Source organism: Lactuca virosa, chromosome 5 (genome assembly GCF_052849685.1).
Source record: "Lactuca virosa cultivar CGN04683 chromosome 5, Lactuca_virosa_CGN04683_v6, whole genome shotgun sequence".
NCBI classification, from domain to species: Eukaryota; Viridiplantae; Streptophyta; class Magnoliopsida; order Asterales; family Asteraceae; genus Lactuca; species Lactuca virosa.
Window position 1 is genome coordinate 68,038,507 of NC_136430.1, and position 72,089 is coordinate 68,110,595.

Consider the following 72,089-nt stretch of genomic DNA (forward strand, 5'->3'; position numbering starts at 1 on the left):
AATCCTTGGGCCCATAACTGACTTCTGAAGGCCCATCATAGCCCATTACTACTATGTCCAAGACTTGGCCCAACCCAAGGCCCAATAACACAAGTCCACTGACTGAGCGTACGTTGGGCGTACCTCTATGTACGCTGCACGTACAGCTGAAAAGGCTTGTACGCTGCGCGTACTGGCATGTAAGCCCAACGTACTCTTCTGATAAGCACTTTTTTCCAAAACGACTTAATCCCTTAATACACTATTTCTAAACAATAGATCTGAGTCCTATGCTTCGTCTTAACCCTTAAAGTTGATCACTTGGTGGCTTGCAACCCACCAAATGAGCCCAACAATAAAAATGACCATGAACTTCCATAGATATGGCTAGATCTATTGCATGGCTTCATAAAAGCCTCAAAGCTTGCAACTTTACAGCTAAAGGAACTCATTGAGCTTCAAGGGTGGCAAACCTAAGCTCAAAATCGAAGTTGCATGGTCAAGATCCAATCTTTTAACCTAAAAAGGTCCAAATCTTTAAAACCCTAGATCTAGACTTTGAGGAGGAAAGATAGGAGCTTTATACCTCCTCTTACAGCTAAATGATGAGCTTGATCCAGATCCTTGAGCTCACGATACTTAGGGGCTTCGCCTCCAACTTCTCTTTGCTTTTACCAAGCCTTTCTTCACAAAAATGAGCCCAAGAGTGTCAAATACACACACAAAAGAGTATGAATGAGTTAGGGTTCCTCTGAGGGTGATGGACAGGTGAGGAGGCTATAATGGGGTATTTATAGGTCCTTAACCCTAAAATTAAGGTTTAGCATCTGCTCGCATACGCGGAGCATATCTCTTGGTACGCTGGGCGTACGCACCCGCGTCCCTCGAATCCAATGGCCATTACGCCCTGCGTACGTCAGGTTATGCCCCGCATACGGCTTATGGGCGGCCCATATTCTTGGCCCAAATTTCTAAGGTCTACTCCGAAAGGTCCAAGTCCAAGGCTAATGTTAATTTACATAATAAAATAATACCTTGAGGAATGGATGTTACAATTCACCCCCACTTGAATCAGGATTCGTCCTCGAAGTCTGCTACTGCTGCATCCGGAAACAACTTCGGGTAGTGCTCCCTCATTTCCTCCTCGGACTCCCATGTCCACTCCGAACCCTTCCTGTGCTGCCACTGTACCTTTACTAGCTCGACCCTTTTGTTCCTCAACTCCTTTGTCTTGCGATCCAGAATCACGACTGATCTCTCTATGTAGTTCAAGCAGTCATCAACCTAAATATCCTCTATGGGTACCACGGCTGAATCATCCACCAAGCAATTCCGCAGCTGGGAAACGTGGAATGTGTTGTGGATCTGGCTAAGCTCTGCTGGAATATCTAGCTGGTGTGCCACCTTGCGCACCCGGGCTATGACCCTGAAAGGGCCGATGTACCTGGGGCCTAACTTGCCCCGCTTCCGAAACCGAATAACACCCTTCCAGGGTGACACTTTCAGGAGGACCATGTCACCCACCTGAAACTCCAACTCCGATCGTCATCTGTCGGCGTAACTCTTCTACTGAATTTGAACAGTCTGGAGCCTGTTCCGGACCTGCTGGATTCGCTCTGTGGTCTTGAGCACTACCTCCGTACTCCCCATGACCCTCTGACTGATCTATCCCCATCAGATCAGGGTCCTACACTTCCTCCCGTAGAGCATCTCGAAGGGAGGTCGGTCTATATTGGAATGGTAGTTGTTGTTATACGAAAATTCCGCTAACGGAAGATACACATTCCAACTGCCACTGAAATCTAACACGCATGCTCGAAGCATGTCCTCGAGAGTCCGAATCGTCCTCTCGCTCTGTGCGTCCGTCTGAGGGTGGAAAACGGTGCTAAAATGGTGACGAGTACCCATCTCGTCGTGGAACCGCTTCCAAAACCTGGAAGTAAAACGGACATCTCGGTCTGACACCACCGAGACGGGCACCCCGTGACGCGCTACCACCTCTCGCACATAAATCTTGGCCAGCTTCTCGGCCGCGATACTCTCCTTGATCAGTATGAAGTGAGCACTTTTGGTCAACCGATCCACGATGACCCATATCGAATCGACCCCACGTGAAGTCCTGGGAAGCTTAGTGATAAAATCCATAACGATGTCCTCCTACTTCCACATGGGGATGTCCAACGGCTGCATCTTGCCATGCGGCCTTTGGTGTTCCGCCTTGACCTTCCTGCATGTCAGGCATCTCTCTACGTACCAGTCAACGTCCCGTTTCATGCAGGGCCACCAGTAATCGGGTCGAAGATATCTATACATCTTCGTCGCCCCTGGATGGATAAAGAACCTAGACTTGTGGGCCTCATCCATCAATATCTGCCGTACCCCTCCCCAGTACGGTACTCAGACCCTCCTATGCAAGGTAAAAAATCCGCGACTGTCATAGTCAAAAGAGGCCACCTGGCCTATGATCCTTTCGCACTTCCGACGCTCCTCCTTCAGTCCCTCGATCTGAGCCTCTCGGATCTGCTCCAGCAGTGGAGTGATCACTGTCATCCTCAGACAAATATCTTGGATCGGGGCCACTGCCGCCTTGCGGCTCAGGGCGTCGTCCACTACGTTGGCCTTGCCCGGGTGGTAAAGGATCACACAATCGTAGTCCTTCACCACGGCTAACCACCGACGCTGAGTCGTGTTCAGATTCGTCTTATCCATGAGGTACCTCAAACTCTTGTGATCCATGTAAATGGGACACCAGATCCCGTAGAGGTAATGTCGCCAAATCTTGAGGGCGAACACTACAGCCCCCAACTCCAAATCATGCGTCGGATAGTTAGCCTCGTGAGGTTTCAGCTGCCTCGAAGCATAAGCTATCACATGACCTCGCTGCATCAACACTGCTCCCATACATGTGATTGAAGCATCACAGTAGACTACGAAGTCATCTACTCCCTATGGCAGGGTGAGAATCGGTGCCTCACGTAGTCGTTGCCTGAGTGTCTCAAAGGCTGTCTGCTGCTCAGGACCCCAGCAAAAACTACCGACTTCTTCGTCAGTCGGGTCAACGGAACTGCTATCTTGGAGAAATCCTGGATAAGTCTCCTGTAATACCCTGCCAGACCCAGGAAACTCCGAATCTCAGATGGAGACCTCTGAATCTCCCACTGCATCACGACCTGTATCTTGGCCGGATCTACTAAGATACCCTTCTGGTTGACGAGGTGTCCGAGAAACTGCACCTCGTGCAACCAAAACTCACACTTGGAGAACTTTGCAAAAAGTCTCACCCTCCTCAACGTCTCATGGTATCTGGCCTTCTTCATCTCCTCATCCGCCACATACTGCGGAACAAGTAGGACTCTCTCTCTAAACTTGGCGGTGATCTCCGCCACCGTCTTTGTCGTCTGTTGGAGGTCCTGAAACTCCCTAGCAAGCTGCTGCACCTCAATGATAGGCGCGAACTCGGCCCTGAACCTGGTCGTGAAATCACCCCAGGTCATCACATCCAAAACCGTGTCATCTCCAATGGCTCTCCCAACCTCCTCCTACAAGTCACGTGCCCTGTCCTTCAGAAGACAGGACGCAAGCCTAACCTTGTACCCCTAGGGACATCTACTGGTGCGGAATGCGTTGGCGACATCGACCAACCATATGGGACTAGCAATGGGGTCCCGATCCCCATGGTAATCGGTTAGTCCACATGCTCTGAACTCCCTGAAGGTGAGCGTGTGCGACCCCATCATGGTTGCCACCTCAGTGCGGAACGCACTCAATCTCTCATCCATAAGCTCCAGAATACCCTCCTTGATCGAACCGAATATCATAGGGGTCTGCTCAAGTATAAAGCGAGTGATCTCTGAGGAGAGAAACTCCCTGGTATGCTCATCTAGACGCTCGGCTCCAGAGCCTGGACCCGATCCCTCTCCGACACCTGAACTGCCAACTACTGGTCTAGGTCGTAAAACCACCATTCTGAAAACACATCATAACAAACGTCAGAATATTAATATAACTTGAGGGATCACATACACTACAAGTTCCCTGGTTTTATCTCAGCTTTCCTTGATTCGAGTATGGATCCTCTGCTTTCAGTAGTACGGTCCCGTACTACCTTCCACATCTATCCGTACTTGCCTCAAGGACTGCCTTGACTCCACCAAGTCCCTTCTACTGCTACTGCTCTCTGCTACTCTCATCCTAGGCTTGCCCTAGGGAAATCACCATCTCACTCTCTGCCATCAGCTGCATAAGAAATCCCTGCTATCTTCCCCTAACTATCTTGTGAATACTATTACATATCACTCAGACTAGATAATTTTTCGAATGAGAGGTTCTACCCTACAATGGTTAGACTCACACGAGAACTGTGAAATAAGGCTAAACCTAACCTTCTGAAAATATTTAGTCCTTGCAATATGTAACTTAACATATTCATTTACTAGTTAGAAAAAGATAGCTAGAACTCCTAAAAGCACAAAGCAAGCAGCATTCGGGCATTGAGTACACATAATCAAGCACATACTACTCAGCCTATCATATAATCTAATCTGTACTAGCATGCAATTTATAGAGCTGATACATATACAATACGCACATAAGGCATCCTTCCTAGATCCTTAGTCCTAATCTAGCATGTTGTTCTAATAAAGCTGATAATCATAACATAGCATAAACTTGTATGGGTAATTTGGGAATACTTACTTGAGCTCGGCTGATTGCATGCACCACACCCTTTTCTCTTTTCAAAACTCTTTCTTTTTCAAAATTTATTTGCTTTTCCAAAAACTCTTTTTGAAAATCTTTGTACCATTTCCTTAGTTTGAGTTCAGTCACACCCACAGGTATGTCCGAATCCCTCAAACCAAGGCTTTGATACCAACTTGAAACATCCAAAAAATACGACCCAAAAATTTCGTTTGAAACAAATTATAAAAACTATAATCATCCATAAACAATAAGAAACCAAGTGTCACATGACTCAAAATATCATATAAAACACTGTATAAAAACAAATGATAAAATATCAGAGTCTCAAACAATCCCAGGCTGAATACTGTGGTGGGTGCCATGCGATCAACCCGAGCTCTTCCCTTTGCTATCGGAAGTACCTAAAACCAAAACTGAAAACTGTAAGCATGAAGCTTAGTGAGCTCCCCCAAATTACCACATACCATACACATACATATAACAAATCACATAACTCTGGGACTACTCCCAACTGCATCGAGATGAAACCTGGCATCGGGCTCACCCCGACATCGGTATTACCCCGACACATACACAACATAACATAAACATATTACATAATCACATATACTGCATCGGGCTTGCCCGAGATCCGGACGAAGCCCGGAACATATAACATACAACATATGGACTAGCATACATCGGGCTTGTCCCGACATCTGACCGAATCCCGGAACACACAACACATAACAAGTAACATGCATGAATCACAAAGACATCAAGCATATATAACTATCTCTCAGGACCACCCTGGCATCGGACCAAAGTCCAAAAACATATAAATTGCATCAGGATGATGCTGGTATACTATAACTACTGAAACGGTCCGGCATGGTGCCTTAGAGCCATTCCTACTGAAGGAAAACTCATCTCTCAATCTGGCTGCTGAAACTCGTGCAAAAGTAACACTGTCTGCTGTTCCAACTACTCCCCGACTATAATGACCAAATAACCACTTAATAAAAAACTGAAGGTTCTTCTATGGGTAAAATGACTATTTTATCCCTCTGATCTATTTTGGGCCATGACCTAGGCCCAATCCTTTCTAGTCCTCACTAAGGCCCATTAAGTCCCCAAATGGCCCAATTTTGTAAATTGGGCCCAACTCTTCAAATGAGCTTTCCTTTCAAGCCCACAAATCCTTGGGCCCATAACTGACTTCTGAAGGTCCATCATAGCCCATTACTACTATGTCCAAGACTTGGCCCAAACTAAGGCCCAATAACACAAGTCCACTGACTGAGCGTATACTGGGCGTACTTCTATGTACGCTGCGCGTACAGCTGAAAAGGCTTGTACGCTGCGTGTATAGGCGTGTACGCCCAATGTACTCTTCTGATAAGAACTTTTCTCCAAAATGGCTTAATCCCTTAAGACACTACGTCCAAACAACAGATATGAGTCCCATGCTTCGTCTTAACCCTTAAAGTTGATCACTTGGTGGCTTGCAACCCACAAAATTAGCCCAACACTTAAAATGACCATGAACTTCCATAGAAATGGCTAGATCTCTTGCATGGCTTCATAAAAGCCTCAAAGCTTGCAACTTTACAATTAAAGGAACTCATTGAGCTTCAAGGGTGGCAACCCTAAGCTCAAAATCTAAGTTGCATTGTCAGGATCCATTCTTTGGACCTAAAAAGGTCCAAATCTTTAGAACCCTAGATCTAGAATTTGAGGAGGAAAGATAGCAGCTTTATACCTCCCCTTGCTGCTAAATGATGAGCTTGATCCGGATCCTTGAGCTCAAGATACTCAAGGGATTCTCCTCCAACTTCTCTTTGCTTCTACCAAGTCGTTCTTCACAAAAATGAGCCCAAGAGTGTCAAATACACACACAAAAGAGTATGAATGAGTTAGGGTTTCTCTAAGGACGATGGACAGGTGAGGAGGCCAAAAGGGGAGGCTATAATGGGGTATTTATAGGTCCTTAACCCTAAAATTAGGGTTTAGCATCTGCCCGCGTACGCTGGGCGTATGCACCCGTGTCCGTCGAATCCAATGGCCATTACGCCCCGCGTACACCAGGTTACGCCCAACGTACAACTTATGGGCGACCCATCTTCTTGGCCCAAATTTCTAAGGTCTACTCCAAAAAGGTCCAAGTCCAAGGCTAATGTTAATTTACATAATAAAATAATACCTTAAGGAACAGATGTTATATAGATAGCCTGTTACGACGTTCTTCAGGCGTCAGAATGTTAGACATTTGTCACCCTAGACCTGCCGGTCTAGCTGTAACAAGCAGCTTAGGTGCGGGATTGTCAGTCCCGTATAGATCTATACAGAAGTATCACGCTCTCTTACGGGAGATTTTGGTTATAATACAGGAATTTTGTAGGTACTCTGGTAGGTACGATGAAGACTTTGTCTCACAAAATTAACTCAATGCTTTTACGTTTTGTTGTAATGAAAACCTTTGTATGTGTAATTATCACTTTTGCATGATAATAAAATATTATAAAATAATTATATATATATATATATATATATATATATATATATATATATATATATATATATATATATATAGATCTTTATATAATTATCCACTTTGTTCAAAATGTTACAATAGTGTTAATGTCCCATAAATATACGTATTATAATTTATTACAATATTTCATTTGTACCTATATATGTGTACATATATAAAGGCTAACATGCTTAGATATTCATAAATAACCATTATTTTACATCAAGCACAAGTAAGTGAGTCTTTAGTATGAAAATATGCAGTTTTCTAGTTTTTGACTTTTTATGTTAGAAAACGGTAAATAGTGAAGCATAAACTTTGTAAAACTTATTTTTACCTTTGTGTGATATTTAAGCCAAGATAACTTTATATGTTTAAAACAACATATTTTTGGTAAAAACCCACAAAAATAGTACCATAACCTAGTTATGACCATTTTTTTTAGAAAACCCACTTTTACATAAAATGATAGATTTTTTAACTTTTCTTTTTGTAAAACTAAATCTTTGGTATTTTTGACTAGTTTCAAGACATATGTTCCAAATAACCTATTTTGGTTTATATCCCACCAAAATGGTGTAGTAACATGGTTAAAACCATTTTTGCTAGAAAAGTCATATTATGTTCATAAAAACCCTAGTTTTTATAGTTTTGTGTTTATAACTTTTTCTTAAGAACATATAGCATGTTTATACTTGTTTTTCATAGTTTTGTATTTTAAACAACCTTTTACATCTAAATGTTCATAATGTTGGGTAATAACATCATTTCATGTATTTATCACTTTTACACATTATATAAGTAAGCATGCATAACAACTTGTATTCGCCCTCTAAAACTTGTAAAAATAAAAAATAAAGGGGTATGAACTCACCTTATGTGTGTTTTCTTGGTGGATAAAGGTTGTAGATGGAAAGATTCAAGTTAAGAACACTTAAAGAACACTTGAAGTTTTGAAGATCCTATGAATGGTAACACATGATATGTGTGTAAATAGGTTGAAACTTGTTTATAAGTGTATAGAATCACTAGATTAAGGTGGAAGTACTTACCAAAAACTCAAGAACCACTTGGAAGAATTTAGCTATGGAAGATGGGAGCTCTTTCTTGGAGAAGAAGTTGGAAAATGAAGAAAATGATGATGATGAAGGCACTCTCGGCTGAAGTTAAAAGATAGAGGGGGAAGGAGGGTGGGGGTGGGTAGGGTGGGTTATAGGGGGTGGTATGGGGGGACATGGATTAGACTAATGATAAGCTAATCTAGGGTTAAAGTGGTTGCTCATTTAAGATGGAGGCACACGTTAGTAACTAGTGACTTTTTATAAAAAAAAAAGCAAACCTTTATAAACTTTTGGTATTTTTATAAAAATGATGGTGTTTTTATAAAATAAATATAGTATAAAGGATGTATAAATTATTTAATTTGAATTATAAAAATACAAATTATTACAACAAACATTATTATAAAAAACTAATACGTTATATGAAAGTTAGGTTGAATTGCTAAGTTAGTTTCGTTAAAAATTGGGTGTTTAGCTGGGTATAGACTTGTCGCATTTGGTGACGAATTCACCAAAAATTTGTGTTTGTAGTCTATTCCATGACTTCACCATGTAGTATTAGGTTTATGAACTCCACTACATTGTTTTACGATGTAACACTCATAAAATATGGTCCCAAAATTTTCATTTTTAATTAGTAAATGAACCATAGTTATAAAAAATTCCATCAAAACATAAGTCAAGTATCTAAAAACATTATTATCATAGTTTCCAAAAACGAAATATCAGAGTAACATCCCAGGCTAAAACATCATGGTGTGTGCAATGCAGTCATCCCGAGCTCTTCCCTTTTGCTACTAGAAGTACCTGAAACCAATACTGAAAACCGTAAGCACGAAGCTTAATGAGTTCCCCATACTACCACATACCATACACATAATCACATACGTTGGGCCCCTGCCCGACCTTCCTTGGGCCCCGCCTGACATCAGGCTATGCCTGGCATCGAGCCCCGCTCGGTATAAATATCTGTTTCTCCCATGCCCCCTATCACCGGGCCTCGCCCGCTACATACAAACAATATCATATAATCATGCTAGAACATAAAGAATCATACACAATACTATATGTTCCAGTCCTAAGGCCTCGCTTATCGTGGGCCCCACCCCTACTCTGCTAATGATGAGATATGGAATCCCGTTCACACTCAGCCAGTGATGAGATACGGGATCCCGCCCACATTCACCTCCCTACCAGGCACATACAAGTATCACATAGACAACAAGTATAACCAAACATATAAACATTCCTTTAGCACTGCCCGAAATCGGACCTTAGTCCGGAAAAGATATAAGCATTCATCGGGCACCACCCGACATCGGACCTTAGTCCAGAAAACATATAAACACAAACTCATGCAGGAATCACGAAGACATCAAGCATACAAACTTTCCTCAGGCATCTCCCGACATCGGACCGTAGTTCGGAAAACACATAAACATACATCATATATATATATACGGGCTGGCAGTGGTGCCTTCGACCCATTCAAACAAGGGGGCACTCACCTCGCAAAGCTGAATCTCAAGGATAATTCCCTGACTGCTAGCTGGCAGATCCCCGAACTGCTGATCTCTTGACTCCCTGAGCTACTAATCATCATATAAACTAGTTAAGTTTGCGATTCTCAAAACTTAACCATAAGTCCTCACTGGGGTAAAAGACCATTCTACGCCTCACATACTATTGACCCAAAATGGACTCTACTCAACCCTTGGCCCAAAAAGATAAAAACTCCTACAAGGCCCAATATATGGCCCAAATTCAACTTGGGCCCAATTTCCTTCACATAGGCCTCAACCCAAGGCCCAATAATACTTCTCTAGTCCAAAGGTTCAATTCCAGATGGCCCACTAAGGTCCAAGACCAGCCCATGGAAATGGCCCAAACCGAGGCCCATACAACGCAAAGCCTAAATCCAATGAGTACACAAGACGTACTCCTTTATACGCTAAGCGTACATGCTGTATGGCTTGTACGCTGTGCGTACATGCTTGTACGCCCAACGTACTGGTCTGTTAAGCCACTTATTCCATTAAGCACTTAATACTTTATTCCAGAGGCTAAAATCACAGATCCAAGTCCTCTTCAACGTCTTAATCCATAAAGTCACTGACTTGGTGACTTTACATGACCCAAATGAACCCAAACTCAAAGTATGGCAATCTACATCCATGAGAATCACCATAACTAAAGCATGGAAGGATTTTAATCCTAAATATGACAACTTTATGATTCAATGACCCAAATAACACTGAGAATGGCAATTCTAAGCTTCATAAACTATAAGGACTCGAGACACTTCATCAATGGGACCAAAAGGGTCCATAAACCCATACTTCAAGAGATCTAAGCAAGTAAACACCAAGTTCAAAGCTTTATACCTTATATGAATGCCAAATGTTGATAGGGATATGGATCTATAAGCCTTTGCTCCTTTGATGATGCTTCAACAATGGCCACCTTCCTTGAAAACACTAAGATGCGCTCCAAAATGGTCTTCTAAGCTCAAAACACACAAACAAGGGATTAGGGTTTCATGGGAGCAGCCTAAGGATGAGAGGGAGGCTGACCTTTAAAGCATAATGTTCCTTATATAGTACCATACCCTAAAATTTAGAGTTTTAGTCTGAAGGGAGTACGCCCCGTGTACCTCTTAGTACGCCTGACGTACGCACAAACCACCCGCAACTATTTAACTTTATACATTGGGCGTAACCCAGCTTATGCTGAGCGTTCCTAGCCAGACACATGCATGCATCCGTTGCATGCATGGGACTTTGTAACGCCCGCGTTTCCAGGCTAGGCATTATTGTTGATGTAATAGTCTAGGTTAACCTTTGTAACGCTTTTTGAAGTAATAAAGATGAATTATTTGAGTATTATGTGAATTATGTGTTTATTTTCTTAATTATTATAATTTAATGAATTAAGAATAAAATAAGCGTCAAAATGAAATGTTAGATAAGCTCGATATCTATGGATAAAGATGTACTGGTTGAAACAAGGATCCCGGAGGTATAAAGAATGCCAAAAGCCGAGTTATAACGAAGAAGTTATGACCTGTCGAAGTTTCGCGACAGAACCGGCAACGCTGAATGACGTAAAAAGTGAAATTTACATTAGATTGATATTTAGCCTTGGTGATCTAAACGAAAGTCGTAGAGTTCGTTAAACCGAGAGTGTGCATAAAAAGAACGCCAAAATCTGACTTCGTATGAAGAAGTTATGATTTTCCGAAGTTTCGACTTAACAGTATGCAGCCCGAATACTCGATTCGACATCGAGTGATTGTTGGTTGAAACAATCTAAACGAGAGTCGAAGATCTCGTTGATAGTAGTGCAATGGTGAAAAGACAGACGAAAACGGACGTCAGATGAAGAAGTTATGAATTTATAATAGAGTTTTCCTGTCCCGGCCTACTAAAAATAAATAATAAAAATAAAATCAAAATTAGCCGACGGAGTCTAAACGAAAGTTGTAGAGCGTAGTCTCACCTACGTGTGGATATAAAGAACGTCGAAAACGGAGTTCGTATGAAGAAGATATGAATTTTTGAAGTTTATTAAATAATTAAAATATAAATTTAATTATAAATTCCGATATTATCCGAAGGAGGGGGGGTGGGGGAGTCATCGATCCGATCCGAACTATGCCCAGCGTAGTTGAGTACGCCCAGTGTACCTTGATGCATGCACCGCCTCGGACTCGAGTGCTCCGATGACGCATGCAGTGACGATTCCGGAGCAGTACGCCCCACGTATTGAGCATTACGCCAAGCGTAATGCGAGGCCTCGGCCCCTATATAAAGGGTGCGAGGGCAGCCGATATTTTTGCTTTTTTTCCCTACTCTCTCTCCCGTTTTGTATTGTTTTTCGTGCCAGAATTATCCCGAAGCCCCGGTATCATTCTCGAGTTTCGAAGCAAGTCCCGAAGCCCCGAAGATCCCGAGAAGTGCAACTCCCGAGCCGAAGCTCTGCTCGCGAGAAGCCCGATTTTTGTGAAGATCTTCCAGATCTACTGAAGAATACTACTTCTACAAGCAGTAGTGCTGTCCGATCATCTTCTGATCAAGTGAGTGTGTAGTTACTTTCTTCTAATACATAAATACGAAGTATTTACTATGAAATACGTGTTATGTGTTTATATATTGGTGTTGATTTGAAGGGGGTACATAATCTCTTTCAAATGCACGATTTTATACAAGTATCAATTTAATGTACTAAGTATATGTGTTATGTGAGTGTATCGATGTTATCTTCTAATCTCATAGATATGATTTATTCTCTATGAAATACGTGTTATGTTTATGTGTCTCATCTTTTATCTGGAATGTGTTTTGAATGAACATACTATACATGTTTTAAACTATGTATAAAAATGTATATTTTATTTACTAAAATGTTGGGTAGAACATGGGTAGATAGTTGTCTTGTGATAAAAAGATGAGAGGCCTCGATGTTTTTGATTTATTTATCTAGCGGAGTTTAGATGACGACCATGGACTTTTCTAGACAGTTCTGTGGAACGCTAGCAGGTTCGCCACCTATAGGTGTTAATAAACTTGGGTGTTCATTCGCTGTACTCCATCCCCCTCATGGTTGCCTTATTTGACTTATATTGCTGAGGAACCCCCGAAGCATGTGTTGTCGCCCCGATGAAATATTCTTAGACTAGGTCCCTTATGTTAGTTGTCTTAGGGACGTAAAGTGAGAATAACGGGAATGGGTAATTGGGTTATTGTTGGTTGGTGGAATTAAATATAATTATTTATTGTGGGTTGAAAACCCTATATGCTCACCAGGCTCCCAAGCCTGACCCACTCAGTTCTCTTTGTATTACATGTAGTGGCGCCAGAGCATAAGTTGGATGACTTGTCAAGTTATTTTTGGATTAGAGACCTGTTGTTTTATATAACCGTTATAAGGTCTGTATTGTAATGTTTATGCTTTTGGTCTGTTTATCGGAACATGACATCCCGAGTATTGTAATATAATGAAAAATACATTTCTTTAAGAAATGCTTTGGTAAATCTTATTTTTATCATATTTTGTTTTGGGAACAAATTCCGCATCTCTTTTAAATCAAAAGGATTTACTCTGAAATTTTTTTAAAAGCATAAATGAAACCGGTCTTTTCTGGCGGTGATTTTGGGGATGTCACAATTGGTATCAGAGCATTAGTTTAAGCGAACTAGGAATTTGTTGGATTTCTAGACTTAAACTTAGAATGCCAAGTGAAGTTGTGAGATGTGTGTCTGTTATATTTTAGACACGAGCACTAGTTTATTTTAGGAAAAATTGCCTAAAATGCTTTTATGTGCTAAATGTTATATGTTTCCCATATATGATATTATTTGTTCGGATCTATGGTCTGTTGCCGACCGGATCTGGAAACCTTATGTGTGTAGGATTCTAAGCGTACGTCTACGATATTAGAACTAGCATGTAAACGTTTCGGAGTGATAAGGATGATTTGAATATCTATCGTGAATGAGGATCTAATTTCACCTTATTCGGTGTTTAGATAAAAAATGGTGAGAACGAGGAGTGGAGTTGGAAATGCTGATGAAAACAGGAATCAATTGCCAGTGATTGAGCAAATATATGTGGTAGCAGCAGCACCTGAGCCAATGACAATGGCTGGTGTACAAATGATGATTCAAACAATGTTGGATCGTCAGATGGAGGAGACTAGGCGGTTGCTTCAACAGAATCGTGAAGAACTGTCACTTCAAGTGGAAGATCCCGAAGTTAATGGAGGGCGGTCTGAGGGAGAGAACTTTAGTGGGATAATTGGTCAAGACAACCCACCGTTAGTTAGACAGAACCACCAGGATGGAAGGAATGATGGAATGGGAAGAAAGTATAATGATTTTCTGACTTGCAAACCATCGACCTTCACTGGAAAGGAGGATCCGATCGGAGTTATGGATTGGATCTCAGAAATGGAGCTAGCCTTCATGACGTGTGGTTGCAGAGGCAAGTTGCAAACTACGTTCGCTGTACGTCAGTTCAGGGGTGGAGCTGTTCGTTGGTGGAACACTTTAGGGAAGACCCTAAGCCCTAATGAGCCACTACAACCGACATGGGCAGAGTTCTTGGTGCAGTTCAAGCGCAAGTTCTGCTCGGCTCAAAATCAGTTGGAGTTGGAAAACAAGTTTCTGACATTGACGAAAGGCAGCATGTCAGTTGATGAATATACTAATAATTTCACAGACAAGATGGAGTTTGCTTTGCGCATCGTTCCAGATGAGCTGACAAAGGTTGACCGATACGCAAAAGGACTCCCATGGGAGTACGCGGTGCCAGTGCGTCAGGCACCTACTCTAGAGGCAGCTATTTGGGCTGCCAAGTCTGTTGAGGACATGATCAAGGGAAGAACCGTCGACAAGGTTGAAGTTGGCGAAAAGATAAAATTTGAAGGAACTTCAAGTTCCAATAATAAAAGTAAATTTTCGAAGTCTACATCGAAGAAGTTTGGAGGAAAAGGAGGCAAAGCGAAATGGTGTGATAAGTGTAAGAAAAAGCACTTTGGAAAATGTAGTGAGGATGTAACCTGCTACAAGTGTGGAAAGATTGGGCATTTTGCCAATGAGTGTCCGAACAACAAAAGGATGTGTTTTGGTTGTAATGAAGAGGGGCACATTTTGAAAGACTGCCCGAAGAAGAAGGAGGCAGCTAAGCCTAACATTCCACCAAAGCCGAAGGCGAGAGCCTTTCAGATGACACTGGAAGCTGCGAAGGATGAAGCTGATGTCGCTTCAGGTACCTTTCTCGTAAACTAATTACCTGATCAAATTTTATTTGATTCTGGAGCCAACTACTCCTTTATTTCGCATGAGTTTGGTAGAAAACTAGCTTTGCTTGTTGATAGACTAGATAATGCTTTATTAGTCAAAGTAGCTAGTGGCAAGTTTGTACCTGTTAGCCATCGTATGAAAAACATCTTAATCGACCTTAATGGGAATAAGTTTCACGAGGAATTATTGCCTATCGAACTTAATGGTTTCGACATCGTGTTGGGAATGGATTGGCTTAGCGCCAATGATGCCAAAATATTGTGCAAGAAGAAGATAGTAAAAGTAAACCCGCCAGGGAAAGAGTCATTTATGGTGTATGGGGATAAAAGCAGAGTGAATTCTGGAATCATTTCCCTAATGAAAGCCAGAAAGTGTTTGACCAAGGGATGTACATCATATTTAGCATTCGTGATCGATGCTAAGAAGGAAAAGAAAGTGATGCAGAATATTCCAATGGTGTGTGATTATTCGGAAGTATTTCCCGAAGATCTTCCTGGATTACCACCTGATAGACAAGTGGAGTTCAGAATAGACTTGTTACCATGAACCACACCAATAGCAAAAGCACCTTATCGATTAGCACCGACGGAGATGAAGGAGCTAATGACGCAACTTCAGGAGTTATTGGACAAAGGTTTCATTAGACCTAGTTCATCACCCTGGGGAGCTCCGGTGTTATTCGTGAAAAGAAAGATGGAAGTATGAGAATGTGCATCGATTACCGAGAGTTGAACAAGGCAACAATAAAGAATAGATATCCGTTGCCGAAGATTGATGACCTGTTCGATCAACTACAAGGTTCGAGCTATTTCTCGAAGATCGATCTTAGGTCAGGATATCATCAGCTGAAAGTAAGAGAGCAAGATATAGAGAAGACTGCATTCAGAACACGATATGGACACTACGAGTTTTTGGTTATGTCGTTTGGACTAACCAATTCTCCAACAGTATTCATGGATTTAATGAACAGGGTTTGTAATCCTTTCCTAGATAAATATGTGATAGTGTTCATAGATGACATTCTGATTTATTCAAAAAGCCAAGAAGAGCATGGCAGACACTTGCGAGAAGTGTTAGAAGTCTTGAAGAAGGAGAAGCTGTATGCTAAGTTCTCCAAGTGTGATTTTTGGATTCGAGAAGTCTAATTCTTGGGTCACGTGGTCAACCAAGAAGGGATAATGGTTGATCCAGCAAAGATCGAAGCTATGATGAAGTGGGAACAAACGAAAAGTCCCACAGAGATCCGAAGCTTTTTGGGATTAGCCGGATATTACCGAAGGTTTATCCAAGGCTTTTCTTCGATCGCTACTCCATTAACAACTTTGACCCACAAATGAGCTGCTTATGCTTGGAGTGATAAGCATAGAGAAGCATTCGAGTTGTTAAAGAAGAAGCTATGTGAGGCACCGATACTTTCTCTACCCGATGGAGTTGAAGACTTCGCTGTTTATAGTGATGCGTCAGGTGTTGGGTTGGGTTGTGTTTTGACCCAAAGGGAAAAGGTGAACGCATATGCGTCTCGACAGCTGAAAGAGCATGAAAAGAACTACCCTACTCACGATTTGGAGTTGACAGCGGTAGTTTTTGCTCTGAAAATATGGAGGCATTACCTCTATGGTACGAAGTGCAAACTTTTCACTGATCATAAGAGTCTCCAATATCTCTTTAATCAGAAAGAATTGAATATGAGGCAACGACGCTGGCTAGAATTACTCAAGGACTACGACTGTGAGATACTTTACCACCCTGGTAAAGCAAATGTTGTTGCTGATGCTCTCAGTCGGAAAGTCAATCTTGAGAGAAAAAGGCCAAGAGCGTTGAGAATTGAAGTTGTCTCGACAATTGTGGAGAGTATAAAGAAAGATCAAGAAGAAGCTTTAGAGAAGAATGACCGAAAGGAGGAACGTTTGGGTAAAACGTTAGTGTTCGGTATAAACAGTCACGGACTGAAGGTGTTCCAAGATCGGATTTGGATACCTAAGACAGGAGGAGTCAGAGATCTTCTGATGGAAGAAGCTCACAAAAACCATGTACTCGATTCATCTCGGTAGCACTAAAATGTATAGGGACATGAAACCCTACTACTGGTGGCCGACGATGAAGCTTGATGTTGCAAAGTATGTGGCCGAGTATGTGACTTGTGCAAGAGTCAAGGCACAACATCAGAAACCATATGAGAGTTTAGAACCTTTGCCTGTGCCTATGGGTAAATGAGAAGACGTTGCTATGGATTTTGTCACTAAACTACCTAGAACAAAGAATGGTCACGACATGATTTGGGTGGTCATTGATCGATTCACTAAGAGTGCGCATTTCATAGCAGCCAAGGAGAAATGGTCTATGGATAAGCTTGCAAATTCTTATGTGAAGGAAATTGTGAGGCTTCACGGTGTCCCGTTAACGATTGTGTCAGATCGTGACAGCCATTTCACCTCAAGGTTTTGGAAAAGTCTACAAGAGGAAATGGGTACCAAGTTGTGTTTAAGTACAGCTTACTATCCGCAGACTGATGGTCAGAGCGAACGAACAATACAAACACTTGAAGATATGCTGAGAGCATGTACCCTGGAATTCCAAGGTAACTGGGATGAACATTTACCTTTGGTAGAATTTTCCTACAATAATAGTTTCCACTCGAGCATAAAGATGGCACCTTATCAAGCTTTGTACGGACAGAAGTGTCGTACGCCGTCTTGTTGGCTTGAGGCTGGAGAAAAGCAGTTTATGGGACCCGAGATGGTCCATCAGATTGCTGAGAAATTGAAAATAATTAGGGAAAGAATGTTAGCAGCTTAGGATCGTCAAAAGAGCTATGCTGACAAGAAGCGAAGGCCGATGACCTTCGAAGTTGGAGATTCGGTTTTGCTTAAAGTCTCGCCATGGAAGGGACTTAGAAGATTTGGTAAAAGGGGAAAGTTAAGTCCAAGGTTTATTGGACCGTTTAAAGTTCTTCAGAGGGTTGGGAACCAAGCTTACAAGCTCGAATTACCCGAAGAACTGAATGGAATTCATAACACTTTTCATGTGTGTTATTTGAGGAAGTTCATGGGAGAAGTTCCCGATATAATTCCAATTTCTGAATTGAGAATTGATGAAAACAAGAGGTTAATTGAAGAACCAGAGGCAATTGTTGACCGAAAGACTAAGAAACTTCGACGCAAGATGGTCGAATTAGTGCTTGTCCGTTGGAAACATTCGAATGGGCCAAATCTCACCTGGGAGACGGAGAGTGACATGTTGAGTCGCTATCCGCATTTGTTTGTTGATGTGTGATTCCTGGGACGGAATCATCCTAAGGGGGAGAGAATTGTAACACCCGCGTTTCCAGGCTAGGCATTATTGTTGATGTAATAGTCTAGGTTAACCTATGTAACTCTTTTTGAAGTAATAAAGATGAATTATTTGAGTATTATGTGAATTATATGAATTATGTGTTTATTTTCTTAATTATTATAATTTAATGAATTAAGATTAAATAAGCGTCAAAATGAAATGTTAGATAAGCTCGATATCTATGGATAAAGATGTAGTGGTTGAAACAAGGATTCCGTAGGTATAAAGAATGCTAACATCCGAGTTATAACGAAGAAGTTATGACCTGTCGAAGTTTCGCGACAGAACCGGCAACATTGAATGACGTAAAAAGTGAAATTTACGTTAGAGCGATATTTAGCCTTGGTGATCTATACGAAAGTCGTAGAGTTCGTTAAACCGAGAGCATGCATAAAAAGAACGCCAACATCTGACTTCGTATGAGGAAGTTATGATTTTCCGAAGTTTCGACTTAGCAGTATGCAGCCCGAATACTCGATTCGAGATCGAGTGATTGTTGGTTGAAACAATCTAAACGAGAGTCGAAGATCTCGTTGATAGTAGTGCAATGGTGAAAAGACAGACGAAAACAGACGTCATATGAAGAAGTTATGAATTTATAACGGAGTTTTCCTGTCCCAGCCTACTAAAAATAAATAATAAATATAAAGTCAAAATTAGCCAATGGAGTCTAAACGAAAGTTGTAGAGCGTAGTCTCACCTACGCGTGGATATAAAGAACGTCGAAAACGGAGTTCGTATGAAGAAGATATGAATTTTTGAAGTTTATTAAATAATTAAAATATAAATTTAATTATAAATTCCGATATTATCCGAAGGAGGGGGGGGGGAGTCATCGATCCGATCCGAACTACGCCCATCGTAGTTGAGAACACCCAACGTACCCCGATGCATGCACCGCCTCGGACTCGAGTGCTCCGATGACGCATGCAGTGACGATTCCTGAGCAGTACGCCCCGCGTACTGAGCATTACGCCCAGCGTAATGCGAGGCCTCGGCCCCTATATAAAGGGTGCGAGGGCAGCCGATATTTTTGCTCTTTTTCTCTACTCTCTCTCCCGTTTTATATCGTTTTTCGTGCCAGAATTATCCCGAAGCCCCGGTATCATTCTCGAGTCTCGAAGCAAGTCCCGAAGCCCCGAAGATCCCGAGAAGTGCAACTCCCGAGCCGAAGCTCTGCTCGCGAGAAGCCCGGTTTTTGTGAAGATCTTCCAGATCTACCGAAGAATACTACTTATACAAGCAGTAGTGCTGTCCGATCATCTTCTGATCAAGTGAGTGTGTAGTTACTTTCTTCTAATACATAAATACAAAGTATTTACTATGAAATACGTGTTATGTGTTTATATATTGGTGTTGATTTGAAGGGGGTACATAATCTCTTTCAAATGCACGATTTTATACAAGTATCAATTTAACATACTAAGTATATGTGTTATGTGAGTGTATCGATGTTATATTCTAATCTCATAGATATGATTTATTCTCTATGAAATACGTGTTATGTTTATGTGTCTCATCTTTTATCTAGAATGTGTTTTGAATGAACATACTATACAGGTTTTAAACTATGTATAAAAATGTATATTTTATTTACTAAAATGTTGGGTAGAACATGGGTAGATAGTTGTCTTGTGATAAAAAGATGAGAGGCCTCGATGTTTTTGATTTAGTCATCTAGCTGAGTTTAGATGACGACCACAGACTTTTGTAGACAGTTCTGTGGAACACTAGCAGGTTCGCCACCTGTAGGTGTTAATGAACTTGGGTGTTCATTCGCTGTACTCCATCCCCCTCATGGTTGCCTTATTTGACTTATATTGCTGAGGAACCCCCGAAGCATGTGTTTTCGCCCCGATTAAATATTCTTAGACTAGGTCCCTTATGTTAGTTGTCTTAGGGACGTAAAGTGAGAATAACGGGAATGGGTAATTGGGTTATTGTTGGTTGGTGGAATTAAATATAATTATTTATTGTGGGTTGAAAACCCGATATGCTCACCAGGCTCCCAAGCCTGACCCACTCAGTTCTCTTTGTATTACAGGTAGTGGCGCCAGAGCATAAGTTGGATGACCTGTCAAGTTATTTTTGGATTATAGACCTGTTGTTTTATATAACCGTTGTAAGGTCTGTATTGTAATGTTTATGCTTTTGGTCTGTTTATCGGAACATGACATCCCGAGTATTGTAATATAATGAAAAATACATTTCTTTAAGAAATGCTTTGGTAAATCTTATTTTTATCATATTTTGTTTTGGGAACAAATTCCGCAACTCTTTTAAATCAAAAGGATTTACTCTGAATTTTTTTTAAAAGCATAAATGAAACCGGTCTTTTCTGGCCGTGATTTTGGGGATGTCACAGACTTATCTACCAAACTTCTCCTTTAGGGGTTAATTATGCCAAAACCTTCAAAGTGCTATAACTTACTTATTTGTGGTCTGTTTCCAACGATCCTTATATCCACGAAAAGGTGGCGAGAAGCCCTATACTTCTAACCACCCACCCTTAAATAAAAACTTTCTGGACAAAACCCATAACCCATAAAAGACCGAGATATTCGTTTATAGTCATACCCTTGGCTTCCGGAGATATAATCGAATACTTGAATAATTTCTACCCTAACACCCTCATCTGAAATGGGCCAGATCCTTCCTTTCCCAAGGCCCTAAACCTTATGATAACTGATGATTGGGCCGCATGTAACACCCATAAAATTTAAGCCAATTTAAAACTTTTCAACACATTAAGAAGACAATTAGTCATTACATAATTTGTTTTCAAAATAATAATCATCAGAGTATCTTAGTTTCCAATCATAAAAACAAAGCATCATTCGCCTTTCCTCGATCACCAGAAGTACCTGAAAAAACAAACTGAAACTATAAGCCCGAAATCTTAGTGAGCTACCCCCAAAATACCATCCTTACATATCCATAATCATATCATATCATATCAACAAATACAGGACATCATGCATAATGAGCCTTCACCCTGACTGGAGCGCCTCGTAGGACCTACAGCCTATCTGGACCGCTCCTGAGCCTTCGGCATGACTGGACCGCCTCGCAGGGCCTACAGCCTATCCAGACCGCTCGTCGGGTATGTTGGCCTACCGCACAAAGCAGGACCGCCTCAACCCAACCCCTAAAAAAACAAAGATGTGCACATAAATATCATACGCTAGCTCATCTCATATAACAGTCAAACTGATCTAACAAATCACTAATCATAGTAACATCCCAAAAACCGGGATACAGACCTAACCGGTCACTAACATAGCATCATCCTATAACCAGGACACTGACCTAACCAGGTCACTAAGCATAAGCATATCACCATCCTAACTACCTGGATGTAAACCAATAAACATATCATGCCATAATCTGGATCCAATTATAAAGGGCCGGCCTTGGTGCCTTAGACCCTACTGATATAGTGAGGATAACTCACCTTGCAACCGTCGACTCGTAAGATAAGCTCAAACTCTCGGATCACCGTCGCGAACTCCACCACCTATATTCATTTCAAAAACCATACTTGTAAATTTCCAACCTCCCAAAATGTCCCCAGAAGTCAACTGGTCAACCCTTGGTCAAAGTCAAAGTCAACTGTCAAGGTCAACAGTCCATGTTGACCTCAACTCGTCAAGTACCCTCACCTACTCGCCGAGTTCCTTGCATAACTTGCCAACTCGCCGAGTCACTAGAGTGACTCGTCGAGTTCCTAAGGTTTGTGGCCGTAAACTCCTTGGCCGACTCATCGAGTTTCCTTGCAACTTGCCAAGTTCATATACGTCTAAAGGTTAGGAAAACCCTAGCCGACTCGCCGAGTCACTCATCCGACTCGCCGAGCCCACGACAATCTTCATCAGACTCGCCGAGTCGACCATGCCACTCGCCGAGTCCCTTCAGCCCTTCATCCATACAGATGCTTTTTAAGCCATGTAAAGGCTCCAAATTGTAGATCCAGCTTCCCAAGGCATGCTTACCACATAAAGTTGCAAACTTTACATGCATGCAAAGCTCTAAAGCCTTAAAATGACAAAACTAAGCTTGTAATGAAGTCTTACACTTGAGGGGAGGTTCATACTTGCCAAAGCTAACAACTTTGTGGACTTAGAGGCCAAAGAGAGCTCAGATCTGAAGTTGCAACTTCAGATCTTAGCTCAAACACGAGAAAGGCTTCCATAAAAACCCTCCCAAAAGAGATCTAGGAAGAAATGATCCAAGGTAATAGCTTAATACCTTCAAAAGGGTGCCCACTGAAGTAGATCTCTGATTCCCACGAGTTCCTTGCTTCTAATCACTTGTTCCCCAAGCTTTTGTCACCAAAATCCTTCTTCAAAGCTTAAACACACCAAAGAAGCATACACACACACACATAAATTAGGGTTTTGGAATGTCAAGAGGCTTTAGAGGGGAGGCTGGGGAGGCCAATGATCCTTAAATAGGGTGCAAAACCCCGAGAATTAGGGTTTCATCCTCCAGCTCCTACTCATCGAGTCCCTACTTGGACTCGACAAGTAGGTCACTTAAACACATGGACCAACCCGCTGCTACTCGACGAGTTGGGCAACCAACTCGTCTAGTAGACCTTGAAATCAAGAAAAATCTTATATCAAAAGTCAGTACCTGAGAATCGGGGCGTTACACGGCAGCCCTGAGCAACAAAGCATTTTTAAAACAGGGTGTTACAACTCTCCCCCACTTAAATTACATTTCTTCCTCGAAATCGCTCCTTACTAACGCCCATATCCAAACTAATTCTCTGAGGGACGCAACCGATGATTCTGTGCTTGTAACAATCTTCTCAAGACGACCGAAACCCCAAACCAAACTTCCATCCCGAAGAAAAGCAAATTTCAAGCTTCCACAAACCACTTATGCCTTCCCAAAGTCTGAATTCCATAATGGTCTGTCTCCCTGACAGACCGCCTACACTAAAATGGTACGATGTTAAAACTTCATCATATAACCGACCAACCATAACTTACAACCCTGATGATTTTGATACAACCTACGAAAAAAAAGCCTTTAACCATAGCCAGCTGCTGAATACTTATACTTAACAAAGGATCAGATAATCCTTCGAGTAGAAGATTCATCCCTGCAACGCTAAGACACAAACGAGAGCTGCACAACAGGGTCAAATCAATTACTCTGAGATTATTTAATCCAACTGTAAGTGACTTAGCACTTTCGATCAGCAAGCTACTCCACATACAATAATCCTCACATCACTACTTGTGCCCGAAATCATGCTACCTCTTATCCACTTTCCGAATGAACCGAGACCTCCCTGGCCCCAACTTATCTGCGAACTATCTGGAATACAAGATCCCCACCCGGTTGCTGAGCCAATGAACACCCTTACAGTCGCTCCCCACGACTTCTGAAGAAAACTTCGGCTATCGAACTACCCTATCCACATAGCCACTATTGGCTCTATAAATCATGGAATCCCCGATCCCAATTCTCGACCCAATGGTCTTTTCCAGGTCCCACCTGCATTGCTATAATCACATGGACCTCGCCTAAGGGTCTAACCCAGACCATATCCCGGAGCGGCCTTGCCCACATGTCTCACCTATCTAGGGTTTCACAAGACCAAATCCACCTTGAATCCCATCGACCTATCTTTTCCTGATTCCGATCATGCTGTGGCCCTTCCAAAATCCTACGAACTGACCCATCCTGACCTAACTCATCTGAATGAATCGGTGAATGCTACGGGTCATCCCGCAGTCTTACAACACCTTCCTATATTATCTAATTGCTAAAGAATGCTACAGCTGCCCCGCAGTCGCATAACACTTTCCCCGCTGTCTCAACTACGTCCATGTCCCTAGTGCTACTTATCAATCCGAACACACCCAAAATTGAGCATGCACATGGACTAACATCCTGACTGAACTCGCGCCCTGATGGGAATTCCCCAATCCTGGTTTCCCAGTACTAGCTATCAAACACCAAGAAGACACAAACCCAATGTTGGGAAGTTTCCTAAACTCCCAACTCACACACTCCTCAACCCAAACAACCAGTTGGGCCTCCTTCCTCCCAGTGGGAATGCAAACTCATCCTAGTTTCGCACCTACTTCTATTTCTGAATACCTGGACGATTCTCCCCCACTTTGATTCAACTAACATCTTACAACACACAAGACTGGAAGGATTCCCAATCCTTCTTACCATCCAATGATCAATCTGCTAGAAACCAACGCTTACCACTGTTAGTGTTCCAAAACTAACCAATACTAAAGCAGTACAACTCTTGAAGACTAACGGAACACCGCCCCGAGTTCCAATCACACTTGCTATAGCTACCACATCCTGGGAATCCACTATATAAGGAGACAATCTTGAACCACTACTCTAAAATTAATGGTATGCAGATGACATACAACCTGAACAGATGATAGAACCACTAAACCCTGGATTCACTGGAGAACTACCCTGCTAATTCCTGACCAATGATCCACCAAGCAATACTCCTGAACGGATCCCGACAAAGAGTCGAAACGATAACTGCACACGCGGGACCCACTCCACAAGATACGTCCATTTGTAGGTTCATCAAAGGACTTCTTGGCATGCAGAATGACATATAACAATCCTTGATAACCAAGGAAATAACATAGAACCGCCCTGAGATCTAACTTATTCAAACTCATCAAAAATTCCAAAGTGATACAATTTCCTGATATCCACCCTGAAGTGGCAGAATATAACATACCCACAACCATCTGAAGGAATCCTGATAACCTCCTCCTGAGATACCTCGGCCATCCCAAGGACAATGTGCAAAACTCCCTTCTGATCCTGATGACAGGAACTAATAGTAGGATCCTCCTTCCTGAAGGATTACGGATCCACAAGCTTTGGGCTCCTGATGATCCCCCCACCCAACTACCCTCCTATAATATTGTCCCTAAAGGCCCCAAGACAACTATCGAGAGCTACAAAACCCCTTCCTTGGCTGAACGAAAGACCACCGAGGTCCATTCCAAAACTCTGTGAGTAATCTACGATGAGATAAACTCCCGTGATCACGCATCGATTGGCCGAGATCCTACTACTGATCCGGAAACAAAATCTAAATCCCATTCTTGAGTGCTCAACACCATACTAAAATGACATGCAAGCGATCAGAATATACCCAAGAATCCTCATTCCACAGACTTCTTAGATTTTCCAATACTCTCACCGATTCGAGTATGGATCCTGTGCTTTCAATAGTACGGGCCCAATACTACCTTCCACACCTATCCATACTTTCCTCAAGAATCATCCTAAATCCTCCAAGTCACCCTTTCAAACTGATACTCTAAATGCTCGCTAACAGCACAACCAGATCCACTAAAGCATTTCCTAGGTTCCCAACCATACCCAACCCTCAGGTGCTGAAAGACTCCTCGTAATGCCAATTAGCCACTTCATGAACACCATCACATGCAACGAGACTCAGATAATCCTTTGAGTGAAGGACTCATCCCTACAAGGGTTAAGACTCAAACGAGAGCTGCGCAATAGGGTCAAATCCATCCCTCTGAGATTATTCAACTGTGGTCACATGTGACTTAACATGTTCACTTCTGAGCTAACTCCCATTACTCAGTGTCCCATAAAGCACAAACCAGGCAACATTCAGGCAACAAAAAATTTAACCAGCATACACTAATCAAGCAATTCTATCCACACATACAGTTCGCAATCAGGTAACTCCTGTCACTAATCTCATCCTAGGCTTACCCTAGGGTAATCTCCGACCTACTCTCTACCATCAACCGGGTAAGAATCCCCTGCTACCTCTCCTTAACTAGCTCGTAAATACCATTACATATTACGGAGACCAGATAATTCTTCAAATGAGAGGTCTCTCCCTACAATGTCTAAGACTCAAACAAGAGCTAAGTAATAGGGCTAAACCTAACCTTTTGTATTCGTTTACTAGTTAGTTAAAGGTAACTAGGACTCTTAAAAGCACAAAGCAAGCATCATTCGAGCATTGAGTAACCAAGACCAAGCATATTCTAATCAGGCCATCATATCACTGACTAATCAGTACTAGCATGCAGTTCAATAAGATCATACATTAGGCATATAAGGCATCCTTCCTAGTTCCTTAGCCCTAATCTAGCATGCGGTTCACATAATCACAATTCATATCATAACATAAATGTGTGTGGGTAATTTGGGAGAACTTACTTGAGCTCGGCTGATTGCATGCACCACACCCTTTTTCTTTTTTTCTTTTTTTTAAATACTTTTTATAAAAATGGTTTTCCTTTGAAAATTTTCATACCAAGTCCTCAGTTTGAGCTCAGACACATCCGAGAGTGTGCCCGAATCCCTCAAACCAAGGCTCTGATACCAACTTATAACACTCATAAAATATGGACCCAAAATTTTCATTTTTAATTATTAAATAAACCATAGTTATCAAAGCATTCAATCAAAACATAAGTCAAGTATCTAAAAACATTATTACCAGAGTTTACAAAAAAAAATATCAGAGTAACATCCCAGGCTAAAACATCATGGTGTGCGCAATGCAGTCATCCCGAGCTCTTCTGTTTTGCTACCAGAAGTACCTGAAACCAAAACTGAGAACCTTAAGCACAAAGCTTAGCAATTTCCCCATACTACCACATACCATACACATAATCACATATGCTAGGCCCCCGCCCGACCTTCCTCGGGCCTGCCCGGAATCAGGCTCTGCCTGGCATCGAGCCTCGCTCATATACATATATGTTTCTCCCAGGCCTCGCCTATCACTGGGCCTCGCCCGCTACATACAAACAATATCATATAATCATGCTAGCACATAAAGAATAATACACAATACTATATGCCTATCATGGTCCTAGCCCCTACTCTGCTAAGATGAGATATGGAATCCCGTCCACACTCAGCTAGTGATAAGATACGGGACCCCACCCACACTCACCTCCCTATCAGGCACATACAAGTATCACATAGACAACAAGTATAACCAAACATACAAACATTCCTCGAGCACCGCCCGACATCGAACCTTAGTCCGGAAAACATATAAGCATTCATCGGGTACCTCCCGACATCGGACCTTAGTTCAGAAACATATAAACGCAAACTCATGCAGGATTCACTAAGACATCAAGCATACAAACATTCCTCGGGCATTGGTCGACATCAAACCGTAGTTCGGAAAAAACATAAACATATATCATATACATATACTGGTCGGCATTGGTGCCTTCGACCCGTTCAAACATGGGGGAACCTCACCTCGCAAAGCTATATCTCACGGATAATCGTCTGGCTGCTAGCTGGCAGATCCCCAAACTGTTGATCTCTTGACTCCCCGAGCTACTAATCATCATATAAACTAGTTAAGTTCACGATTCTCATTACTTAACCATAAGTCCTCACTGGGGTAAAAGACCATTCTACCCCTCACATACTTTTGACCCAAAATGGAATCTACTCAACCCTTGGCCCAAAAAGATAAACACTCCTACCAGGCCCAATAAATGGCCTAATTTCTAATGGGGCCCAATTTCCTTCACATGGGCCTCAACCCAAGGCCCAATAATACTTCTCTAGTCCAAAGGTTCGATTCTAGATGGCCCACTAAGGCCCAAAATACCAGCCCATGTAAATGGTCCAAACCGAGGCCCAAACAACAAAGCCTAAATCTAATGAGTACACGGAGGGTACTCCTTTGTACGCTAAGCATACAGGCTGTATGGATTGTACGCTGTACGTACATGCTTGTACGCCCAATGTACTGCTCTGTTAAGCCACTTATTCCATTAAGCACTTAATACTTTATTCCAGAGGCTAAAATCATAGATCCAAGTCCTCTTCAACGTCTTAATCAATAAAGTCACTGACTTGGTGACTTTACATGACCCAAATGAACCCAAAATCAAAGTATAGCAATCTACTTCCATGAAAATGACCATAACTAAAGCATGGAAGAATTTTAATCCCAAAGATGACAACTTTATGATTCAATGACCCAAATAACACTAATAATGGCAATTCTAAGCTTCATAAACTATAAGGACTCAAGACACTTCATCAATGAGACCAAAAGGGTCCATAAACCCATATTTCAAGAGATCTAAGCAAGTAAACACCAAGTTCAAAGCTTTATACCTTATATGAATGTCAAATGTTGATAGGGTTCTGGATCTATAAGCCTTTGCTCCTTTGATGATGCTTCAACAAATAGCCACCTTCCTTCAAAACACTAAGATGCACTCCAAAATGGTCTTCTAAGCTCAAAACACACAAACAAGGGATTATTGTTTTGTGGGAGCTGCCTAAGGGTGAGAGGGAGGCTGGCCTTTCAAGCATAATGTTCCTTATATAGTGCCATACCCTAAAATTTTGGGTTTTAGTCTGAAGAGAGTATGTCCCGCATACCTCTTAGTACGCCCGACGTACTCATAAACCACCCACGGCTATTTAACTTTATATGTTGGACGTAATGCAGCTTATGCTGGGCGTTCCCAGCCGAAAACGTGCATGCATCCCTTGCATGCATGGGACTTATCTGCCAAACGTCTCCTATAGGGGCTAATTCTGCCAAAACCTTCAAAGTGCTATAACTGTAACGCCCGCAAATCTGGACTGGTTAATTTAGAAACAATAAGGGCCGAAAACGATTTTTTTGATAGAAGGTTATTTAGAGTATATGTCACAAGAGTTCCGTACATATAAGGAACGTTGGAATCCGAGTTATAACGAAGAAGTTATGACCTGTTGAAGTTTCGCGACAAAACCGGCACAATGTTGTGTGATGTAAAAAGTGAGTTTACGATAAATTACTTTTTAGCCTTAGCAATCTAAAAAAAGTCGTAGTATACATTAAACCGAGAGCGTGCGTAAAAAGAACGTCCAAATTTGACTTTGTATGAGGAAGTTATGATTTTTCCAAGATTCGACATAATATTATGCAACCCAGAGTTCGAATATTAGATAACCCGATTTTTAGCCAACACAACCTAAACGAGAATCGAAGATTTCATTAATAGGAGTTCAACGGTAAAAAGACAGACGAAAACGGACGTTGGATGACAAAGTTATGAAATTTTAACAGACTTTTCCTGTCCCGGCCTGTTAAAAATATAACTTTAAAAATAAAGTCAAAATTAGCTGACGGAGTCTAAACGAAAGTTGTAGGGTACATATCTACCTATGAGTGGATATAAAGAACGTCGAAAATGGAACTCATATGCGAAAGTTATGAATTTTTGAATTCGGGATGGCAAAATGCGAGTCTGCGAGGGGAACGGCCTGCACAGAGGGAAGGAACACGTTGCATCGAAATGCGATGCCTTGGAGAAGCCACGTCGCCCCAACCGATTTTGGACAGCTGCCCCCTTGGAACACGTTGCATTTACAGGAACGTGCTGCGCACCCGGAACGCGCTGCACTTCTCGGAGGAACGGCCTGCGCACCGAGGCCAGGCTTCCCTATAAGTAGAATGCGAAGGCAGCCGAGTTTCTCACACATTCCACACTCTCTTTCTCTCTCTACTCTCTCTCTAACTCCCCCAACCCCCAAGCCTAGGAAACATCCCTAGAACTAGAAGAAAGCCCCGAAGTGCCCGAAGGCTCCGAGAAAAAGAGCTTTTCGGCTCGGAAGTTTCGCCCTTGCAGAGCCTGGTTTCTAGCAAACCTCTCGGTAAGTGAGTTATGCTTACCCTACTTTAATTATAACTCATGTTTAAGTTCATTATCATTATTATGAACCTATAAACAAGATTTAACAGTGATTCCAAGTCGTTATACTGATTGATCTACTTACGGGGATGATGTATAGGTTGTGATTTAGTGAGGTGTTTAAAGTGCGATTTCCAAACAGTATACTTCGTATACCAAACGGACCCTACCTCCGATATGATCCTACCTGGTTGTTCCTTACTTGATAGGTCATGAAAGTAGACTTTGATTTAATGATGAATCTAGACTAATAATTAGTCGCAATAAATATTAGACTAAAACTTAGCGATAATAATGCTAGGTTACGTCGAAGGAAAATAGAATCGTTAGAAGCGAAGCGCTGCCCGAGTTTGGAATCATCACTTTAACAAGTGAGCGCCTAGTCCCTTTCATGAACATTATTTTAATACAAGTATTGATTAAAGTAATAAATTATATGTTGTGTGTGAAATATTTGATTTTGCCTGAAATACGTGTTAATGAGCATGCCTGATAATATATTATGATTTAGGATACATATTAAACCTAAATTAATTAAGGGGAATATCAGGTAGTATCTACTTACGAGTACGAGTGAGATATACACGAAGGGAATAACTTTAGAACTTGACATTGATCCAAGAGTGTGGATTACACATAGTTAATTGTCCCTAGTCTGAGAGTATGGAACATGCAAAATTATTGATCCGAGAGTATGGATTAGATATACCCGATCCGGGAGTATGGATCAGGTAAGGAGGTTAGTTTTAGATCCGGGAGTATGGATCAGGTAAGGAGGTTAGTTTCAGATCTAGGAGTATGGATCAGGTAAAGAGGTTAGTTTTAGATCCAGGAGTATGGATTAAGTAAAGAGGTAAAATTTTAGATCCGAGAGTATGGACCGTGTCGTTGAGAGGATCAACGGGGTGGGGTAAGAATTGCTTCTATATGGTGAAATTGTATATTTTGTGAGTTCTAAAATATATAGATGATATAACATTATGGGATTGAAATCCCTATGTATTCACCAGGTTTCCCAACCTGACCCACTCAGTTTGTTTGTATCATAGGTGTTGATATGAAGCTACATTACACTGAGAGATTAAGGAGATGTAGATCAATAGTTTAAATGAATGTAAGGTCTGTTTATGCTTATGTTTCAGTATTGCGATGACATCCCAAAGTTTTAAAAGGAATAAAATACATTTCTTCAGAAATGCTTTAATAATACATTTATCATGTTTTTCTAGGAACAAATTCCGCAACACTTTTCTTTAAAAAGTTACTATGATTTTTCAAACAAAGCATAAACAAATCGGTCTTTTCTGGCCGTGAAATTGGGGATGTCACAGTTGGTATCAGAGCATTAGTTTAAGCGAACTAGGAATAAGGATTTATTTCTAGACTTAAACTTAGAATGCTAAGCGATGATCGTGAGGAGTGTGTCTAATTCATTTTAGGTAGTACACCTGAATAGACACAAGCACTAGCTTATTTAGGGAAGATGCCTAAAATGATTTTATGTGCTAAATGATTTGAGATGCTTTATGATGTCATTGTTTGATCGGATCTATGGTTTGTTGCCGACATGATCTGGAAACTTTATGTGTTCAGATTTCTAAACGTTTAATTACGGTATTAGAACTGGCATGTAACTTTTCGAAATGATAAAGAGATTTATACGACTATCGTAAATAAAGCTTTCCCTATCTTAATTCTCGTCACTGCACACCAAACATCTGATTTGGTGTGTAGATTGACATGGTGAGAAATCGAAGCGGATTGGGAAACAGTAACCTACAGCCTAAGCCACGATTGATTGAACGTGCACTAGAGGTAGCAGCTGCACCCGAGCCAATCACAATGGCAGGAGTCCAAGCGATGATTCGGGATACGATGGCCGAACAAAGGGAAGAGATGAGGTGGATGTTGTAGAACAATAGGGATGAACCTACTATGCCTGTTGAACAGACTGAACTGAATGAGGGTCAGTTAGAAGAACGAAACTATAGTAGAAGCGTTGGCCAAGCTAAACCGCAAGTGGTTAGAAGAAATAACCAAGATGAAGGGATTCAAAGAAAGGGATGCAAGTATAAAGACTTCACGACTTGCAAACCATCAACATTCACTGGGAATGAAGATCCAATCAGAGTTATGGACTGGATCTCTGAGATGGAACTAGATTTCATAACATGTGGTTGCAAGGGCAAGCTACAAACAACTTATGCAATGCGCCAGTTTAGAGGTGGCGCTGTTCGCTGGTGGAACACATTGGGAAAGATCATAAGCCCCGATGAGCCGCTACAACTGACATGGGAAGAATTCTTGGTACACTTTAAACGCAAGTTCCGCTCAGCTCAAAACATGCTAGAACTGGAGAATCAGTTTCTGACATTGAAAAAGGGCAACATGTCCATTGATGAGTATACCAATGCCTTCACAGACAAGATGGAGTTTGCTTTGCGCATTGTACCTGACGAGCTGACAAAAATTGATAAGTATACAAAGGGAATACCATGGGAGTACTCTGTGCTAGTGCGCCAGGCACCTACTCTCAAAACAGCCATCTGGACTGCAAGGTTTGTTGAAGAAATGGTCGAAGGAAGAACCGCAAATAAAGTTGAAGTTGGCGAGAAAAGAAAGTTTGATGGGTCTTCAAGATCTAAAAAAATAGGTTCCCAAGGTCTGACCCCAACAACAAGAGGTATGGGGATAACAATGAAGAAAAATGGTGTGACAAATGTAGAAGGAAACACGTTGGGAGATGCTCTAAAGAGGCGACCTGCTTCAAATGCGGGAAGACTGGTTACTATGTCGGCGAATGCACGACTAAGAGAGAAGTCTGCTTTAAGTGTGGTGAAGAAGGACACTTCAAGCAAGACTACCCAAATAGGGAAGGAGCTACGAATCCAAACGTAACACCACAACTAAAGGCAAGAGCATTCCCGATGATCCTTAATGAAGCACGCGAGGATGCAATGGATCAGGAGTGAGGATCCATATATATATATATATATATATATATATATGTATGTATATATATATATATGTATGTATAGAAAATTTCAAGAAACTTATTTTCTTCCAAAAACTGGATTCAAAATTAAAGTAAGGAGTGGGAAATCTGAAAATAAGAGCTTCTGTTTGTAAAATTTGTGAAAAATGTCGACTAATCCGTCAAGCAGTTATTATTGTATCGGCCCAAAAGCTCGCTAATTGATCTTTACGGTTCTTACTCTATCAGTTAGATCCTTTACCCATAGAATAAAACAGCTAGGCATATCTATTTCTTCATATTTCAACTTCTATGAAGTATATATATATATATATATATATATATATATATATATATATATATATCCACAGATCGGGATATAAAGTAGCCATATATATAGGATCATGTGGTGTAGCCTATTATAAGAGGCATAGTGTGGGGTGAAATTGAATACCCATGTAATTGTTTCGAGAAGTAATGTAAACCTTAGTTATGATATCCAATGAGTTAAATGACTATGTGAAAATATTGTATGGTGACTTGGAAAACAGCGAGACAATACTTGGGACGAGAATAAGTATGTACACCGTAAATTTTCAAACAATTTTTTTTCATTTTAAAATCACATAATTCTCATTAACACATTTCAAAAAAGCCAAAGTATCAAATTATCAAAACACAAATCCATAATTGGTTGATTAAAAATCCAGGATCCTCAAAACATAACTCCATCTCGTGTGTACAATCAAGCCGACGCCTTCCCACGGTCCTGAGAAGTACCTGAAACACATATCACATAACATGGTAAGCACGAAGCTTAGTGAGTTCCCCAAAATACCACACATAAATAATTAGCCTCTTGTGACTATATCTCGATAAGGACCCTCCAATCATGTGTTTCAGTGAAGACCCTCCAGTCTCATAGCTTGGGTCGGACCCTCCAGTCCGATATCTCAGTGAACACAGAATCATATAGCATATATCACAAAGACAAAGTGCATAATTGATGGGTTTCAATCAATACATCAATCCTATGGTGTACATGCAAACCCTAATAGCTTTGGATCTAGTTTGTCTAATGAACATGCAATCGAATATCCAAAGCCATAAACCCTAGATCTAACAAATTATAAACTGAATTAGGGCTTAGATAATTACATTTGATTGTTATATAGCAATAACAATCAATTCCTTGCTTTGATTGGCTTCAGAAAGCTTAGTGCCTCAAGTGTTGCACCTCTAATGGAGTCACAAACACCACTAAGCAACTAGATGAAGAAGGATAAGAGAGGAGGCACCCAAAAACAGCTGGAAAACCTAAAGGAAGACTTGTCCACGTTTTTGGGGCTTAAGGGTCCTTTATATACATGTAGACTATTAGGGTTTACAACTAGGAAACCCTAATCTGACTGCTTAAGCCCTAAGCAGTCCAATGGACCATTCCAGAAAGCCCTTGGACGATTTCTTTATGGTCCTCCATATAGAATTCGTCCATTGCCATCTAATGGATCCTAAGCCCAACTTTGCAACTATCTTATAATTACAATATCAGTCCCCTTAATTTAATTAATCTCTTTTAGTCACTAAATTAATTCTTAATTAATTCTTGACTAATATTAATCAAACAATATGATTTCTCCTTTAATATATTATTCTTATAATATATTAATAAATCATAATTAAACCTTTCTCTCCTTAATTCATTCTACATATTGCTATGGTGAAGGCAAACCAAAAGGACCATGCTCATAATCGGGTCAAGTACATACCAAAATATTTATGGACTTAGACACTAATCCAACAGTCTCCCACTTGGATAAGTCTAATAACTATTTTCCGTATGACTTCAGAACCTGATCAGCAATCGTAGCTTTCAAAAGCCGCTGTCAACTCTGATCTTATTAGATAGCGTGTCCTTTAGATAAGGGATTATATATTCCTCCATTCTCAAGATATCGTATAGACACAAGGCATGAATTTCAATCATTCTCTTTATACTGTTTCCCAACTTCCGATTTATGACGACTGACTACAGACTACTATTAAACACATCAACTTAGTCTCGGCTTGGCCAAGCGCTTAGGTGTCATCACTAAATCATCGAGGGGCCCATAGATATCGCTTTTATCCTGCTTTGGGTAAAAGGAATGGATAAACTTTGACTCATATGCTTGCTTGCATTCACTGATCGAATCACACACAACAATAAGTTTTATAACATCAAGTTACCGGTGCGTTTACTTATTATCAATGTGCAACCGACCAACAAATAACAACTCACACGTCTCGGTTTCAAGAATATACAATGTTATCGTCTCACTAATCACCCGTGATAAATCCACAAAGTGATCCAAGTGAGCGTGGGTTTCATCCAATACTCTAATCTTATTAAAGCACTCATGAACTCTGCAGCAAACTTGTGCTATGTCTAAACACTTTAGACAATCTACAGACAGATTCATGACAGTCTTCCTTCATACCTATTTCCAACGTATGACCGACTGTGGAGGTTCGAATAACCCAGTTATCCTGGAAGTCAAAACATGCAAAGTGAAACGCAATAATAATATTAATCCTATATGGCCCCAAAACTTTTGAGCGTAAATAAGAACACTTTTATTTAAGCACCATATTGATTACTCATTATTCATTGCTTACTGTTTCAGAAAACCAACTTATTACTTGAATTATAACCACAATTGTCCCATGCTCCAAGCATGCACACTTTGATTTCCTATGATCCTTACTTTGTGAAATAGGTCAATTGAAAAACATTTCCAATGAAACTCATTTCACAATTCCCAATCCTTATCATTAGCGTAAGAATACAAAATTCTTGCCACTATTAGAATATGTCAGATTCTAACATTTTATGCAACGATCCTTTCGTGAAGTCACAACACAAAAGTCACAAAGACTCGGCCAATAAAATCACAAGGTACTCTATCAGAAATTGTTACAAAACAATTATATAGATGTGATGTCTCTCACTCAAAGTACATTCCTTTGAACATCCTTCTCGCATAAAAGTTTCTAATCTAGACATATTTCTTAATATCCAACTCCCATTAATGGAAACATTTCCATATTTGCCATATGACAACTCATTCTTAATAGAATCTTATCTATTTATAATAATGTCAATATGGTCCATCCAGTACTATACTTCCAACTATTCACAAGCGACCAATCCTCTGTGAACCTCAGATCGTCCTTTGATAGTTGTTTAACTATTTTAGTCAAAACCAGTTCTAGTCCTTTTCCCTCTTAATGCCCTAGGCATTTGGAAAATTTTAGAATGGTAAAATATTATAACATATGCAATCGATCCTATACCCGAAGCGTATTGGACATGATGCATAATGTCTCACATAAAGACATGATACTTTATCATCCCTTTGCCATAATATTTTATGTGCCATGTTTCCACTATTCGAACTATGAAGAAGGATGTCGTAATCATAATCGAAATTTGAGAACACACTATGTATCCTTTGACTATATTTATTAAAATTTCTCAATCTAAGCTTTAGATTTTGAAACAAAGTATAATATTCTCTCCCTTATTTATAGCAAAACAACTTTTCAATCCATGCAACTTTGCAAATTGAATCTTTGTTTTTCTATAATTAATATTGCTAACTTGCTATACTTTGCCATAATAATCATACAAGCATAACACTTATGCTCCCACTATCACGATGATTATTATCATATAAGCATAACACTTATGCTCCCACTAGCTTTGACATGTATTCAGAAAACAGCTGAACTTCTAGAAAACAATGCTAATTGAATTCTACAAAATTCATATTTCTAATACCAGATGCTTCGATAATCCTTTATCTCGGCTTCTCAAACTTATACACCTTTGCCTTAGATAGCTCATATGTGTGTCTAAATAATTCAGCACTTATGTTACTAAGTTCCAAATGTTCAAACTAATTGCCAAATCTCACAATTCGAACCATGGAAAGGGATGCCGTAACCATAATCGAATTTGAGAATACAATTTTCACAATTGCTATCTTCTTAAAATCTCTCTTAGTGAAAGCATTTCCTCACAATCATTTTCATGAAGGAGGGAATCTTATGACACTTAGATTTTATGGTGTATGAGTTCCTATCCATGTGAATTTTGCCAAAACCAAAGTTTACGACAAATCCAAACTCATATGGACCGAACTTTCTTAATCTTGATTTCTTGCCTTATGGTAACACGAGTGCCCACCATATCTTCCAAGTAGTTTAGCAACTTATCCTTATATATCAATGTACTTTCCATTGATCAAGGTGCTTTGTTTTTATGCATTCAAATGAGAACTCATAGAACTCACATGCATAATTAACTCAATTGGAATGGCACAGAAACAAAATAATGTCAACACGATAGGTTGTAAACCTCAAGTCGTGTGCTAGTGATGATTGATAAGGTTTATTCTTGATTTGTTCTTGAAACTTTTTCAAAAACATTAAAACTCCCACTGACTCCTTGACATATAAAGTTCTCTTATCAAGAAACATTTCTTGACAAACAAATATTCAAGAGTTAGTGTAACTTTTATCAAGACAAAACACTTCACAAATTGGTCCTAGTTGGTCTTTGTCTTATCCAAGACATCACAACTTACCAATTTCAAATGTGCAAGAATAAGAAAACGTTTCCAAATTCCACATTTGTTGAGTATTATAAACCTTCTTAGGACTTGTCACTTAATGTCACAATCTTGGAGTATGACTCTAAGACTTGATATTGGAACGAAGTATGATTGGCTTCTTGATTTAACCATTTCCACAATTCTCGATTACTCTTCTTAGACATACAAATGTATTAAGACTCACTTAGAGGATCAATTGAGATATGGTTCTTAATCATTAAGACTTATCATAAAACACAATAAAAGGTACTCTCCCTTCTTCTTAGAATAGAGAAACTTTTATTTATTTATTTATTTATTTTTATTTATTTATTTTTTTACCTACTTGATTCTTCTTATTCGTATGCTATTTATTGAAACCTTTTCAATCAACTCAGAATTATACTCAATCTTATAAGTATAATCATATTTACTAAACTTTAGTAAATCATGACGAATATCTTTGTCACTCTTGTGGTGGACTTGATCAACACACTACCTAGCGTACTCGATCTCTTAGTCCTTCACTTGACACTTTGTCAAAGAATTAGTCTAATTTCCAAATATGAAGTCTCTCATTCATCACGCAACCAAGTTGTATGATTCCAAGTTTCTGTCCAATTAAAACTTGGGCGATGAGAAACTCTCCCTATTTGGTAAATTCTCGACATTTCCACAAATAACATAATTAAGAATCAAATCCTTTATTGCTAATAATAGAAATCTTCAAACATCAATTTTTCATACATGCCATTGCAATGATAAATAAATAAGATAAAATCAAAATTCATTTTATTGCGGAAAAATTTATCCTTACAATGCAATTCGATTGAAAAACTATGTTATTACATATTTATTAGCAATCTATTCTAACTCCAAGTAGTAGCTCAAGAATCCAATCTTCAAGCAATGCGATCCAAATCCATTTCTTCACGATTAGATTCAGCTCACTTCTTCCCTTAAGCTTCCTCTCTTCTCTTCGATCCTACAAAACATCAAAATGTAATCTTATCACATCATGTATTAAGAATCTAGAATAGGAACTTAAAAGAGTTAGATAATGGATTTTACCTGAAGTAGAGCCACACGTCTTGACTCTCCCATCTCTTAGATCTCTCAGGTAAATAAGGCAGCTTCGTCTCCAATGCCCCTTCTCTTGGCAATAAAAGCAAATGGACTCCTTAGGTACAGCACATCGGACAATCACAGACTTAGTCCTTTCTGGACTTCCAATGTTGCCATGTCCATTGAAGTTTGGGAGTTTGATTTACCAGACAAATTTGCTTGACCATCATGCCAAATCATTGCTGATTCAGCAGCTATAAGCAAATAGGTGAGATCAACGAGGGTCACGTCGTGGTCCATCATATAGTACTCTCTAACGAACTCACTATATGATTCAGGAAGTGACTGAAGAACCCAGTCAACAGCCAATATCTCTGAGATATCGACACCCAACATCCTTAACCTATAAATGTGTGACTTCATCTCTAAGACGTGTGCACACACTGACTTTCCATCTTCATGCTTAATTGCCAATAGGGCTTGAGTGAGCTTGAACTTTTCAAGCCTTTGAACTTGTGGGTTAGGGAGAACAATTGGAAGAGGTGGAGGAAGTGAAGCATGATCTTTTGTTCCTTGATCATATCGTGGAATATCATCTTCGTTTGGAAAACTAAGGGATTTAGGAAGACCATGATTGTCAGAACTAAACATCTACAAAATGGGAGAAAATTCAAGTTAAGTTGATTAGAATCCTTGATGTAACACCCAAATGAAACATCAAGGCTAGGATCCAACACAATACTCTACAACCTAGAAGAGGGATGCCGTAATCTAGTTGCAAAATATTTGAAGGTAGGTAAATGACGATTTACCAATTTCCACCATGAAAAACGAAAAAGAATTTTAAGTTTTAAATGAATTGAAACTCCTATATCTTTTGAGATTCATTAAACTTTTCAATGGCATGTTTAATCTCGATTATGCCCTTCAAATTTGCGACTGGGATACCAAGGATCACAAACAAGGTGTGAATAACCATACGAATCTAAGTGATGCACTCAATGATACTATCACCTAATCAATGTGCCGGTTAACCACACACGCTCCATTGATCTATGATAAACATCGAGCCACCCTTCGCCACCAATGTCAATCCCAAATTAGTGTGCCGGTTAACCACACACGCTCCACTAACGTTTGACAAGGGTACGAAGTGTAATTCCATGGATTAGCATACAATTTCACATTTTGCCTAAATTAACTAGACTTTGGGAATTTGTAAAAGCATGTAGTTACTTTGTACTTCATTATACTTATAATGGAAGGTTTCGTCCTATCCTACCCGTTCGGCTAACGACCCTCCACTAGTCAAGAGTGCGGTGGGTAATAGCGGATACCCATTCAATCGCCATTTTATAGGCAATTTCCTTAAACACCCCTTATAGACCAGCTTCGTGAATGAGGCCTACTAACGGTAAGACTGACTGTTTACTCATACATATATAATATTAGACTTTTAATGTTATATATAGTATATGGTGTATTTTACACTTTTAAAATACTAGGTGGTTTAATTTAGTAAATTATACTTTTAATTTAATTAAATGTAAACAAAAACTTAATGGGTTTATTAAATCTCTTTTAATTATACACTTTAATTAATTAATAAAACCATAAGGGTGAGATTTGAACTTTTCAAATTTCTAAGGTTTTGGAATTTAAAATTTAAAATTAAGATTTTTGATTAATTTATTTTAAAATCCAAAACTTGAGGGCAAGTTTTTGAAACTTTTCAAAACATTAGGGTTTAACTAATTTAAATTTCAAAACCAAAAACTTTTAAGTTCAAATTTAAACTATGAAACCTAAAGGGTGCAAATTGAAACTTTTCAAACTTACTAGGTCAAATATTTATCTAATAATAATCCTATATTATCCATATTTAACCAAATCCATTAATTTTGATAAGGATAAACATTCCAAACATAAAAAATCGATTTTAGGCAATAAAAACGAGTTTTGGTAATTATCCCCATCAAAATCTGGCCAGAAATTCGAAAATCCTGGCAACAGAACATGTAACTCGTCGAGTCCTCTTTGGAACTCGTCGAGTTCATGAAACTCGTCGAGTTCATGAAACTCGTCGAGTTCTAAGAGAAAACTCGGCGATTTCATCAAACAGTCAGCCAAAAATTCAATTTTCAGATCAAACAAGCATAATATTCACTAACAAACTGAACCTGGCTCTGATACCACTGATGGGTTTCAATCAATACATCAATCCTATGGTGTACATGCAAACCCTAATAGCTTTGGATCTAGTTTGTCTAATGAACATGCAATCGAATATCCAAAGCCATAAACCCTAGATCTAACAAATTATAAACTGAATTAGGGTTTAGAGAATTACCTTTGATTGTTATATAGCAATAACAATCAATTCCTTGCTTTGATTGGCTTCAGAAAGCTTAGTGCCTCAAGTGTTGCACCTCTAATGGAGTCACAAACACCACTAAGCAACTAGATGAAGAAGGAGAAGAGAGGAGGCACCCAAAAACGGCTGGAAAACCTAAAGGAAGACTTGTCCACGTTTTTGGGGCTTAAGGGTCCTCTATATACATGTAGACTATTAGGGTTTACAACTAGGAAACCCTAATCTGACTGCTTAAGCCCTAAGCAGTCCAATGGACCATTCCAGAAATCCCTTGGACGATTTCTTTATGGTCCTCCATATAGAATTCGTCCATTTTCATCTAATGGATCCTAAGCCCAACTTTGCAACTATCTTATAATTACAATATCAGTCCCCTTAATTTAATTAATCTCTTTTAGTCACTAAATTAATTCTTAATTAATTCTTGACTAATATTAATCAAACAATATGATTTCTCCTTTAATATATTATTCTTATAATATATTAATAAATCATAATTAAACCTTTCTCTCCTTAATTCATTCTACATATTGCTATGGTGAAGGCAACCCAAAAGGACCATGCTCATAATCGGGTCAAGTACATACCAAAATAGTTATGGACTTAGACACTAATCCAACAGTCTCCCACTTGGATAAGTCTAATAACTATTTTCCGTATGACTTCAGAACCTGATCAGCAATCGTAGCTTTCAAAAGCCGCTGTCAACTCTGATCTTATTAGATAGCGTGTCCTTTAGATAAGGGATTATATATTCCTCCATTCTCAAGATATCGTATAGACACAAGGCATGAATTTCAATCATTCTCTTTATACTGTTTCCCAACTTCCAATTTATGACGACTGACTACAGACTACTATTGAACACATCAAATTAGTCTCGGCTTGGCCAAGCACTTAGGTGTCATCACTAAATCATCGAGGGGCCCACAGATATCGCTTTTATCCTGCTTTGGTAAAAGGAATGGATAAACTTTGACTCATATGCTTGCTTGCATTCACTGATCGAATCACACACAACAATAAGTTTTATAACATCAAGTTACCGGTGCGTTTACTTATTATCAATGTGCAACCGACCAACAAATAACAACTCACACGTCTCGGTTTCAAGAATATACAATGTTATCGTCTCACTAATCACCCGTGATAAATCCACAAAGTGATCCAAGTGAGTGTGGGTTTCATCAAATACTCTAATCTTATTAAAGCACTCATGAACTCTGCAGCAAACTTGTGCTATGTCTAAACACTTTAGACAATCTACAGACAGATTCATGACAGTCTTCCTTCATACCTACTTCCAACGTATGACCGACTGTGGAGGTTCGAATAACCCAGTTATCCTGGAAGTCAAAACATGCAAAGTGAAACGCAATAATAATATTAATCCTATATGGCCCCAAAACTTTTGAGCGTAAATAAAAACACTTTTATTTAAGCACCATATTGATTACTCATTATTCATTGCTTACTGTTTCAGAAAACCAACTTATTACTTGAATTATAACCACAATTGTCCCATGCTCCAAGCATGCACACTTTGATTTCCTATGATCCTTACTTTGTGAAATAGGTCAATTGAAAAACATTTCCAATGAACACAGAATCATATAGCATATATCACAAAGACAAAGTGCATAATATCACATAACTCTATATAAGCATACAAGACTCTCCAGTCGATAACTCAAATAAGACCCTCCGGTCAAACAGTATTACCGCTCAGGTAAGTATAGTGAGAAGAATCACCTCACAGAGTAAAGCAATGCATCCATTACTCGAGCCGCTGGTCTAATATTTGCCCCTCCATGGCCTCCGAAATCCACAGTTGACCAAAACCCTAAAGTCAACGGAAGTCAACAATCAACACTGACCCAACTCTAAAAGTCAACGGAGGTCAACAATAAAGTCAACTGTCCATGTTGACTCAACTCGTTGAGTACAGCTCATGAAATCGTCGAGTCCATCAGAACTTAGTAGATCGCGAAAACCCGAGTCTATTTGACGAGTTGCTAACCAACTCGTCGGGTTCATACAGCGTCCCAAAAGATTAGGAAAACCCTACCTACTCGTCGAGTTGTCTTATCAACTCATCAAGTCGGCTCTGATTACAAAGACGGGTAAAACCCTCTCAACTCGTCGAGTGGTCTCGTCAACTCGCCGAGTCAGTGACGCGTCCAAACCATCAGGGTAAATCCTGGTCGACTCGTCGAGTTGGCTCATTAATCCCTGAGCACATACAACATGCATCATCTCACTCTGCACCTTGCCTTGATTACCTCAAACCCTAACTCTCATATATCTAGACTGCAAATCTCTATAACTCAATCCTTGGAGCTTCAGCTTCAACAGATTAATAATCCTCCCAACGAAAATACCTAGTTCTCACCCACTTAGGGTTCGAACTATCGCCACTTGGCATGTCGCATAGACCTCACTGCAAACAGGCTCACCAGTTATACCATCCCCGCCTCTTGGGACGTACCACACAACACTCGAGGACCTCCAGTATAATGACCAATTAACTCCAAGTATCCCGAATCTCGGAGGAAGACCTCAGAATACTCTCTATGTGACTGCCTCTAGTCACCCCATTATCTCATACCAACGCTTCACCGGACATCTCGACTGTCCCGCATTTGTTACGAATCTCTTCCCGAAAACAATGAACTATCACCCGCACCACATCTCCTGATTCCTCAACCAACATTCCATCATGTGAGTTATCATAAAATCAAGGGACCTCACTCTCACATTCTATATACAACGTAAACAACGAGGGCTGCCGCCCCGATATACACCTCTTGATCACCTGAAACTGCTGTTAAAATATACCCTACTATACTTGACTAAGGCATATCATTGTCCTCATCCATCTCAGTCTCCCTTTCTGATGACTCTCTCGTGGTATAAGGAATACCTCGCAGAAGAGATACCACAATTACTCTGGTGAAAATATCGCAACTATATGCTACCCCACAGGGTTTACCTCCAAACTCTGAAATCGGAAGCTCATTATCTCTTTCGCTCCACATAGAAAATGGAAATAGTGTAATTCTCATCACAGGAAGTGACATCTCAACCATCGGCCGATCGCTCAACTCAGACCGTAATCCTCCACAAAGCATCATTTCCACTTTTCCTTGAGTCCTGTGACTCCAACTGACACCTCACCAGTAAAACCCCATGGAATCAAACTCAATTTTCCTCGCAAGGTACACTCCATTGAAACTCGACCGTCATGGCTCTCTGGCCCCACAATCGATCATATCAATTCTCAGTCTGATCAACCACAATGGGAAAACTGGTAGAAACAGAAGCACTCTCTGCTATGAATCATGGTACTCGAACCATGTTTTCTACACTCAATCTGCTATTTAGAACCTCTGGAATTCTCCCTGTTTTGAGTATGGGTCCTCTTGTTTCAGTAGTATGGGCCCATACTACCTGCCACGTCTACCCATACTTTCCACACGGATCGTTCCAGATTCCCTAAGTAGCCGCTCAACCTTCTCGATCTCCAATCCTATCATACATGTTCGCTCTCCAGCGCATACTCACCTCTAAACAACGTACTCATGGGACTCAAATTACTCCCTAGGCTCTCACACTTCTCTGCCATCTGTTGCTGAAGAACTCCTCATAATGCTAGTCATCTATATCTTGAATATCGTCACATTCACTTAGTAGCTGACTCTCATCATTCAAGAGTTCCACAAAGCACAAAGCAAGCAACATTCAGGCATCGAATGACCTCCACCGACACATAACACCACTTTCGCATACAACTCCACTTGCTCTATCCACAACTAAAAGGCATCACAGAACTCAGGCAATCCTATTTTTCGTGGTGTAACATCCTATTCCAGATTGTGTTATGATTTAAGGCCCGTAGGCCTTAATCCGAGTATGAGAAGGCTTTGAGGCTCTGAAGGATGAAGGTTTAAGCCTTATTGGGATATAGGTAAGGTAGGTTGTGTGACAAAAGAGTTCGGTTTGTGCTTTAGAGCCCAAATGTATTATTAAAGGCGCTGGTGCGGGCTTTTTATGAATTTTGGGATCTGAGTTCAAGTGGGCTTTAGGAGGAATAAGGTTGATAGAAGTGTAGAGTTTCTCGGATGTAAAGTTCATCGGAAACGGAATTAGAACGAAAAGTGATAGCACTTTAAAGTTTTGGCAATATTGGCCCCTAATGTAAATGGTTGACAAGTGGGTCCTATGCATGCATGGAATGCATGCGTGTGAGCAGCTGGGTACGCCCAGTGTAGCTTGGGTTACGCCCAGCGTATGATGGGAAATGATCGCGAATGCTTTTTGGCGTACGCCCAACGTACAGGATGTACGCCTAACGTACGTCCAGAGTACAGAAACCCTAAATTTAGGGTGTTACACTATATATAGAACATTATGGTTCGAACCCTAGCATCCGTGTTTGTTCCCTAACCTTAAAGAAGCCCTTGAATGCCTCATATCTTCTTCCTTGGGAGATTTGGTCTTCAAGAGGTTCATTTGGTGGTGTAAGCTTGGGATTTTCAAAAGAGGAAGTTGGCCAGGAAGAACTTGGGAGTTTGGAGCTCATGGATATGGAATAACATCATAATTTGGAGCTCTTTTGAGGTATAAAGTTCATAAATTTATTTAAGAATGCATAGATCTTGTGTAGTGAAGTTTTGGAGTTATTTTGGTCCCAAGTTTGGAACTTTATGTTGGAATCTCGTTTTTGAACTTAGGGTTGCCACCCTCAGAGCTAAAAGGGTCCCATAAGCAGTAAAGTTTCAATCTTGATGGTCCTAATGAGTTCATGCATGATATCTAGCCCTTGTTATGTAAGTATGTTGTTGCCTTTTGAGTTTGAGCTTATTTGCTGGATTGCAAGTCGCCAAGATTATGACTTTAAGGATTAAGAGGATGATAAGGACCTGGATCTGAATTTGTAGCCTCTGGAATGAAGTAATAAGCACTTAATGGAAAAAGGGCTTATCAGGAAGGTTACGCCTAGCGTACTTGCCATCGAGTCGGTACTCTTAGCTTACATAGGTGTCCGCCCCGCGTAACTTGTATGTGTTGGACTTTGTGTTTTGGGCCATGCTTTGGGCTGTTAGGCCATCAATAGTCTGAAGTTATGGGCCAAGGATATATTTGGGAATAGGGTGAGGCGCATTGGAGGGACTGGGCCTAGTTTAGAAAAATGGGCCTTTAGTGGGCTTGGGGAGTTTATCTAATGTTGGTCCTACCATTTAGATTGAGAATTGGGCCTTGATGGGCCCAATGGGTTTTAGGTCATTAACGGGCTACCTCTAGACCTAAAGAGTGAGAGTTGGACTTAGTTCCTAATTGGGATAATTGTGGGCTTTGGCACAGAGTTAGAGGCCAGTGTATAGCAGCAGCATTACTAGAGGTTGTTCACCATACGAGGTGAGTCTTCTCACTATACTTTACCTAGAGTGGTATTTATGTGTGATCGGAAAGTCTTATGTGCTTACTTGAGTTATGCATCTTGTCTATGTGATGTTATGCTATGAGTTATTTTAGATCGGACTGGAAGGTCCAACGATTTATGAGGCCGGAAGGCTCAAGCAGACCGGACCAGAGGGTCCAACGATTTATGAGGCCGCAAGGCTTAGTAGACTGGACCAGAGGGTCCAACAATCTATAGGACCGGAAGGTCATCAGGGTAGAGCCAGAAGGTCTACCAGAGTTGTGGAGCCGGAAGGTCCACTGAGACACATTGGACGGAAGGCATCATAGAGCTATAGCCTCGAGTGGCTAATTGTATGTACGTGGTATTTTGGGGAACTCACTAAGCTTCGTGCTTACCGTGTTATGTGTTTCAGGTTCTTATCAGGATTGCGGGAAGGCGGCATCTCGATTGTACACACACGAGAAAGAGTCACGAATGAGGATCCTGGATTTTGATAATTACTTTTGAAAACTATTTTGAAATACATATTGACATCGACACTTGCGATTTTGTGAATTATTATATGTGATGCTGGTAATTTAAAATCGAAAAATTTGTTTGAAAATTTACGGTGTTACAAGTTGGTATCAGAGCCTTGGTTTGAGGGATTCGGATACACCTTCGGGTATGTCTGGACTCAAACTGAGGATTTGAGAAAAGTTTTCAAAAGGAACAATTTTTTTTCTAAAAATGAGTAAGAGAATTTTAAGAGAAAGAGGAAACGAGTATTGTGTACAATCAGTCAGCGCCCGAATGGTGATTTCCCAAAATACCATTAGTTATGTGTTATAAGTTGTTATGAGATATGTTATGCATGCTAGAGAGTAGGCTAGGTATTTCATATGTTAGGACTAGAGTGGCCTTATTTGTGATGCCTTAGCCTAGGAGTTACTGCTATCTGTGATTTGCTTGTGAGTATGTGCGGATTAAGAGTATCCAGCAGGAATCCTTTTTAGAGAGGGATCTGTGTAGAGGAGTAATCTAGGAGAGATACCTAGATGAGCATTTGAGGAGCCTACTGAAAGAGTAGTCAGATACCCTCGAGGGGTGGAGTTGCTTGAGCTCGGTGATATCTTTTGAGTACGAGTATATCAAGCGTAGTTGTAACCTATAGTGGTTATACATGTTGATAGAGATTATTCGATGCCCGAATGCTGCTTGCTTCGTGCTTTGTGGAACTCTCGATGATAGGAGTCAGCTACTAAGTGAATATGACGATATTCAGGAGGTAGATGGCTGGCATCATTAGGAGTTCTTCAGCAGCTGATGGCAGAGAAGTGTAAGTACCTAGGAAGAGCCTAGGGGGTGACCGTGGTCAGATGAGTGCGCTGACAGGGTAGAGCATTTCGCTGGGAGCAAACACATGTAACGGGATGGACGAACGAGAAGGTTGAGCAGCTACTTAGGAAATCTAGGATGGTCCGTGTGGAAAGTATGGGTAGATGTGGCAGGTAGTATGGGCCCGTACTACTGAAAGCAGAGACCCATACTTGATGCAATGAGTATTCTGGAGGATCTAAGTAACAGATTGAGAGGTGATGTGATGGTTCGAGTACCATGGTTTGTAGCAGATTGAGAGGTGATGTCATGGTTCGAGTACCATGACTTGAGGCGGGTTGAGAAGAGAGAACATGGTTCGAGTACCATGATCCGTAGCCGATTAAGGGGAGATAAAATGGTTCGGGTACCATGATTCATAGCAGATCGATAGGTGGTCACATGGTTTGAGTACCAAGACTCGTGATGGTTAGTGCTTCTGGTTTACTAGTTATTCTGATGTGGTAGGTCAGACTGAGATCAGATATGAAAGAGTATGGGGCCAAAGGGCTATGATGAATGAGTTTCGATGGATCATACATTGAGAGGGAAATCGAGTTAGTTTCCGAGGGATTTTTTGGTGAGATGCCATTTGGAGTCGCAAGACTCAGGGATGAGTAGAAGATGGTGAGCTATGGAGGAGTACGGTCTGAATTGAGGAATCGGCCGATAGTGGGGATGTCACTTCCTGTGACCGCATGGTGCTATTTTCTGTGAGGAACAGAAGGGATATGAGTTTCTGAGTTGGAGTTAAACCCTATGGGGTAGCAAGTGTGGTGACCTTTTCACCAGAGTATTTGGGCAGTATGTTTGCTGCGAGGTATCCTTATACCAGGAAAGAGTCAATAGTGGAACTACGATGGATGAGAACAAGGAGGTGCCTTGTTGGGGGAAATGTACTTTTATTAGCAGTTTCCGATGGATAAAAGGGGTATATCAGGGTGGTGGCCCTCGTGATCTATGTTGGGTATCGAGTGTGGAAATGAGGTCTCTGCTCTTATGATAATTCACGTGATGCAATGTTGGTTGAGGAGTCAAGGATGAGGAGTATGATAGCTCATTATTTCCAAACTGAGAGTCATGGTTAATACTGGACAGTTGGGATGTCCGGTGGTGGGTCACTATGAGATTTTGAATCACTAGAGGTAGTCATGATGAGAAGTTATGAGGGTTTCATCTGTGATTCGGAGTATTTGGTGTTGCTTGATCTCTATCGGGGAGATCATCGAGCGTTGCATAGCACATTTGAAGGGTAGGTGCGATTTTACTGATGGAAACAGTCTGTAGGACAGATTGTTAGTGCGCTAATTGGCGATGGTTTGAACCCTAAGTGGGGGAGAACCGGGTATTTTACTGAGGGGATCTGAGATTTGTTCAAGAGCGGTTAGAGGACTGGATATAGAAACCTGCGGTATGGATTCATGAGACCAGGGTTATTGATGGTCGAGGCGAGGTGCAGAGGGAGATAATTCATGTGGTAAGTGATTAGAAAAGGACGAGTGTCCCCACAACAGGTGGCCGTTGGACAGATACCATGTGGTGATTAGAAATTCTTCAAGGTTGTAATGGTAAAATTTGAGGCGATTGGGTCGAAGGATAGCTTCGGCGATGAAGAACTTCGGGCTTAGCGTACGGGTTGTTATGTGCATTTTGGAAAGTGTAGAAGTGGATTGGGCAACCAACTCCAGGGCCGGTATGTGTATACTTGCATGGGTTTGGAGCAATAGAGGAGGAAGATTCGGATGTTCGCCAACGTGTTCTGAGCCGTTGACGATTCGTCCGTAAGAGTTGGAATATTCCAAAGTTGTGTGCTGTGGGGAAATGAAGATTAGATACATGATTATTTAAGAATGTGAATTGTAATAAGAGAAGGAGGTTTGTCAAGGCGATGGCTGTCAGGAGTAGTGATGTTTATTTCTAGAAGGGTGTGTGATCACCTATCTATGATTAGCCCAGGAACATGGGTCAATGGATGCAGAGTGTGGCATCGACTGCAGAATGAGACCACGGGATGGTAAGAGAAAGTACTGTAAGGCTGCAGAGAGCTGCAGCATCCTTGAGTTAGTACGAAAGGGTGTGGTGATACTGCGGGGAGCCATAGTCTTCACCAGTCAGCAAGAGGGTGTGGTGATACTACGGGGAGTCGTAGTATTCACCAGTTAGCAAGAGGGTGTGGTGATACTGCGGGGAGCCGTAGTATTCACCAGTTAGCAAGAGGGTGTGGTGATACTGCACGGAGCCGTAGTATTCACCAGTTAGCAAGAGGGTGTGGTGATACTGCGGGGAGCCGTAGTATTCACCAGTTATAAAAAGGGTGTGGTGATACTGCGGGGAGCCACAGTATCCACCAAGCAGCAAGATGCTGTGGCGATACTACGTGGGGCTGTGGTACTCCCCAAGCAGTGAGGAAGCATTATAGAACTGCGGGGAGCCATAGCTTTTACTGGTTAGAGGGAGAGCGTTGTGGAATTACGGGGAGCCGTAGTTTTCACCAGCCAGAGCATGACGTAGAAGAGTTCTTAGGCTTGTGTAGCCTCATCAATTGAGTCTGTGGGATCTTGGTGGCTGAAACAAAGGAGAGACCGAGGTCTCCATATTTGTCAGGAATCGTTATATTCTGAGTTGAGTCGTGGTTATCGCAACCGAAAGGAATTGGAGAAGTGGTGTATGCGTGGATTGCGAATCTTGGGTTATGAGTTGGGTACCAGATTGGAATTGTGTGGTTCCAATTATGTTGTTGAATCCGACTCTCGAGCTTGAGTCTGGATTCGTTCGTGTGTTAGTAGGCAAGATGAGGTTTCGGATTCGTAGATGGGTTCGTTTTGAGAAGTATTGTTCTCCATCAGATATACTAGACCAGAGTGAGTTAGTTTGTCAGTGTGGGAAGAACCGTGAAACGCATGGAAACAGTGGTTAGTAGACGACAGAGGTTGAAGGTGAGACGATTTCAGATAAATGTAGTATTCTATTGGGGTAAAGCGAAAAGCGTGACTGGTGCCTCGCGATGAGCTGAGATAGCTATTATGAGCAGGAGGGCCGTAAAGTCATTTTATTGGGTGTGCAAGGGGTATCCCTTGGAGGTTCAACCTTTGGGTCTGGAGCTGACCTGGTACTCCGAGTTGGGAGTGTTTCATCCGAGCCTATTATTCGATGAGCAATTATCAGGGTGATATTCTGCATGGGCGGTCTGTCGAGGAGACAGACCACTATAGTTTCTAGTTCTGGAGAGTCAGAGCAGGTACCTTAACGGAAAAAGGGTTCCGTCCTTCTCCGACTTGGGAATTTCTATTTGGTTTCGGATGTCATGGGGGGAGGATCGTTGAATGTTAAGAGATTTTCCAGGTTGTGATACTCGGGTTATTTGTTTGAAACCCAAGGACTGTGGACCCTTAGAATCCTTAGGGAAGGAAGATCCTATAGTTGGTTCCTGTCATCTAGATCAGGATTTCGTCAGATATTCGCGGGTATGTCAGCTTCAACCACTTCAAAGTGGATACTGGGAATCTGTAATGCTTCAGAATTATGAGAGTGTTGGATAAGTCAGATTTCAGGTCGGTTCTCTGCTATTGCTTGGGTTATCAAGGATTGTTATATGCCATTCTGCATGCCGAGAAGTCCTTGATGAAGCTACAGAGTAATGTATATTGCGGAGTGGGTTCCACGTGTACCGTCATCCTTCTGGATCTTTGTCAGGATCTGTGCAGAAGTAGTGTTTAGAGGATATCAAGTCATGGTTAGAGTGATAATTCTTCAGGGAAGATAGAGTTCAGTAGTTCCATCATGGTTCAGTTATGGTTGACAACTGTTTATGGAAGAACTTTGGAGTTCAAGGCACCACCGTTGGTGGGAATGGATTGGTAGCATGAAGATTAAGGTCTCTAGTTGTTAGCATGGGAGGTGGATTGAGGTGTCAACTAGACCAGATTTTAAGAGTACTCTTCCAGTTTTCAGAGAATGGGCGATCTTGAGGTTTGACTAGTAATTGATCGTCAACACTGGTATGGTCAGATTGTTGACGGTGGACTATTAGAAAGTAAGAAGATTGGGAACCCTTCGACGCTCACGCGCAGTGAAGACTTAGCTGAAGCTAAGTGGGGGAGAATTGATCAGGTATCCATGGCAGAAAAAGGTGTGAAACTAGGATGAGTTTCGCATCCCCGTCGGGGGGAAAGGCGGTCGAGTGGTCGTCTCGGTCGAGGATTGGGTGAGTTGGGAGTTTAGAAAACGTTCCAACATTTGGGTCACGCTTTGCCTTGGCAACAGATAGCAGGTTTTGGGAACCAGTTTAGAGTTCCAGTTTGGGCTCAAGTTCATTTGAGTGTTAGTTCAAGTGCATGTTTGACCCGGTTTGGAAAGTGTTGTAAGACTACGGGGGTAGCCGTAGCATTCACTAGTGGTCAGTTAGCATGGGAAGTGTTGTAATACTACGAGGGTACCCGTAGCATTCACTAGTGGTCAGATAGCATGGAAAGTGTTGTAAGACTACGGGGGTAGCCTTAGCATTCACTACGATCAGGTAGTGTAAGAAGTGTTGTAAGGCTGCGGGTGTAGCCGTAGCATTCACAAGGGTTGGCAAATAGTGATAGAGTGTCATGATCCTGCTAGTGTAGCCATACCATTCACTAGGCTGGTAGATGGCATGAGCGTGTTGTTGGAACGCGGAAGGAACAGTGGTACCCACCAGTTTAGGTGTAGCAGTAAGGATATGGAAATCCACGGATTGAATTTCAGAATTACCTAGGGGGATTAGATCTGGTTGAGCCAGTGATAAGCCTGTAGGATCGCCCCTACAATTATGAGATCAGGGAAGTAATGGACTGCGTAAGGTCATTTGGTATATTAGGCTACCATTGGTTAGGTAGCAATCACTTTTAGCCTGGACTTGATGATAACAAGATTCGACGTATGGACCCGATCGGTTGGATCAGGAAGTGGTTAGAGCCACAGTGGCATGATAACTAGTGGCAATTAGTTACAGAGAAGGATTTTGTTCAGGAGTCGAGTGAGACGACTAAGTGGGAGGCCTTTGGCTCCACAGCCGGGTAGAAACCCGATATTTCAGATGACCGATGGATGAATTAAGACCAGGAAGGTCTCGATAGATTTTGGGAAGTAGCTACGTAGCAGTGTACTACTTCAGGCAGTTCCAGCGTTTTGGGCAGTATTAGTATCTGTATTTTAGGTTGCAAGTACGGACGAATAGCAGATTGCTTGGGTTATGCTCAATGATATGCAAGGATATTTAGGTCTGTGACCCTGTTTTATAGTGGGATCCACGAGTGATCAGAAGTTAAGTAGTTAATTGAGGGATAAATGGGCGGGATTCAACGATGATGATTAAGTATGAGTGGTCTGTCAGGGATTCAGACCATCTCAAGACAACAGATTTCAGATAGAGTGAATGTGATCTTGTTGCGAGAAATTCATTCACCTGCGGATTTTAGGGCTTTGCAAAGGTTGGTCACGGCTACCCTGAGAAGGCTAGGACGTGCCCAGGATGGTAACTATGTTGCTAGAGTGGTTTGGCGTGTAAGAATGGTAATGAATGATTTCGAGGACGAAATCTAATTTAAGTGGGGGAGAGTTGTAACACCCTATTTATTTATTAGATAAATAAATTAATTAATGAGCGAATAGAAGCCCTAAAATAAATAATTATATATCAAATGATGGTCTCGTAGAGCTAATTGTCACACTTCAAGAGATTGGGGGTTAAAAGTGTAAAATCCGGACTTACTTTGTAAGTATTAATGAGGGCAGGGACTAAATTGTAACTTCTGGGACTTCATTTGAAGGGATTTTAGAGGCTTAGGGGTTGTATTGTAAATTAGGGGTTTTATTTTGTACGGAATTATGGAAGGGAGGGCTAAAATGTAAGTTTTGGATTTCATTTGAAAGAGAATTGAAGGGCAGGGACTAATTCTCCCTACAATTATGAGATCAGGGAAGTAATGGACTGCGTAAGGTCATTTGGTATATTAGGCTACCATTGGTTAGGTAGCAATCACTTTTAGCCTGGACTTGATGATAACAAGATTCGACGTATGGACCCGATCGGTTGGATCAGGAAGTGGTTAGAGCCACAGTGGCATGATAACTAGTGGCAATTAGTTACATAGAAGGATTTTGTTCAGGAGTCGAGTGAGACGACTAAGTGGGAGTCCTTTGGCTCCACAGCCGGGTAGAAACCCGATATTTCAGATGACCGATTGATGAATTAAGACCAGGAAGGTCTCGATAGATTTTGGGAAGTAGCTACGTAGCAGTGTACTACTTCAGGCAGTTCCAGCGTTTTGGGCAGTATTAGTATCTGTATTTTAGGTTGCAAGTACGGACGAATAGCAGATTGCTTGGGTTATGCTCAATGATATGCAAGGATATTTGGGTCTGTGACCCTGTGTTTATAGTGGGATCCACGAGTGATCAGAAGTTAAGTAGTTAATTGAGGGATAAATGGGCGGGATTCAACGATGATGATTAAGTATGAGTGGTCTGTCAGGGATTCAGACCATCTCAAGACAACAGATTTCAGATAGAGTGAATGTGATCTTGTTGCGAGAAATTCGTTCACCTGCGGATTTTAGGGCTTTGCAAAGGTTGGTCACGGCTACCCTGAGAAGGCTAGGACGTCCCAGGATGGTAACTATGTTGTTAGAGTGGTTTGGCGTGTAAGAATGGTAATGAATGATTTCGAGGACGAAATCTAATTTAAGTGGGGGAGAGTTGTAACACCCTATTTATTTATTAGATAAATAAATAAATTAATGAGCGAATAGAAGCCCTAAAATAAATAATTATATATCAAATGATGGTCTCGTAGAGCTAATTGTCACACTTCAAGAGATTGGGGGTTAAAAGTGTAAAATCCGGACTTACTTTGTAAGTATTAATGAGGACAGGGACTAAATTGTAACTTCTGGGACTTCATTTGAAGGGATTTAGAGGCTTAGGGGTTGTATTGTAAATTAGGGGTTTTATTTTGTACGGAATTATGGAAGGGAGGGCTAAAATGTAAGTTTTGGATTTCATTTGAAAGAGAATTGAAGGGCAGGGACTAATTCTGTCATTATGGTTCAAAGTTTTAAGGGAGCTGGTATATATGGTGTTAGCAACTAGAAAATCCTAACCCTAAGCGCCCTAATCCTCCAGCCGCCACCTTCTTTGCGTAGCCGCCACTCCCATCGGCTCTTCTTGTTCCGATCAACCAAAGACTGTCGAGACCACTGCTTCCGGTGACGCCGTGAGTGGCTTGGAGGGCCACCGAGACCGGAGATAGAGATGCGAACGATGAAGGGTGGGCTGCCAAGACCATAATAACACCGGAGCTTGCTTTTCTTCTCCATTTCTTCTCTGGTGGTGTCTAGCGGGTGTCGGTTGGTCGAGGCCGCCTCTCCGTGTTTCCTCTTCTTCTTCCGCCAAGTCCGACGACAAAGTTGTAACTATAAGACCGACGACCTGCTGCTCCCATGGACCGGTCGGACTGTCGTGTTCTCCTCCACCTTCTAGCCATCACGACACCGCCGCTGCTAGCCACTACTGCTGTCACTCCCGTTGACGTGCTTCGGGATCTCAAGCGACGATTGAGTGTGTGTGATACCTTGCTGTCACCGGAAAAAGGGCTCCTGAGGACCTCCTTTCATTAGGTGTTGCTGCCTGTCGACGTATTGTTCTCTGCCACCATCAACCACCGTGTTTGGGGAGGCTGTGGGATACATTTTGGGTATGTGCGTGTTTGTTCCGATGAAGTGAAGGGTGGAGTATTCGTTGGCCGGAAAACCCAAGAAAAGCCACCACCACCACCGTAAGGTGGTGGCTGCCACCATCTGCCGCTGTCGGCCACCACAAGGTGGTTGTGTGTGTGTATGTTTATTTGTTTAGTGTGTGTTATTTTGATATTTAGCATTGTAAAATGTAAATTACAGCTTGGAATAATAAAAGAAATTGAAAACCACCAGCTTAGGGTGGTGGCTGCCGCCACCGGCCGCCGTGTCGGGTGGCGGTGTCCCTTGTTGGATAGTGACTAGTTTGGGGTGTTTGGACAAGGGACTAAAACCCTAGTGGGCCTTCTAAGCCCTAATGGGCCCAATGGAGCCTAATGGGCTTAATGAAAACCCTAATGGGTCTAATGGATTCTAATTGACCTAATAAAACCCTAATGGGTTTAATGATATTCTAGTGGGCCTAATAGGTCCAATAAAGCCCTAATTGACCTAAAAGCCCAACAAATTGATAAATGGGTTAGTATATGGGTTGGAAACCCTAATTATGGTTTGGAAAACCCTAATGCCAATAGAACCCTAACTTTGTGAATTACCGAAAAACACACGAGAATTATTTAATAACTTGAGATATTAAATAATAATCATTGACAAAAATTAATCTAAGTAATATTGGACTTAATGGATTAAGTCCTTAGTGGGTTAAGTCCTTAATGGGTTAAGTGTTCACTTAACCCTAATCATCATTTTATGTGAAACCCTAGATCCACTTGGGTTTATTGTTGGACCTTTCTATTGGGCCTTGATGATTGGGTAATTAATGGGCCATCCAGGATCAAGCAAATGGACTAGAATAATTAATGGGCTTTGAGGTAAGGCCCATATGAGGAGTTGGGTCCAATTTGGAAAATTAGGCCATAGATGGGCCATAGTTTGGGCCTTAATGGTTATATGATTTTGGGCCATAGAATGTCGAATGTTGGACTGGACTTTTGGTTGGGCCTCAGAATGAGACCATTTGAAGGTTTGGGCCCAATTTGGAAAATTGGGCCATATGTTGGGCTTTGAGCCATAGTTGGACTTTTGGGCCTTTGGAGTGGGCCTCGGGCTTGAATCAAGACAAGTTAGGGGTAGAGTAGGCTTTTACCCCCAAGCGTAGACTTATGGTTATGTATTGGAACCCAATTATTAATGGGTGTTATTTTGGTGTTGACAGTTTGGGAATCTATCATCCAGCAGTTAGGGTTGAGCCTGCGGGACTTCAGTAGTGTAGGGATGTGTCTGCTGGACTTCAGCAATGTGAGGTGAGTTACCTTCCAGTAGGGGTGGGTCTATGGCCACAATAACGACCCACCAACAGGGGTAGTTGGTAGATAATTGTCCTTGTGATAATTATCTTGGTATGTTTATGTGATATGCTCATGAGATATGCTTATGTGATATGCTTATGAGATATGTTTATGTGGTATGCTTATGTGATATGCTATGTGTGTTAGTGGTTGTAGCAGGGAATAGTTCTTCCCTGACTCGGTCGTTAGGATCGAAGGGTAGGTCAGTACCCCAGATACGCCTGATTGTATGATTATATCATGTTATTGTATAATAGTGGTAGGGGTGAAATAGTCCCCGGTTACCGGTTGAAAGATACCGATGGCGGATACCGGTTGAAAGATACCGATGGCGGATACCAGTTGAAAGATACCGATGGCGGATACCGGTTGAAAGATACCGATGGCAGTTACCGGTTGAAAGATACCGAAGGGGTATACAGAACCCATGCAATGCTTATATGTCTGTTTATGATATGTTAGTATGTGATCAGCATGTTTATGATGTTAGTATGTGATCAGCATGTTTATGATGTTAGTATGTGATCAGTATGTTTATGATATATTATTATGTGATAGTGGTAGGGGTGAAATAGTCCCCGGTTACCGGTTGAAAGATACAGATGGTATTATGCGACATGTGGTATGATGGGGGAACTCACTAAGCTTCGTGCTTAAGGTTTTCATTTTTGGTTTCAGGTACTTCATTTTCAAGGAAAGGAGCAGGCTTGATATTGTTTTATGATACCATGTTTTGATTATTTCTACCTTGGTTTTGACATGACATGATATTATGGATGTTTTCTTATACTGATGGTTTTACAATAACTTAATCAAAACGAAATTTTTGGCCTTGAGTTTTGGGATGTTATAGCTAAAAGGGTCCCATAAGCAGTAAAATTTCAATCTTGATGGTCCTAATGAGTTCATGCATGATATCTAGCCCTTGTTATGGAAGTATATTGTTGCCTTTTGAGTTTGAGATTATTTGGTGGATTGCAAGTCACCAAGATTATGACTTTAAGAATTAAGAGGATGATAAGGACCTGGATCTGAATATGTAGCCTCTGGAATGAAGTAATAATCACTTAATGGAAAAAGGGCTTATCAGGAAGGTTACGCTGAGCGTACGTGCAGGTACGCCTAGCGTACTTGCCATCGAGTTGGTACGCTTAGCGTACATAGGTGTACGCCCCGTGTAACTTGTCTGTGTTGGACTTTGTGTTTTGGGCCATGCTTTGGGCTGTTGGGCCATCAATAGTCTGAATTTATTGGCCAAGGATATATTTGGGCTTGGGGTGAGGCCCATTGGAGGGAGTGGGCCCAATTTAGTAAAGTGGGCCTTTAGTGGGCTTGGGGAGTTTATCTAATGTTGGGCCTGCCATTTAGATTGAGAATTGGGCCTTGATGGGCCCAATGGGTTTTAGGTCATTAATGGGCTGGTCAGTGGGCTACCTCTAGACCTAAAGAGTGAGAGTTGGACTTAGTTCCTAATTGGGATAATTGTGGGCTTTGGCACAGAGTTAGAGGCCAGTATATAGCAGCAACATTACTAGAGGCTGTTCACCATACGAGGTGAGTCTTCTCACTATATGTTACCTAGAGTGGTATTTATGTGTGACCGGAAGGTCTTAGGTGCTTACTTGAGTTATGCATCTTTTCTATGTGATATTATGCTATGAGTTATTTTAGACCGGAACCGGTAGGTCCAACGATTTATGAGGCCGGAAGGCTCAAGCAGACCGGACCATAGGGTCCAACGATTTATGAGGCCGGAAGGCTCAGCAGACCGGACCAGAGGGTCCAACGATCTACAGGACCGGAAGGTCATCAGGGTAGAGCCGGAAGGTCTACCAGATTTGTGGAGCCGGAATGTCCACTGATACACATTGGCCGGAAGGCATCATAGAGCTATAGCCTCGAGTGGCTAATTGTATGTACATGGTATTTTGGGGAACTCACTAAGCTTCGTGCTTACCGTGTTATGTGTTATGTGTTTCAGGTTCTTATCAGGATTGCGGAAAGGCGGCGACTCGATTGTACACACACGAGAAAGAGTCATGAATGAGGATCCTGGATTTTGATAATTACTTTTGAAAACTATTTTGAAATACGGATTGACATCGACACTTGAGATTTTGTGAATTATTATATGTGATGTTGGTAATTTAAAATCGAAAAATTTGTTTGAAAATTTATGGTGTTACACGTGGTATCTAACTGCTCTCTCAGTACATTCCTCAAAAGCACATCTAGGTATCTCTCCTAGATTACTCCACTACTCAAAGCTCTCTCTAAAAGATTCCTGCTAGATACTCCTACTCAGCATATACTCAGGGCAAATAACAGATAACAACATCTCCTAGACTAAGGCATCACAAATCAGGCAACTCTAGCCCTAACATATGAAATACCTAGCCTATCCTCTAACATGCATCCCTAATATCTCATAAACATCTCATAAATATCTCAATATGTAAACAAATAAGGCTATTTTGGGAAATCACCGCTCTGGATCTGGCTGATTGTACACACTGCTTGTGACATCCCCATTTTCACGGCCAGAAAAGACCGATTTTGTTTATGCTTTGTTTAAAAATCAGAGTAACATTTTAAATAAAAGTGTTGCGGAATTTGTTCCCAAAATAAAATATGATAAGGATTTATCAAAACATTTTCGTAGAAATGTATTTCATTAAAAACCTCGGGATGTCATGTTCGATACAGATCAAAAGCATAAACAGTACAATATAACCTTACTACATTTATTCATAATCTCTCATCCCAAACATCATGTCTATGCTCGTGCGCCACTACCTGTAATACAAGAAACTGAGTGGGTCAGGCTTGGGAGCCTGGTGAGCACATAGGGTTTTCAACCCACAATAAATAAGTTTATTAATTTCATCAACCAACAATAACCCGATTACCCATTCCCGTTATCCTCACATTACGTCCCTAAAACACCTATCATAAGGGACCTAGCCTAAGGATCAACATCGGGATGGACACTACTGCCAAGAGGTTTCCTTAGCAATAAATGTCCTAAAGGCAACCATGAGGGGGATGGAGTACACCGGTGAACACATCGTTCACAAACACCTACAGGTTGCGAGCCTGCTAGCGTTCCACTGGACTGTCTCGAAGAGTCCGTGGTCGTCATCCATACTCCGCTAGATGACAGAATCAACAACAACAACATCGAGGCCTCTCATCATTTTATCACACATCGTCTTATTACATCTACCCATGTTTTACCCCAACATTTTTTGTAGATATAAAATACATATAAAGTTTAAATTATTTAAAACATGTATAAAAATCTTTCATCAGTATAGGCAGCAAGTATTCAGATAATATGCACACATAGCACGTAATTTATATAAAATACTTCATATCTATGTGTAAGATGAAAGTAACTATGCACTCACCTGATTAGGTGGTGACTCGGTACTCGAACAGCACTCCGTTATCTCAAAACAATTTTTCCTTGATCAAAACCTAGTATTAATACCACTTGTGTTTACTTTTAACATTAACCGCGACTAATTAATAGTCTGGCTATTATTATTATTATACAAGCGTTAAATAACACTCAATATATAAATAATAATAGCCCAAATAGTTATTTTAAGGACCTAATAACATTACTATAATTATTTAAAAGTTATATTAAAAATTTCGTAAGCGTACCTTACTTACAGCGGGTTTTTCTCAAAACCGGGCTTCGCTGGAGCAGCGTTTCCGGGCCGAAAGGTTCTTTTCTCGGGACTCCGGGAGCCTCGGGACTTCCTTCGGGTTCTAGGGGGTTTACCTAGACTTTAGGGGCTCAAGGGAGCTTAGAGAGAGAGTCTAGAGAGAGAAAGTGGAAGAGGAAAGGTGTAAGAAATGAGAGAACCCGACACTTCTATTTATAGTGAGTTGGGGCATGTGGTGGCCTTCTGGTGGTGCCACTTGTCCAAATTCTGGTGGTGTCACATGTCCAATTTCTGGTGGTGCCATGTGTCCAATTTCTGGTGGTGCCACATGTCCAATTTCTGGTGGTGCCACGTCACCCAATATCGCGTATCGGCCTCTCGACTTAGAAAAATCATAACTCTCGCATACGAGCTCCGTTTTTGACGTTATTTATATCTATGCAAAGGCGGGAACGTAATCTACAACTTTCGTTTAGACTCCGTTGGCTAATTTTGAATTTATTTTCAACGTTATATTTTTAACAGGCCGGGACAGGATTGGTCCGTTAAAAATTCATAACTTCTTCATCCGACGTCCGTTTTCGTCTGTCTTTTATTGTTATGCCACAATTAACGAGCTCTTCGTTTCTCGTTTAGGTCGTGTCGGCTAAAAACTCTCTTTATCGTAAATTCACTATTTACGCTTCTCGGTATCGTGTCGGTTCCGTCGTGAGACTTCGCCGGGTCATAACTTCTTCGTTATAACTCGGATTTCGGCGTTCTTTATATCTCCGGAATCCTTGTTTTGACCACTACAACTTTATGTAAAGATATCGGGCTTATCTCATATTTTAATTTTGACGCTTATTTTTATTCTTTATTAATTATACATTTATAATTAAATAATAAGCACATAATTTCACATAATTCACAAAATACTCAAATATTTCATTTTTATTACATCAAAAGAGTTACAATAGTTGACCTAGACTATTATATCGTCTAAAAATGCTTAGCCCCGAAACCCGGGCGTTACAATTCTCTCCCCCTTAGGATGATTCCGTCCCGGAATCATGCGTCAGCAAACAGATGCGGATAGCGACTCATCATGTCATCCTCTGTTTCCCAAGTGAGATTCGGCCCATTCGAATGTTTCCATCGGACTAGCACTAAGTCGACCATATTGCGTCGTAACTTCTTAGTCTTACGGTCAACAATTGCCTCGGGCTCTTCGATTAGCCTCTTATTCTCATCCATTCTTAACTCCGAGATCGGAATTATGTCGGGAACTTCTCCCGTGAATTTCCTCAGATAACATACATGGAAGGTGTTATGAATACCATCGAGTTCTTCGGGCAATTCCAGCTTGTAAGCTTGGTTCCTAATCTTCTGAAGAACTTTGAACGGTCCAATAAAAATTGGACTCAGCTTTCCTCGTTTCCCAAATCGTATAAGTCCTTTCCACGGTGAGACTTTAAGCAAAACGGAATCCCCAACTTCGAAGGTCATCGGTCGTCTTTTCTTGTCAGCATAGCTCTTCTGACGATCCTGAGCTGCTAACATCCGTTCCTTTATCACCTTCAGTTTCTCAGTAGTCTCATGGACTATCTCGGGGCCCATAAACTGCTTTTCTCCAGCCTCAAGCCAACAAGAAGGCGTACGACACTTTTGTCCGTACAAAGCTTGATAAGGTGCCATCTTGATGCTCGAGTGGAAACTGTTGTTGTAGGAAAATTCTACCAAAGGTAAGTGCTCATCCCAGTTACCTTGGAACTCGAGGGTACATGCTCTCAACATATCTTCAAGCGTTTGAATCGTTCTTTCACTCTGACCATCAGTCTGCGGATGGTAAGCTGTAATCAGACATAACTTCGTACCCAATTCCTCTTGTAGACTTCTCCAAAACCTTGACGTGAAACGACTATCACGATCCGATACAATTGTTAGAGGAACACCGTGAAGTCTCACAATTTCCTTCATGTAAGGATTTGAAAGCTTATCCATAGACCACCTTTCATTGGCAGCTACGAAGTGTGCACTCTTTGTGAAACGATCCACGACCACCCAAATCATGTCGTGACCGTTCTTCGTCCTGGGTAGTTTAGTCACAAAATCCATGGTGATGTCTTCCCATTTACCCATGGGTACAGGTAAGGGTTCTAAACTCCCATATGGTTTCTGATGTTGTGCCTTAACTCTTGCACAAGTTACACACTCGGCCACATATTTCGCAACGTCGAGCTTCATCGTCGGCCACCAGTAGTAGGGTTTTAGGTCCCTATACATTTTAGTGCTACCGGGATGAATCGAGTACATGGTCTTGTGTGCTTTTTCCATTAGAAGATCTCTTATTCCTCCAGCCTTAGGTACCCAAATCCGATCTTGGAATACCTTTAGTCCTTGACTGTTTGTACCGAACACTAATGTTTTTCCCAAACGTTCTTCTTTTCAGTCACTCTTCTCTGAATCTTCTTCTTGAGCTTTCCTGATACTTTCCACAATGGTCGAGACAACTTCTATTCTCAACGCTCTTGGCCTTTTTCTTTCAAGGTTGACTTTTCGACTGAGAGCATCAGCGACAACGTTTGCTTTACCGGGGTGGTAAAGTATCTCACAGTCATAGTCCTTGAGTAATTCTAGCCAACGTCGTTGCCTCATGTTCAATTCTTTCTGATTAAAGAGATATTGGAGACTCTTATGATCGGTGAAAAGTTTGCACTTCGTGCCATAGAGGTAATGCCTCCATATTTTTAGAGCGAAAACTACCGCTGCCAACTCCAAGTCATGAGTCGGGTAGTTCTTTTCATGTTCCTTCAACTGTCGAGACGCATATGCGATCACCTTTTCTCCTTGGGTCAAAACACAACCCAACCCAACACCAGACGCATCGCTATAAACAGCGAAGTCTTCAACTCCATTGGGTAGAGAAAGTATCGGTGCCTCGCGTAGTTTCTTCTTTAGCTTCTCGAATGCTTCTTTATGCTTATCACTCCAAGCATAGGTAGCTCCTTTGTGGGTTAACACTGTTAATGGACTAGCGATTGAAGAAAATCCTTGGATAAACCTTCGGTAACATCCGGCTAATCCCAAAAAGCTTCGGATCTCCGTGGGACTTTTTGGTTGTTCCCACTTCATTACCGCTTCAATCTTTGCTGGATCGACCATTATCCCTTCTTGGTTGACCACGTGACCCAAGAATTGAACTTCTCGAATCCAAAAATCACATTTGGAGAATTTAGCATACAACTTCTCCTTCTTCAAGACTTCTAACACTTCCCGCAAGTGTCTACCATGCTCCTCTTGGCTTTTTGAGTAAATCAGAATGTCATCTATGAACACTATCACATATTTATCAAGAAATAGATTACAAACCCTATTCATTAAATCCATGAATGCTGCTGGAGCATTGGTTAGTCCAAACGACATAACCAAAAACTCGTAGTGTCCATATCGTGTTCTGAATGCAGTCTTCTCTATATCTTGCTCTCTTACCTTCAGCTGATGATATCCTGACCTTAGGTCGATCTTTGAAAAATAACTTGAACCTTGCAGTTGATCGAACAGGTCATCAGTCCTTGGCAACGGATATCTATTCTTTATTGTTGCCTTGTTCAGCTCTCTGTAATCAATACACATTCTCATACTTCCATATTTCTTATTCACAAATAACACCGGAGCTCCCCAGGGTGATGAACTAGGTCTAATGAAACCTTTGTCCAATAACTCCTGAAGTTGCATCATTAGCTCCTTCATCTCCGTCGGTGCTAATCGGTAAGGTGCTTTTGCTATTGGTGTCGTTCCTGGTAACAAGTCAATACCGAATTCTACTTGTCGATCAGGCGGTAATCCGGGAAGATCTTTGGGAAATACTTCCGGATAATCACACACGACATGAATGCTCTGTATCACCTTCTTTTCCTTCTTAGCATCGATCACGAATGCTAAATATGATGTACATCCCTTGGTCAAACATTTTCTGGCTTTCATTAGAGAAATGATTCCAGAATTTACCCTGCGTTTGTCCCCATACACCATAAACGACTCTTTCCCAGGCGGGTTTACTTTTACGATCTTCTTTTTGCACAGTATTTCCGCATCATTGGCGCTAAGCCAATCCATTCCCAACATGATTTCGAAACCGTTAAGTTCGATAGGCAATAATTCCTCGTGAAACTTATTCCCGTTCAAATCAATTAAGATGTTTTTCATACAATGGCTAACAGGTACAAACTTGCCACTAGCAAATTCGACTAATAAGGCATTATCTAGTCTATCGACAGGCAAAGCTAGCTTTCTACCAAATCCATGCGAAATAAAGGAGTAGTTGGCTCCAAAATCAAATAAAATTTGGGCAGGCAATTTGTTTACGAGAAAGGTACCTGAAGCGACATCAGCTTCTTCCTTAGCAGCTTCCAGTGTCATCTGGAAGGCTCTAGCCTTCGGCTTTGGTGGAATGTTGGGTCTTCGTGCTTCCTTCTTCTTCGGGCAGCCCCTCGAAATGTGCCCCTCCTTGTTGCACTCATAACAGACCTTCTTAGTGAATGTGCATTCATTGGCATAGTGCCCAGGCTTCCCACATTTGAAACAAGTGACCCCTCCGTCACACTTCCCAGAGTGCTTCTTCTTGGACTTGTCACACCACTTCACTTCGCCTCCTCCACCTCCTTTCGAACTAGACTTTGAGAATTTACCCTTTTTGCTGGACCCCGAGGGTCCGTCAAACTTCTTCTTCTCACCAACCTCTGACCTTTCCAGACCTTTCTCCCTGATCTGGGTCTCAACATTTCTGGCAGCCCAGATGGCGGCTTTCAACGTGGTTGCTTGCTTAACCATTGGACCATAGTCAGCTGGTAGTCCAAGGCCAAACTTATTGACCTTTGAGAGTTCTGTTGGAACTAGGTATGGGATAAGCTTCATTTTCTCCGTGAAACTTGCAGCGTATTCAGCAACGCTCATCTTTCCCTTCTTCAAATTCTGAAACTCGTTATTGATTTCCAGTAGGTCCTACTGTGAGCAGTATTGCAGTTTCAGTTGTTCCACAAAATCTTCCCAAGACATTTTACTCGCTTCTCCCTTGGGCATAGAGTCAGCTAACAGCTTCCACCAACTCAACGCGTCAGATTTCAACAACAGGATCGCAAGAGCAGTCTTCTGCCTGTTGTTGTATTCGTAACTTTCAAACATTGTCTCCATTTCGGAGATCCAATCTATAATTTGCACCAGCGTCGGGCTTCCGGATAGACACGGTGGCTTAGACGCCATAAAATCCTTGTATTTACATCCTCTTCCATCATTTCCACCATTACGATTGCCTTGTCTAACAATTTGTGGCTTGTCTTTACCAACGGTACCACTGAAGTTTCCACCTTCCGATGGCCCTCCATTCACTTCGGGCTCTTCAACTTGGATTGAAAGTTCTTCACGATTTTGTCGAAGCAGACATCTAGTTTCTTCGATCTGATTATCCAACATCACCCGAATCATCAATTGTACACCAGCCATCATTACTGGCTCAGGTGCTGCAGCTACAACAGGTATTTGCTCAATTACAGGTGGTCGATTCCTGTTTTCATTTGCGTTTCCAGCTCCACTGCGGGTTCTTGCCATTTTGATCTACACACCGAATAAGGTGAATTTCGATCTTTATTCAGGATAGACGTTTAAATCATCCTTATCTCTTCGAAACGTTTACATGTTAGTTCTAATATCGTAGTCGTACGTTCAGAATCCTAAACACATAAGGTTTCCAGATCCGGTCGGCAACAGACCATAGATCCGAACAAATAACAGCATATAAGGCATAAGTCATTTAGCACATAAAAGCATTTTAGGCACAATTCCTAAAATAAGCTAGTACTCACACCTCACAATCATTGCTTAGCATTCTAAGTTTAAGTCTATAAATCCTACAAATTCCTAGTTCGCTTAAACTAATGCTCTGATACCAACTGTGACATCCCCATTTTCACGGCCAGAAAAGACCGATTTTGTTTATGCTTTGTTTAAAAATCAGAGTAACATTTTAAATAAAAGTGTTGCGGAATTTGTTCCCAAAATAAAATATGATAAGGATTTATCAAAACATTTTCGTAGAAATGTATTTCATTAAAAACCTCGGGATGTCATGTTCGATACAGATCAAAATCATAAACAGTACAATATAACCTTGCTACATTTATTCATAATCTCTCATCCCAAACATCATGTCTATGCTCGTACGCCACTACCTGTAATACAAGAAACTGAGTGGGTCAGGCTTGGGAGCCTGGTGAGCACATAGGGTTTTCAACCCACAATAAATAATTTTATTAATTTCATCAACCAACAATAACCCGATTACCCGTTCCCGTTATCCTCACATTACGTCCCTAAAACATCTATCATAAGGGACCTAGCCTAAGGATCAACATCGGGATGGACACTACTGCCAAGGGGTTTCCTCAGCAATAAATGTCCTAAAGGCAACCATTAGGGGGATGAAGTACACCGGTGAACACATCGTTCACAAACACCTACAGGTTGCGAGCCTGCTAGCGTTCCACTGGACTGTCTAGAAGAGTCTGTGGTCGTCATCCATACTCCGCTAGATGACAGAATCAACAACAACAACATCGAGGCCTCTCATCATTTTATCACACATCGTCTTATTACATCTACCCATGTTTTACCCCAACATTTTTTGTAGATATAAAATACATATAAAGTTTAAATTATTTAAAACATGTATAAAAATCTTTCATCAGTATAGGCAGCAAGTATTCAGATAATATGCACACATAGCACGTAATTAATATAAAATACTTCATATCTATGTGTAAGATGAAAGTAACTATGCACTCACCTGATTAGGTGGTGACTCGGTACTCGAACAGCACTCCGTTATCTCAAAACAATTTTTCCTTGATCAAAACCTAGTATTAATACCACTAGCGTTTAGTTTTAACGTTAACCGCGACTAATTAATAGTCTGGCTATTATTATTATTATACAAGCGTTAAATAACACTCAATATATAAATAATAATAGCCCAAATAATTATTTTAAGGACCTAATAAAATTACTATAATCATTTAAAAGTTATATTAAAAATTTCGTAGGCGTACCTTACTTACATCGGGTTTTTCTCAAAACCGGGCTTCGCTGGAGCAGCGTTTCCGAGCCGAAAGGTTCTTTTCTCGGGACTCCGGGAGCCTCAGGACTTCCTTCGGGTTCTAGGGGGTTTACCTAGACTTTAGGGGGTCAAGGGAGCTTAGAGAGAGAGTTTAGAGAGAGAAAGTGGAAGAGGAAAGGTGTAAGAAATGAGAGAACCCGACACTTCTATTTATAGTGAGTTGGGGCATGTGGTGGTCTTCTGGTGGTGCCACTTGTCCAAATTCTGGTGGTGTCACATGTCCAATTTCTGGTGGTGCCATGTGTCCAATTTCTGGTGGTGCCACATGTCCAATTTCTGGTGGTGCCACGTCACCCAATATCGCGTATCTGCCTCCCGACTTAGAAAAATCATAACTCTCGCATACGAGCTCCGTTTTTGATGTTATTTATATCTACGCGAAGGCGGGAACGTAATCTACAACTTTCGTTTAGACTCCGTTGGCTAATTTTGAATTTATTTTAAAAGTTATATTTTTAACAGGCCGGGACAGGATTGGTCCGTTAAAAATTCATAACTTCTTCATCCGACGTCCGTTTTCGTCTGTCTTTTTATTGTTACGCCACAATTAACGAGCTCTTCGATTCTCGTTTAGGTCGTGTCGGCTAAAAACTCGCTTTATCGTAAATTCACTATTCACGCTTCCCGGTATCGTGCCGGTTCCGTCGTGAAACTTCGTCGGGTCATAACTTCTTCGTTATAACTCGGATTTCGGCGTTCTTTATATCTCCGGAATCCTTGTTTTGACCACTACAACTTTATGTAAAGATATCGGGCTTATCTCATATTTTAATTTTGACGCTTATTTTTATTCTTTATTAGTTATACATTTATAATTAAATAATAAGCACATAATTTCCTATAATTCACAAAATACTCAAATATTTCATTTTTATTACATCAAAAGAGTTACAATAGTTGACCTAGACTATTACATCGTCTAAAAATGCTTAGCCCTGAAACCCGGGCGTTCACTGCTTCATCTCTTTTTTCTCTTAAAACTCTTTACTCGTTTTAGAAAATCATTTCTTTTGAAATTTTTTCTCAAATGCTCAGTTTGAATTCAGACATACCCGAAAGCATATCCGAATCCCTCAAACCAAGGCTCTGACACCAACTTGTAACACCGTAAATTTTCAAACTATTTTTTTTTCATTTTTAAAATCACATATTTCTCATTAACACATTTCACAAAACCCAAAGTATCAAATTATCAAAACACAAATCTATAATTGGTTGATTAAAAATCCAGGATCCTCAAAACATAACTCCATCTCGTGTGTACAATCAAGCCAGCGCCTTCCCGCGATCTTGAGAAGTATCTGAAACACATATCACATGACACAGTAAGCACGAAGCTTAGTGAGTTCCGCAAAATACCACACATAAATAATTAGCCTCTCATGGCTATATCTCGATAAGGACCCTCCGGTCATGTGTCTCAATGAAGACCCTCCGGTCCACCGTTCGGGTCAGACCCTCCAGTCCGGTATCTTAGTGAACACAGAATCATATAGCATATATCACAAAGACAAAATGCATAATATCACATAACTTTATCTAAGCATACAAGACTATCCGATTGATAACTCAAACAAGACCATCCGGTCACACAGTATTACCGCTCAGGTAAGTATAGTGAGAAGACTCACCTTGTAGAGTAAAGCAATGCATCCCTCACTCGAGCCGCTGGTCCAATCTTCGCCCCTCAATGGCCTCCAAAATCCACAGTTAACCAAAACCCTAAAGTCAACGGAATTCAACAGTCAACACTTCCCAACTCTAAAAGTCAACGGAGTTCAACACTCAAGTCAACAGTCCATGTTGACTCAACTCGCCGAGTACAGCTGATGAACTCGTTGAGTCCCTCAGAACTCAGTAGATCGCGAAAACCCGAGTCTACTCGACGAGTTGCTAGCCAACTCATCGGGTTCATGCAGCGTCCCAAAAGATCAGGAAAACCCTACCTACTCATCGAGTTGTCTCATCAACTTTTCGAGTCGGCTCCGATTCCAAAGACGGGTAAAACCCTCTCAACTCGTCGAGTGGTCTCGTCAACTCGCCGAGTCTGTGACGCGTCCAAACCATCGGGGTAAACCCTGACCGACTCATCGAGTTGGCTTATCAGCTCGTCAAGTCCCTTAGTCTATTTTCACATTTAGACGTTTTAAGGCAGAGTTAGAACCCCAAACTCTAGATCTAGCCTCCCAAGGCTGAGATACCACGTAAAGCTGCAAGCTTTCTGTCCATGCATGGCACTTAGGTCTTGAAATGCCAAAACAAGTTCCATTTAGGGTCTTAAGCATAGAGACTTGCCCAAAGCTTGATAAAGCTCGAATCTTTGGGCTCATAGGGACTCATATAGCTCAGATCTATAGTCTCAACTTCCATGACCAGCTCAACAACTCCAAACCAAAAGATGGATGGGATAAAGCCCTAAAACTCTCTAGAAAGAGATCTAACAAAAGAAATGGTGAAGGAGATATCTTTTTACCTCCAATTGACAGTTTGTACAGAAGGAACACTGGATCCAAGGCCTCGTCTCGTTCAAAACCTTCTTGCTCTTCAATCCTCTTCCAAAAATGTACTAGAACACATAATCTTAGCCTTCCTCTCTCTCACGAAAGACCACAACTCGATTAGGGTTTCTCTCAGAGGGATAAGATGATAAGGGTGGCAGAAAAGAGGTCTTAAGGCTCTTTAAATAGGGTGCAAGCCCTAAAATTAGGGTTTTCTCAACAAAGACTCAACTCGTCGAGTCCAGCCTTCGACTCGATGGGTAAGCTTCATAACTCGCACAGCCGGCTCAGCTCCTACACGACGAGTCGGGACAAACCAACTCATCGAGTAAGTTCTACAATGCACTATAACTCTTCAAGTTTTACATCCAGGATTCTGGGTGCTACAAAGTAGGTGTGAATGGTAGTAGAGGCCTATACTACCGGAAGCACATGACTCGCACTTGGATCAGGGAAAGTCACAAGGTTACCAAGAAGCTAGTAATTGACTCCGTTTTATTCAAGTATGTCGTTACCATTGTTTCGGTAATGACTAAGAAGATGATAGTTATTCTGACCCTAGTGGTCATATCAAATCAAGTCCGGCTTAGATGAGTTAGTCACGTGGTTTAGAGAACCAAGTTCGATGACGTATCCCACTCAAAGTAGAAGATTGAAGTAAAAGATAATCGAAGCGATCAATAGAAATATTGCAATCGTTTTTAAAGTAAGAAGCTTGTAGCTAGAAGTGATACATGCTAGAATATGCTTACATCACATTAGAACATGAAGGAAGCTATATCCCGTTCTAAAATTTGACTATAAAAGACTTGAGAAAGACCTGAGTCTAAGCGTTGCATCATACGATGAGAGGTCACTAGAACATGACTCATCAGTCTTGTCACACCCCCGAACCAGACGGCGGAAACGTCCAGGGGCTTGAGTGACTTCATTCTTGTAGTATCATCACAGTGTATAAAATTGAAACAAACATCATCATCGTCACACATGTAATATTACAACTGTCATTGTTTAGATCAAGTATTGTATTTCAATATTACATGCCAAAATTGTAACACCCGATTCCTGGTATGCCTTTAATTTAAGTATTTCTTATGTTTTTCTCTGGGACTCGACGAGTTGGAGGCCCAACTCGTCGAGTAGAGTCGTGATCCGCGGGAAGATTAAGTAGTCTAATCGACGAGTCGGGAGACCGACTCAGAGAGTAGACGTTGTTTGAGTGAAACCCTAAATTGAGGGTTTGTAACGTATTTAAACACATTATAACCCCTCCACTCAGTCCCCATCATCCAGAACAAACCCTAACTCGAAACCCTAGCCGTTTTTAGTGTGTTCTTGAGCCTTGTTGTGTTACTTTTTGTGATTGAAGCTTGAAGAAAAGAAGGAGGCTTGTGAGTTCAAGTTGAAACAAGAAGATCCAGAGTTTTGAGCATATTTCTAGCTTATTAGAGGTATAAAGCTGAAACCTTGTCTATTCATTGTCTAGATCTTGATTTTGGACCTTTTTCTACATCTTTCTAAGCCCTAGTGAGGATGTATTCAGGATTGAGTATAAGAAGCGAGTTTGTGCTTTAGATCTAGGGCTATTGGGAGTCTTTATGGCATAAAGGTGCCCACTTTGTTGCCATAAACAGCCCATGCATCTTGTAGACCACCTTTTATGGCTTTTTGAGCCAAAGATCCTATACATGTGCATCAAGTTTTTAACTTTACGTGAAAAAGAGGTCCTAGGAGGCCAGATCTGTAGTTTTGAT